Here is a 72,089-nt window from a genome sequence, read left to right as displayed (position 1 = left end):
CTCTGCTCCAGCCACAGGGGATGCATCACGTATGAGTAGTAGGAAGCGTAAGATAAAGGTTTTGTGAGCACAAAGGGGATGCACAAGGGTGTTTGACGGTTTGTCATGTTTTTTATTTATATTTGATTTTGGTTCAACTCACATTAAATATTATATTGTCACCACTACTGCCATGTCTTGGCCATTCTTAACTGGCTTGTGCAATAAGTCCCTTTCATGAGGTTCTCCATGAACACCCACACTTGATGCCACCCATTGGGTTACCCTACAGTGGGTGTATGTGTAGTTGCATGACTATTTTGTGCAGGTGCCTGTGGCGCAGCACTGTGTTGTGGAGCTCCACGTGGCGGAGGTGGACAGCATGCCTGGCGAGGCTTGTGATGTTGCTCGTCATAGAATCATAGAAGTTTACAACATGGAAACAGGCCCTTCGGCCCAACATGTCCATGTCGCCCAGTTTATACCACTAAACTAGTCCCAATTGCCTGCAATTGGCCCATATCCCTCTATACCCATCTCACCCATGTAACTGTCCAAATGCTTTTTAAAAGACAAAATTGTACCCGCCTCTACTACTGCCTCTGGCAGCTCGTTCCACACACTCACCACCCTTTGAATGAAAAAATTGCCCCTCTGGACCCTTTTGTATCTCTCCCCTCTCACCTTAAATCTATGCCCCCTCGTTATAGACTCCCCTACCTTTGGGAAAAGATTTTGACTATCTACCTTATCTATGCCCCTCATTATTTTATAGACTTCTATAAGATCACCCCTAAACCTCCTACTCTCCAGGGAAAAAAGTCCCAGTCTATCCAACCTCTCCCTATAAGTCAAACCATCAAGTCCCGGTAGCATCCTTGTAAATCTTTTCTGCACTCTTTCTAGTTTAATACTATCCTTTCTATAATAGGGTGACCAGAACTGTACACAGTATTCCAAGTGTGGCCTTACTAATGTCTTGTACAACTTCAACAAGACATCCCAACTCCTGTATTCAATGTTCTGACCAATGAAACCAAGCATGCTGAATGCCTTCTTCACCACCCTATCCACCTGTGACTCCACTTTCAAGGAGCTATGAACCTGTACTCCTAGATCTCTTTGTTCTATAACTCTCCCCAACGCCCTACCATTAACGGAGTAGGTCCTGGTCCGATTCGATCTACCAAAATGCATCACCTCACATTTATCTAAATTAAACTCCATCTGCCATTCATCGGCCCACTGGCCCAATTTATCAAGATCCCGTTGCAATCCTAGATAACCTTCTTCACTGTCCACAATGCCACCAATCTTGGTGTCATCTGCAAACTTACTAACCGTGCCTCCTAAATTCTCATCCAAATCATTAATATAAATAACAAATAACAGCGGACCCAGCACCGATCCCTGAGGCACACCGCTGGTCACAGGCCTCCAGTTTGAAAAACAACCCTCTACAATCACCCTCTGTCTTCTGTCGTCAATCCAATTTTGTATCCAATTGGCTACCTCACCTTGGATCCCGTGAGATTTAACCTTATGTAACAACCTACCATGCGGTACCTTGTCAAAGGCTTTGCTAAAGTCCATGTAGACCACGTCTACTGCACAGCCCTCATCTATCTTCTTGGTTACTCGGATGAAGTGATGAATGCAGCCATGGTGCCCCCCCATCCTGATGGTGTGAATTTGAGGGGGTCCGCAAAGTAGGTAAATGTGCTTGCACAGAAGAGTTTAGGGTATAAATTAATAATTTTAAGTGGAAAGACAAAGGTGTCGCAGCCAAAACTTTATCTGAAGTGACAGAGTGCCCTGCTGCAATAAATGAGGTTTTCCCCCCAACTGTCAAAAAATCCTTTGCATCTCCCACTGGCTGCTGATTGAAACACGTCTGCTCCAACAGGGAGTGTTTCCCACAGCACGGGAAACACGCTGAGGATCATGAAAATTGCACCCCTGCCAAAATCTCCAGTCAATGAGGTCTGTCAAGTACCTCAACTAGGTAAGTAAGTATTTAAATTGTCATCCCGCCGGCTTTAATTGCCGGTGGGAGTCCCACATGCGGGAGCTGCGCACGCACCCGAACGTGTCACTGGGGAACACGGAAGTGGGAGGGTTGGAGCCGGGCTCCGGACCCGCTCCGGGATTCCCAATTTTACGAGCCCCCCCGCCCCCAACGCACCCGCTTGGCCATCCTAAAACCGACCCCAAGCATCTCCAAAGGAATATAGACAGGTTAAGTGAGTGGGCAAGAAGGTGGCAGGTGGAGCATAACATGGGACAATTTGAGATTATTCACTTTGGTAGGAAGAATATAAAAACAGAATATTTTTTAAATGGTGAGAAACTATTAAATGTTGGTGTCCAGAGAAACTTGGGTGTCATGGTACAAGAAACACAAAAAAGTTAGCATGCAGGTACAGCAAGCAATTAGGAAGGCAAATATCATGTTGGCCTTTATTGCAAGTGTGTTGGAGTACAAGAGTAAGGAAGTCTGACTACAATTGTACAGGGCTTTGGTGAGACCTCACCTGGAGTACTATGTACAGTTTTGGTTTCCTTATCTAAGGAAGGATATACTTACCTTGGAGGCGGTGCAATGCAGGTTCGCTAGAATAATTCCTGGAATGAGAGGGTTGACCTATGAGGAGAGGTTGAGTAGAATGGGCCTATACTCTCTGGAGATTAGAAGAATGAGAGGGGGAGCTCATTGAAACATACAAGATTCTGAGAGGGCTTGACAGGGTAGAGGCTGAGAGGTTGTTTCCCCTGGCTGGAAAGTCTAGAAATAGAGGGCATAGTCGCAGGATAAGGGGTCGGCCATTTAAGACTGAGATGAGGAGGCATTTCTTCACTCAGAGGGTTGTGAATCTTTGGAATTCTCTACCCCAGAGGGCTGTGGATGCTGAGTCATTGAGTATATTCAAGGCTGAGATAGATAAATTTTTGAACTCTAGGGGAATCAAGGGATATGGGGATTGGGCAGGAAAGTGGAGTTGAGGTTGAAGATCAGCCCTGATCTTATTGAATAGCGGAGAAGGTTCGAGGGGCCATATGACCTACTGCTGCTCCTATTTCTTATGTTCTTATGTTCTTAGCACTAGCTGAAAGAAAATATAATGAGTCACGTGCCTCTACCAGCAGCCAAATAGAGCACATTATTAGACGGCTCAAACAACGATTTTTCTGTCTGGATCAGTCCGAAGGCTTTTACTGTACAGCCCCAAAATGGTACTGAAAATTATTGTTGTATGTGAGTTGTAATGATCTGGAATGCTCTGCCTGAAAGGACGGTGAAAGCAGATTCAATGGTAACTTTCAAAAGGGAATTAGATAAATACTTGAAGGGAAATAATTTACAGGGCTATGGGGAAAGAGCAGGGGAATGGGACTAATTGGATATCACTTTCGAAGAGCCGGCACAGGCACAATGGGTCGAATGGCCTCCTCCTGTGCTGTACATACTGTGATACTGTGCTGCACAATTTTTCTGCAGCATCACACCCCAGGCCATGGGACTAGTGCCCGAAGTGCTTCAATAACCTGACCCAAACAGCATGAGGTCTTCCTATCTCTCCCTGCATTATACCTGACCACAGCACTACCCCGCTCTCTTTATCCCCACCAACCACAGCACTGTAAATACTTCTCTGCCCCACACCACATGCTTTTACACCGGTCATAAAGGTTTAATGTACCAATTCTCCTTCCCCATTCCAATCATACACACACCTGTTGCTGCTGTCCTCACAACAGGCACTAACAGCATTCTGCTTTTACCTGCTGGCAACTGTTGACTGCTTTCTCATTTCACAGTGGATCTGCTCTCTGGCACATCCCCATCCTGATCGCAACTTGCTGCTTCTCCCTCCCAGCATGCAGTCTACATGAAGCTGATTTATACATCGGCACAGCCCTTTACAACAACCACTCATTAATTCTCTCCCTCTGTTTCTGCAGAACAAGCTGGCTCACAATAACCAGGAGAGGGCCAAATGTGGGGTGGAGGGGGATAGAGGGAAGGGGGGGGGGGCGATGGATGGAGGAAGGAGCAGGACCAGCCTCTATCTAGGCCCTCAAACAGATGGAGGAGGAAGCCATATACATCATCAGGGCAGGCAGTGTAGGGAGCGTTGGTGAGGATTAGTGGTGGCCACGCTCAGCAAGGCCCCCACATATGATTTGTTCCCTTTCTCTTTCCTCAAGCAATCACTCATTCAGGCAGCATGGGAACGCCTAAAGCATCACCCCCCAGGATTGAGTTCAGCACAGGAAGCGCTTCAACGACCTGACCCAGACAGCAAGGGCGAGCATCAAGTCTTCCTTTCTCTATTTTTCTGCATTACACCTGACCACTACGCTTCTCTCCCTCCTCACCAGCATTCTAAACACTCCCCACCCTTGCACCATGTGCTTGTCCACCGATCACAAAGGAACACTGCACCAATTCTCCTTCTCATTCCCATCGCACACTCACCCACTACTGCTGCCCTCACAACAGGCACTAACAGCTGGTGCCGTATAGCTCTGCCAAACATCTGCAACTGCGTAGCCTTTCCATGCCATGCTAACTCTTGACCTATTCGCCTTTTTCTAGATCTATCTGAAGACTTGCAGCTGGCAGAACAACACTGGGAGGAGTGCAATCCTGAAGAAGCACTCACCCTCGTTCAATCCTTCCTCCCGAGCACCAGCATAGAAATCAACATCCCAGTTAGGATAGGTAGCCATATAAAAGGCTCTGTTCTTGGTGAATCACATAGCACAAGTAAGCAGGGGCAGGGGCTAGTGGAAAGGACAATCCAGGAAACAGCTCACTGGAGGGCAATCTCAACTCCTAGCTTTGCTGAGGAGGACAAAATGCAAACTTCGGGGACCCAGCCTGCAAAAGGAAGCTGCTTTCTGCACATATGCAATTGTATGAGGTATTGGGAAAACTGCCTCGGAGCTGTCGCACCATGCCTGAGCGTACGGAGGAGTTCGCTTCTAGCTTGTGTGGCGTTCTAGCGCAGGGCATCAGCGTCTGCCATCTACCATGGAGCTTGTGGTCACCTCTATGGCCGCTACAGCCAGGCCCTCACACCAGAAGGCTGTGTCATCAGCTCTTTTAGCATTGATTGACGCTCAAACTGGTGCCATTCAGGCTCTGGGCTCCACCATCTCCACTGCTGTTGAAAAGCTGGGGGATTACGTGGATATGAGTCTCAGTTATGTCACTGATCTCTTACAGTCTGCTCTCCTGCAGTTCAGTGGGCATAGTGCAACGCGAGAGGGCACATGTTGCCCTCTCTCAGGATAACAACATATCTGCCCCCTCACCGCCCCTCAACCAATGCCCGGTACGATGCCAGTTGGGCCAGACTGCCCCAGCAGCAGCCGAGATGCTGCAGTCAGCAGCTATGTCCAAGCTCCTGGAGGTTGCCGACCACAAGCATCCCAAGGGCCCTCATCTGAGCATCAGCAGCTTTCCACCACCCATGCTGGAAGCACTTCATAAGAATGGTAGGATAGGCACTCAAGAAAAGCACTACAGGTTGACATGTGGGTGAAAATATGATGTTATGGCTCTTGTGTCAACCATTTTTTAAAAATCACAGCATTTGACTTTGCATCTTTGTCTGCCGCGTTGTTCCATAGCAGGTACAGAGCCTTCAAAGTCAGGTGTCATGTTTATGAAAGTTGATCAGAGGTTAGAGACTCTTTATAGAGAGGGTGGAAGAACAGGTAGAGGTGGTATTGAGGAGTGTTAATGTGGCAGCGGGGGTGGGGGGGAGCGTTGGAGTCAGAGGCAATCAACTGCTCACAAGTAGGTCTGGCTGCAGGCTGGCCTTCTGTCTTCTGCTCCATCCTCATCGATCGCCCGGTTCTTCTTCTTATTTCCGGGATGGTCTTCATGCTGTGCTGGCTCTACGTGCAGTCCACGTCACACAGCGAAGCTGTGCAGAATGCAGCACACAGCCACACTATGAGAGACTCTCTGTGGGGTGTGCTGCAGAGAGCCTCCAGACCTTTCCAGGCAGTTTAAACAGCCACCTGATGTACACTGATAGCCCTAGTGGTCCCATGGCTTTAGTCGTATCTCCACTCTGCAGGCGAGCACGTGATTCATGAGCCATGTGTGCAGACGGTCAACCTTGTGCCTTAGCAGCCAGCCTCTGACACGCTGAGCTGGGTCAAATCGTGGGGAGATGAAGGGCTGACGCAGTATGTACGTGTTGTGACAGCTGCCAGGAAACCGGGCACAAACCTGCATGGTTTGGAAGTGGTGATCACTCACCAGCTGAAGTGATGGAGTTGTAGCCTTTCCTATTCATCAAGGCTGCTGGCTGATTGGGAAGTGCCCTCATGGCTACTACATTCATGCAGTCAATGACAGCCTGTACTTGTGGGAAGCCTGCTATTGCAGCAAAGCCACATTCATTTCCTGCTGACTGCTGGGGCTTGCTTTTAACTTGGAACGGGGAACTCAGCAGGTGGGTGGATTTGCGCATGGGGAATCAAGTGTGCGCGTTTAAATCTACGATCGTATCTCGATTGCAGGCAATTATCTTTGCTTCCGAGTTTCACATCTCCAAGCTGCGCAGTGGGCCTACTGCGCACCTGAATGATGCGATTTAAAGCCTGCTATTTAAAGGGCCAGTCCAAGAATGGGATTTGAAGGAGAAATGGAGTCCAGGAAAGCAAAGGCTGCCCCCAGGTTTAATGATGCCTCCCTGGATGCAGTGAGAGTCAGGAGGAAGGTAATGTTTCCAATGAATGGCAGGAAGAAACCTGGCTCTGTAACAAAAAATGCTTGGCTGGAGTTGGCAGAAGAGGTGAGTAGCAGGAGTCTGGTGCTCAGGTTATAGGGTTCAGTGCAGGAAACGTTTTAATGACCTAAACAGGTCAGGAAAAGTGAGTACATTTGCTGATTCAGCCACATCTTGTGAAATGCTCTCACTCTGTGTTGGCTCGCCTAGTCCATCACATCACTCCTCATACCCACTTAAGTTTCAGCATCAACCATCCTTCACTTTCTATGCACTTCCTCACCTGCCCATTTATACACCCAGCACTGCCACTCACCCCAATCCTGATGCAATATGATGCATCTGTTTGATAATCACCCTCTGATGCATCTGTTTCATTGTCAGCCTCACCCAAAGCAATGCATCTATCAGTGAATATATCACCTTCAGTCATTCACTGGTCTGTTCTTTCTCTCCTTTGTGGGAGAAGAGAGCGCAAAATGCAAGGGAGAGGAGCAAAACTGGAGGTGGACCACAACCAATAGTCCCACTCACAGATGCAGAGGAGGAGGCCATGGAGATAAGTGGCGCCATTGCATGCCTATCCGTCGGAGATGGAGAGACTGGCAACCCGCAGATGGTTGGTGACAGAATTTTAATATCTTTCTCACACATGATTAATTCATATTATCAATGATTGAACTATTCCAGATCTCAGTATGGTCAGTGGGAAGATTGTCAATGTTCCGATGAATAAGTAATAACGTCTTCTGTTGTCTTCCAGGGCCTTCAAGAAGAAGGAGCCGCGATGGAAGAAAGCGATTCCTCAGAGGATCTCGCTCCTTCTGAGGGTGCACCGTCACATGACATACAGCCATACACCAGTGCAGATACTGGCACTTCACTGGGTCATGTTAGCCAGTTAGTTGGGTTATCACCTAATGATTCACAACTCACAAGTGAGTACGAGCAGAGACTGGTGGCTGGAGAGTCCATGTCGGGGGGCACACTCCTCTCCAAGCTCTGTTCAGCTGGACATTGATGCTGAACCCCGGGGGCCATCGTTGAGAATGATTGAGGTGCAGCAGCAGCTTTGCGAGGTACTGGAAAACGTGCCATGCACACTCTCCACAATAGCGGAGAGGATGGAGGAAGTCAACTCCATCGTTAGTGGATTGGTGGCACAGGTAAATGTGGGAATGTCTGCGATGGAGATAATGCTAGTCTCCATTGAGCTTCAAGCACGGCTCTCAAATGTGTCCATGCAGGCCATGACAATGGCCGTGCAGACTCTGGATGCCAATGTGTCTGCCGCCTTAAACAGGCAGACAGATATTTTGGCCGTGGTCTTACAACATGGCACATCTGCTCACCAACCTGCTGGCCAGCAGAGTGGTGGGAGTGATAGGAGAGGGATGATGGCGAAAGGGGACATGGAAGTGGGGACTCCACGCAAAGCGCTCCCACGTCTCACCCGTTGCCCTCTTCTCAACCGGTACCCGCAATGCTGCCTCCTCTCCCAATAGCCGAATCTGCCCCTGCACAGGTGCAGATGGGGCAGCCTTTGCCAGGGCCCTCACGGGCTCCAAAATCCAGAGGTCATAGACCAAGAGCATTTCAGCAGTTAGGACAGGGATCTGAGCAACCGGCCACTAACTCTGCTGAAGCCACAGGGGATGTACCATGTAGAAGCAGTAGAAAGAGAAAAGCTAAGCAATTGTAATTTCCCAAGGGTATACTCAAGGGTGTTTGACGAGCTGTCATGTTGTTAATTTATATATTTTTTTGTTATGGCACATTAAATTTAATCATCCCCACCATGTCTTGGCCATTATTGAGTCCCTTTTGTGAATTCGCCCTTTCATGTGCTTCATCATGAATGTCAAGACATGATGCCACCCATTGGCCGGCTGTGCAATAGGTATATGTGGGGTTGATGGACTGTTTTGTGCATTGGTGGGTGGGGGGGTGGAGTTGGTGATGGTGGTTGGTCCAGGTGGCCTGAGTATTTCAAAGTCGTCAATCTGCACATCTCATTATGAGACCCTGTTAGAGATGAGGGCATCACGGGTGCGCAACTGCTCTGGCGATGGGTTCCCCATCTTCATTTCCCTCCTCCTCAGATGTACTGTGGAACGGATCCAAATCCCCCCCCCCATCATGATCTTGTCAGTTCGAGGGGCACCAAAATGTAGGTAAATTTGTCGGAACGCAAGAAATCTCAGTCTAAACACAAAGAAATCTCAGTCTAAACACAAAGAACTCCCAGCCAAATGATTGTCTGAGAGAACTGATTGCCCAGCTGCAATATCTCACCTTTTATTGAGATGTGTCAATCATTGGTTTAAAGGGCCAAATAAGCTTTGCCTGCAGCTCGCCTCTGGCGTGTTTCAGAAGCCACGGGCGACACGTTCAAGAGTAGTTAAATCCGTTTCTATTGCAGAATCCACAACAAGTTAAGTAGCTAAAGTGTTTAAACTACCTGAATTGTCCCTTTAAATATTGGCCCACCAGCTTTAAGTGGGGGCAGGACTTACAGGTTTCTGTTGTGCGCATGCATCCTAACACGCTTGGGTTAAACCCGGAAGTGGGCACGTTGGAGCTGGGATGCGTTCCCGCTCCAAAAAGCTGCTACTTTAACCTCCCTCCCGCCCTCAAGCCACCCATTCTTGGGGGTTGAAATTACCCCCCCTGATATCTATGGGGAATGTAATATAATCACTGGCCCTGGCAAAGAGGGAATCAATGAGTTGCTGGATGCAGGCATGGACAACAGATTGAGTTATGTCATCGATGTCACCTTCTGCAGCCTGGAAACGAAGGCAAAATAATTAAGGGTCGTAGTCACTTTGCAACAACCAGTGCATGGCCGAATGGGAGAATGGGTTGCAGGTCCTGTAAGAGGCTGCACAAATTTGCGAGAAGGGAAATTTGGAAGGCCAGCCAAACCAGTCTGCCCCAATGCAGCTTTTAACAGATGATTACAAAACAATATTGATGGAGGTCTGAGAGCATATTAATGGTCTTAAGGGGGAGAACTTCACCAGCAGCAGAAAATAGTACATAGTCTCTAACCCAATCATTTTCTAGTCTATAAGGTCGAGGATATATTAAAAGATTTATGTTTGCCACCAGCAGATGACAATGTAAGAGCCATCCGATCCAGCAGCAGTATATGGCCAGATGCAATTCAAAGAAAATGCTGAAACGATCCATAAATTTGCACATTAAAAGATCAGTTCTGCCATTTCATATGATAGAATATTTCTCTTCAAGAAATAATTTCAGTCAGGGGTAGTACTATGATAAGGACTGCTTTCTCACCCCTTGATACCACACCAAATTTTAAAGCAGAAAATTGAGAGTGAGCAGCTATTACCACTGGCTACCCATCAACATCCCCTTCCCCCTACCTTATTCACATAATATAGTCATATAACACCGAACAAAAAATAATACTGTATTACCAAGGGTAACAACACTCAAAAGTCAGGGAGAAGAAAATAAAAATAAACAAAGAAAAGCTCAGGAAAGTTCTTGGATTCACAATTTCCTCTCAGTGAATGAAGCATTAATTTTGTGGGTCACATTTTGGTTGACTCGTTGCTCTAGTGCTCGCAGGGTGACTAGACTGGGATGGGAATGGTTTAATAAGTTTAAATATAGCAGCAGCCGGCTAAAGATTGCAAGCCCCTGGTGACTAACACTGGAGAAAATGCCGTGAGTGGTGCAGATGTCATGTACTGAATAGAAAATGGAAAGAGCGTAATTAAGCAATAAACTGAAGCACCTCAGGAGAGCGATGAGAAAAATTCTCCCAGGCAACCGAACAAACAACTTTTAACTTTGAAGTGTCTTTAATCATTCATATGTCTGTGTATGCATGCTTGTTTCTGACTGTCTGCATGCAATATTAGAGGTGAGTGTGTATGTATCTGTACATGTGTGAATGCTTGTCTGCATGTATATGTTTGCATTTTTATTCCTGTGAATCTGTACATGTCTATATTTGCATCTGTTTATGTATGTTGCTCTCCATATGTGTGTCTGTGTATCTTCCCTTACGGCCACACCTGATTGAGGGATCTAGAACGAGGGGATGTAGTTATGATTAAATGTAAGCGATTTAGAACAGAGAGCAGGAGAATTTTTTTTTTACACAGAGGGTTGTGAGACCGTGGAATGCACTATAAGAGTTAGTGATTGAAATAAAGATCATGTCAATATTTATGAATGGGTTAGATAGGTAGTTAAAGGAAAGGGGAATAAAGGGATATGGGAACAGAGCTGGCACATGGGATTAGGACTACTGCAAATGTGGAGGATAATTGCCAATCTGGACTGGTTGGGCTGAACAACCTGTTTTCCTGTCGTAGTTTCGAAGTAATTTTGAGTACATACGTCTCCATATGTACAACTGTGTTTATGTGCATATAGCTGTGCAAGATTGTATCCATTTCCACATGCACATCTTTGTATGCACACAGATGCCAATGTGTATGGAGGTGGGGAGGAGGAAGGTGGATCCAATCTCAAGAGATGTCCCTAAATCTCTTATCAGGAAAGCCAAAGGATTTGCATGGCGAGTGATTCAGTACAAAGGAGGTCTGAGTCCAGTCATTCATTAACTCGCTATAACTTAAAGAGAAGAAACCAAAGCTATTCTGTTCATTGGTATATTTTCCTCTGATTACTAATATGGCCAAAAAATTGCTGCAAATATAAAATGAAACCAATTTTATGCTTGCACTGATTTCATCACTCACATTAACAAATGGAGGCAAATGAACCCTTGAATAACACTCCTGCAAGATTCAGCTGCAGTGGTTAGGTTGCAATATTCCTCTGTAGCCAGGACTAGATAGAGCCCTCAGATCTCTCAAAAGGGACATCATTTGGAATATTGTACAATAGAGAATGAACATCCCCAAAGGGACACAGTCAAAGCCAACAAGTTGGAAACTTTCTATAATCAAAAGATGGCAAAAGAACCAGAGGGGAGATGAGGAGACATTTTTTAATGCAGCGAATTGTAATGATCTGGAATAAACTGCCTGAAAGGATGGTGGGAGCAGATTCAATAATAACTTTCAAAACAGAATTGGATAAATACTTGAAAAGGAAAAATTTGCAGGGCTATTGGGAAAGAGCATGGGAGTGGGACTAATTGGATAGCTCTTTCAAAGAGCCAGCACAGGCACAATGGGCTGAATGGCCTCCTTCTGTGCTGTATGATTTTATGATTCTATGAATCACTTTTATACAGTGATGGCTAATGCTCACCCTTGTGACAGGATCAATCTGTTACTGATTTACCCATTGGCAGAGAGAATTAGAGCTTCACAATTTAACTACCTTTACATAAAATACGACTCTGAAGAATTTTCTAAATTAACAGCAAAACTGTGAACTTGCTATAATTAAGTCTGGCCAAGTTGGTTTAAATCATGATTAGAATCTTGATGTAGACAATAGCAGTCCTATGCTTGCTTTTGACTATAAAAGAGTGAATGCACAAGAATAGTATGGAAACAAACAATCTCATGTTTATTTAGCAAAATATCATGGTTGTGCTACATGCATGGGAACAGAAATTTCACAGTCTGTAATTGGATACTTTGCTAAATAGAAAATAAATATAATTGCAGAATTTGGTTGAGAACATTGTTCTCATTCATCCACCAATGCTAATATTGCAATGGAACTCAAACATTGAAAATTGCCAGTTTGGTGTTGCCTGGCTATTTTGCTATGGAGTATGCACACCTTGTTTTGTTTTGTGCACCTTGTAATGTCTGCCCATCCATTTGCCCTAGGGCAGCTCCTAATTCAGGTCTCAGACATGAGATTCTTGAGCCACTTACTAGAGAAGAGCAGCTGAGGTGGTTTCCTGTTGCCTTCCTCGTCATTTTTATCTGCAGGATACCTTCTCCCGGGTGGGCTGCAACCAAGGCTAAGGATCCCCACCGACTCTTTACGATTGGGGTGGGGAACTACACCCATCAGATGCAAGTACACCCACTGGACATCAACCAAGTATTCAGAGTCGACGCTTCGGACTCTGCTTACCGGGGCTGTCTGGAGTGGAGCCCGAACCCAGAACAGACTCAAGAGGCAGGAATACCAGCACTGAGCTGGTGGTCACTCCATCCGGATGTGGATGTTAATCCAGTATTTAGAGAGCATATTCTAGGCTCCACTCACCTTGTAATGTAACAGTTTTGAAATCACTGCAGCCTACTAAACAATTAATTAAATAGACATTAAGCCACATCTTTCTCATTCTCTGATCTCAATTGTTTACAGCTTTCCTAATTTTTCTCTCAATATGTGTAAATAGGTCATTTTCCCTCTAAAATAGGGGCATCCTGCAGACATGGAATCATTGATAATGTTTCCAGAACCATTAAAGGATTAAGTAGGCTGTGTTTTTCAGGGATCTAAGAACACATGAAGGGCTAAGTTTTACTACGTTAAAGGCGCAATATAAAAGCAAGTTGTTGTTGTTGTAAATATCTGTCATGTACCTCAGTAACACCATCCAACTATCCACTGTACAAGCAACAGAATGGTGTACGGTACATTCATGTACATGGTTAAAGGCCAGTTGTGGCCATTTGGTTATTGCACCTAAATTGAAAATCTAAATACACTATCCTAGAATCGGATTTGCTCCAGAGAGCAAACTATTGCAGGCACATTAATCTTGTCCCGCTTTCCAAGCAAACTACAGAACCAGAAAGACCTGCTGACAGGCTATTGTTAAAACGGCTTAATCAACTAAAGGGCCCAGACTTCAAAGATATTGCAAGAGATTTACATAAGCTTTTCCTCTTTTTCTTCTCTGCCCCTATGGGTTGTTAGTAAGCTGTTTGACCATTTCCACCCCTGTCAAATTTTCAGCCTAAAATTAGTCAGAACCTTAAGGGATTCTTATAAGATGGAGCCTATTCAGCCTAAGGACGGCAGAAATGAATCAAATCAGTAAGATGAAGTTTGAGTGATTTTGCTCCTTATTAATATAAATTTGTAGAATTGTTTTGCTAAAGGTGCTCTGATTACTTAAATTGTGCCATAAGCTGAATTTTAATTTCTTGACCTGTTTTAGATTAACTAATTACCTATTTCAGACATATTTTGCTTTTGATATACAGTATGATTGGGGTCATAGTCTCAAGGTAAGGAGTCAACCATTTAGGACTGAGATGAGGAAAAATTTCTTTACTCAGAGCATTGTAAATCTTTGGAATTCTCTACTCCACAGGGCTGCGAACGCTCAGTCGTTGAGTATATTCAAGACCGAGATCGATATATTTTTGGACACAATGGGAATCAAGGGATATGGGGATAGGGTGGGAAAAATGGAGTTGAGGTAGAAGATCAGCCATGATCTTATTAAATGGTGGAACAGACTCCAGGGGCCGTATGGCCTACTCTTGCTTCTATTTCTTATGTTTTTATGTTGTCTTCTGCTAATGACAGGATCAAACATTGCCAAAGGCAGAGCAAAGCTGCACTATGCACTGAATAAACCAAAACCCAATTGAGATTTATTGAGAGCATTTAGGACACATTCACACATGTGTAGTGTTGCTGCGAAGTGAGAACTGCAGCAACACTAAACAGATCAACAGCAGATCAATTAGATCTTCAGATCTGACTGTAGAAATCCCAGATCCAAACTGGAGATTTCAGAATGCAGTGTCAACGTTCTCTTCTGTTCGGTTCCCAAAGAGCAAAATTCAGCAGGGCAAGAGAGGAAAATAATTTAAGTAATACCTCAAATCATTACCTATTCACTGTTTGCTGGTGATGCTATAGCATTCAGCTCAGTTTACAACTCCTCCAATAATGAAGCATGTCCATTCCAGCCTACCCCACGACCTGGACAACATTCAGGCTTGGGCTGACAAGTGACAGGTAACATATGTGCCACATGAGTGCAGGAAATGATCACCTGCAACAAGAAAAAGTCCCATCCATCTCCCCCTGACATTCCCATTACCGAGTCCCCCACTGTCAACGTCCTTTGGATCACCTTTGACCAGAAGCTTAACTGGATCAGTCATATCAATACCGTAGCTACAAGACCAGGGCAAAGACTGGATACTCTGTAATGAATGGCTCATCTCCTGACCTTTCAATGCCTCTTCACCACAAGACTCAAGTCAGGAGTGTAATAAAGTACTCACCACTCGCCTGGATGGATGCAGCCACAACAACACTCAAGAAGGTTGATTATATCCAAGACAAAGCAGTCTGCTTGATCGGTGCTCTTGTCACTAACTCAATATCCACCCCCTCCACCACCAGCGTACTGTGGGGCTACAGTATGTATTATCCACCCGTGTATTGCAGCAACTCACTAAGCTTAATTCAACAGCATCTTCCTCCCCTGCGACCTCTATCACTGAGATGGACAAGAGCAAAAAGATCATGGGAACATCATCACCTGCAATTTCCCCACCAATTCGCACACCTTGCTTGAACACATACCACCAGTCCTTCATCATTGCCAGGTCAAAATTCTGACTTTACGTTCCTTACCTAACACAATCATGGGAGCATCACAGGACTGTAATGGTTGAAGGAGACAGCTTACCACCACCGTCTCAAATTATAGACCTGTAAGCCTTACTTTCATTTTTGGGAAAGTGTTTGAAAGTATATGAGGGAACATCTTGAGGGGCTTGAGCTAATCCAAGACAGTCAGCATGGTTTTTGAAGTGGGAGGTCATGCTTGACTAATTTATTGGATTTCCTTGGGGAGATGATAGACCTCGTAGATAGGGGAGAGACAGTGGATGTTATCTACCTGGATTTCAGGAAGGCATTTGACACTGTCCTACATAATAGGCTACTACATAAGGTTCCAGCCCATGGCATAGATGGGAATGCATTAAAATGGACTTGCAAGTGATTGGTTGGTAGACAACCATGTGTAGTGGTGCATGGGCAGGTTTCTGGTTGGCAGCCAGGTACGAGTGGAGTGCCACAAGTTTCAGTGTTGGGGCCGCTGTTGTTTTTCAATTTTATAAGTGATGTAGAGGAAGGAATTGTGTCCAATGTGACCAAATGTGCAGACTATACCAAACTGGGAGCAGTGGCAATTAATGAATATCAAATTGCACAAATTCAAAAGGATCTTGACAGGTGAATCAATGGACAGGAAACCACCCCCTCAGAAAATTATAAGGTTATAAGATTTGGCAGAAGGGGGAAGGTTGATGTGGCTTATGTGATAAATGGGAAGGTACTTTAGGTATCGGAGTAGGGGGGAGATCTTGGGGTTTTAGTGGACAGGTCACTAAAACAATCAGCACAATGTTCCCAGGCTTTTTAAAAAGCGAGCAGAATGTTGGGATGTATAGCAAGGGGTGTAACATGTGAATCCAGAGAGGTCATTTTAAAACTATATTTGGCCCTAGTGAGACTGCATCTGGAGTGTTGCTTGCAGTCTCAGGGCTAGAAATTCAACTCACGTGGGCCACTATTGACAGGCTCGAGGCCAGCCCAAAATTGGGCCTCCAACCTCATTAACATTTCATGCGGCGACCTGCTGGCACCTGTCACACCTCCACAGAGAACTTGTGCATTTGAACAGCACGAATGTCAGGAGGCTTGCCTCACCAGCAGTGGCTCTGAGGTAAGTCCCGGGAGGGTGGGAGGTTGGAGTGGACAACGGGGTTGCGGCAGGGTGGGAGGGGTGGGGGTGGCCATCGCGGCGACTGTGAACTGTGAGCAGCCCTGCTCATTCTGGCTCCACAAGATGGCGTTTGTAAAAACTGGCCTTTAAAAATTTTTACTGGGCATTGAAGAATCCTGAGCTGGGCAGGCATGACATCTGCCCAATTTCACAGTGGAGGCCTCCAATTCGGCATATTAGCATACACGAGACCTTCACAATCATTGGCAGTTGTATACCCGAGGAGGAGCCTGGCTACAGGTCAGCTTGCAGCATGAGGCACAACCTCGTTACTGTTGCGCTGGTGAACCAGAGCCTACACAACAGAGCTTCTCTGAGAAACCTCTGCCTGTAAATGTGCATGGGAGACTAATGATGAATGGGCACGGTTCCCTACTGGCGCAATCTGACCTGCATGGTATCCCTCCATTGCTCCTAAATTTACTTCCTCCAGAAAACACAAGTAAAGTAGGATTCCAATTGGGAATCCCACTGTTCCAATTTTATAATGGTATTCAAAACATTGCAGTGCCAGAAAACGTGGTGCAATATGTGTCAGCTGTGGCTCAGTGGTAGCACTCTCGACTCTGAGAACAAATTCTAGGCTAACACTTCAGTGCAGTACTGAGGGAATGCTGCACTGTTGGAGGTGCTGTATTTTGGATGAAACATTAAACCGAGCCCCCATCTGCCCTCTCAGGTAGACGTAAAAGATCCCATGACACTATTTCGAAGAAGAGCAGGGCAGTTTTTCCGTGTCCTGGCCAATATTTATCCCTTAACCAACATAATTAAAAACAGATTATCTGCTCATTATCACATTGCTGTTTGTGGGACCTTGTGCGCAAATTGGCTGCCATGTTTCCTAGTACTTCATTGGCCGTAAAGTGCTTTGGGGCGTCCTGAGGTCTTAAAAGGTGCTGTATAAAATGTAAATTCTTTCATTTGTTTTAAAGCTCTCTGATGAATTAAGTAGTGAAAAAAACAGCAAAAGAAAAGCTTCCAAAACAGCCATAAATTGGCTCAGACCAGGAATCAAGTCTGGGATCCTTCTGGTCTGATTGGTTCAGTGCCATACCACACAGATAGAGATCCAGAGATTGTGAGGATTTTTGATGTACTGCGTGCTGTAAAACTTGGCTATCCAGAAGGGCATACGGTGTAAATTTCAGACTCGAGGATTTGTGCCATAATGATGGAAGACAGGAAAATAGAGAGAGAGAGAGCAGCCCAGAGAAAGCACGGGAATCCCCTCCAGCGGCCCGGTGTAAAGGTGATGGACTGGGGTAAAGGAGTACCGGTGTAAAGGAGCAGCAGAGAGAGAGAGAACAGAGAGTGCAGGGATCCCCTCCAGTGGCCCGGTGTAAAGGAGCAGCAGAGAGAGAGAGCAGAGAGAGCGCAGGGATCCCCTCCAGCAGCCCGGTTTAAAGGAGCAGCAGAGAGAGAGAGAGAACAGAGAGCGCAGGGATCCTCTCCAGCAGCCCGGTGTAAAGGAGCAGCAGAGAGAGAGAGAACAGAGAGCGCAGGGATCCCCTCCAGTGGCCCGGTATAAAGGAGCAGCAGAGAGAGAGAGAACAGAGAGCGCAGGGATCCCCTCCAGTGGCCCGATATAAAGGAGCAGCAGAGAGAGAGAGAGAACAGAGAGAGCGCAGGAATCCCCTCCAGTGGCCCGGTGTAAAGGAGCAGCAGAGAGGGAGAGAGAGAACAGAGAGCGCAGGGATCCTCTCCAGCAGCCCGGTGTAAAGGAGCAGCAGAGAGAGAGAGAGAACAGAGAGAGCGCAGGGGTCCCCTCCAGTGGCCCGGTGTAAAGGAGCAGCAGAGAGAGAGAGCAGAGAGAGCGCAGGGATCCCCTCCAGCAGCCCGGTGTAAAGGAGCAGCAGAGACGGTGGGTTCGATTTTCCAATGAAAGTCCGGGTGCGTTGGGGGCAGCGAAAATCAGTAAAATCCGGAGCGGGTCAGGAACCCGGCTCCAACCCGCCGACTTCCGTGTCTCACACAGACGTATCTGAGTGCTCGCGGGGTTCTGGAATCCAAAAGTCCTGCAGGCAATTAAAGCTGGCGGGACGATGTTTGAAGAAACAAATGTACCTCATTGAGGTACTTAAGGTACTTTATTTGTTACATAGTAGGTAGTTACAACTTACCTAATTTTCACCTTACCCGGGCTGCTTTCCCACGGCTTCTGATTCACACCTAGTGAAACCAGGCATGAAGGGCTGGACCAGGCAAAAATAAACTAAATAAATTAAATAAAATAACATTTCACAAAATTAAAAAATAAATAAACCTACTGTTCAAACGATCTCACCAACACCCCTCTGCTCCGATGTCCAATGTCTCACCCCCCGATGTCTCTTCTCCGATGTCTTTTCTCCGATGTCTCACCCTCTGATGTCTCCCAATGTCTCTCCCCCACTCCGACGATGTCCGATGTCCCCCCCCATCTTTGCCCCTCTCCAATCTTTGTCCCCCCAATCTTTGTCCCCCCCTCTGATCTTTATTCCCTCCCCCCAATCTCTGTCCCCCTCTGATCTTTATTCCCTCCCCCCAATCTCTGTCCCCCTCTGATCTTTATTCCCTCCCCCCAATCTCTGTCCCCCTCTGATCTTTATTCCCTCCCCCCAATCTCTGTCCCCCTCTGATCTTTATTCCCTCCCCCCAATCTCTGTCCCCCTCTGATCTTTATTCCCTCCCCCCAATCTCTGTCCCCCTCTGATCTTTATTCCCTCCCCCCCCCACTCCCTGTTCCAGCGCCCGATGACATCTCCCTCTCTCTTTCTCCCCCCCACCCCCCTCAGTGTTGCAGCTCCTGTCAGCAGCCAGCCTGTCAATCAGGCTGTCTGCCAGGCGCGAAACCAGGTAACAAGATTAATGAGCATCAATTAGCTCGCAATCGCATGGGGAAACGTAAGTTTTTTTATTCCGGTTTGCTGCCTGCCCATTGACCCATCCCGCCGCCATTTTAAAATTGAGCCTGGTGAGTCTGAATCAGACAGAAACAAAAATAATCAAAAATTGACGTCGCAAAACAAGGCAGAGCAACGAGAGTAAGTTATAGATAAATATTTTGTTTTTTGTTTAAGTGTGTTGGTGGTTAGTGTAAGTGGCTGCAGGGGAGTGGTTTAAACTAGGAACCTATAACTTGCTAATACGTATTAAATTAATAACTTAAACTAGATAAATTAATTAGTTTAAAAAAACACTAAAAATGAACCAAGTTAAGTAATTACATAAAAACTTTAAGTAAATAAATAAAACAAGGCTAGATAGGGATGGTGGGGCAGGTGGTTTGCAGCACGTGGGAGTTTGTGGAGAGCAGTGTGATCGCAGGCAACCACATCTGCAGTAAGTGTTGAGGAACTTGGACTCAGAGTTGTTGAGCTGGTGTCCGAGGCGCAGACATGGCGATGCATCAGAGAGAGGGTGAGTTATCTGGACATTTTGAGCCAGGAGGCAGTCACATCTCTTAGGTTAGGTAATAGTTTAGATTTGGTTAGTGGTCAGGGGCAGGAAGATGAGACTGCAAGTCAGGTAAGGGGACTCCAGGTGCAGTGGTGGAGGAGCCTCAGCCTGAGCCCTTGTCCATCAGGTACAAGGTATTTGCTACCTGTGTGGATGAGAACAAATACTGCAGGGAGGATGGGCAAATTGACCACTGCACCATGGTACAGGAGGCCATTCAATTGGGGGGAGCAAAAAGGAACGTGGTAGTGTTAGGTGATGATATAGTCAGGAGGATAGACACCGTTCTCTGCAGTCGCGACCAGGAGTCCCGAAGGCTGTGTTGTCTGCCCGGTGCCAGGGCTAAGGACATCTCCTCGAAGCTGGAGAAGAACTTGAAACAGGAGGGGGAGGATCCAGTTGTTGTGGTCCAAGTAGGAATGAATGACATAGGTAGAACTAGGAATGAGGTTCTGCTGAGGGAGCTTGAGGAGCTAGGGTCCAAATTAAAAAACAGAACCTCAAAGGTAATAATCTCAGGATTGCTGCCTGAGCCACACGCAAATTGGCATAGGAACAAACAGATTAGATGGTTAAATGCATGGCTGAAAAATGTTTGGGAAACAGGGGTTTCAATTCATAGGGCACCAGCACCAGTACTGGAGAAAGAGGGAACTGTTCTGTTGGGACGAGCTCGACATAAACTGGACTGGGACCAGTGTCCTGGCGAATCGAATAACCAGGCTTTAAACTAACAAGACGGGGGTAGGTGGTGTTCAGAAAAGGGTGAATTTATAAGTGTAAAGAGAAAAGTCAAGGCTGTAGAGCAGAATAGCGATTTGGGTAAGAACAAGCAGATTGTGTCAGGAAGGGACAGAGAGCTTAACAAAGGTAATAGGGCATTAGTGACTAAGGTCACATCAGGGAAAAATAGTTAAATGTTAAAATTAAAGGCACTATTTCTGAATGCATGAAGCATTCGTTAGAAGATACATTAATTAATGGCACAAATAGAGATAAATGGGTTTGATCTAGTAGCCATTACTGGGACATGGTTGCAGGGTGACCATGGTCAGGAAGTAAATATTCCAGGGTACTTCACTTTTAGAAAAGATAGGCAAAATGGAAAAGGAAGGGAGGGGGGTAGACTTGATAATAAATGATGAGCTAAAGGCTGTAACGAGAAAGGATCTTAACTCAGAAAATCAGGATGTAGAATCAGTTTGGGTGGAGCTAAGAAATAACAAGGGGCAGAAAACACTGATGGGAGTAGTTTACAGGCCCCCTAACAGTAGTTACAGTGTTGGACAGAGTATAAATCAGGAGATTAGAGGAGCATTTAACAAGGGTAATGCAATAATCATGGGGGATTTTAATCTTGATATAGACTGGACAAACCAAATTGGCAAAAGTAGTTTGGAGGACGAGTTCATGGAATGCATTTGAGATAATTTTCTACAATATATCAAGGAGCCAATTAGGGAATAAGCTATATTAGATCTAGTATTATGTAATGGGACAGGGTTAATTAGCAATCTTATAGTTAAGGATCCTCTGGGGCAGAGTGATCATAATATGATAGAATTACGTATTGAGTTTGAGAGTGATGTAGTTAAGTCCGAAACTAGGATCTTAAATTTAAACAAAGCCAATTATGTAGGTATAAGGGCCAAGTTGGCTACGGTAGATTGGGAAATTAGATTAAAAGATATCACAGTAGATAAGCAATGGTGAACATTTAAAGAAATAATTCATAATTCTCAACAAATATACATTCCCTTGAGGAATTAAAATTCCACGGGAAAAATGGTCCAACTGTGGCTAACTAGAGAAGTCAAGGAGAGTATTAGATTAAAAGAAGAGGCTTACAATCTTGCCAAAAAGAGTAGTAAACCTAAGGATTGGGGAGGTTTTAGAAATCAGCATAGAATGACCAAGAAATTGCTAAAGAGGGAGAAAATTGAATATGAGAGTAAACTAGCAAGAAATATAAAAACAGATTGTAAGAGCTTCTACAAGTAGGTAAAAAGGAAGAGATTAACGAAAGTAAACGTGGGTCCCTTAGAGGCAGAGACAATAAATTATAATGGGGAATAAGGAAATGGCAGAGACGTTAAACAAATATTTTGTATCTGTCTTCACAGAAGACACAAAAAAGTATCAGAAATAGTGGGGAACCAAGAGTCTAATGAGAGTGGGGAACTTAAAGTAATTAAGATTCGTAACGAAAAAGTACTGGAGAAATTAATGGGACTAAAAGCTGACAAATCCCATTGATCTGATGGCCAACATCCTAGGGTTTTAAAAGAGGTGGCTGCAGAGATAGTGGATGCATTGGTTTTGATCTTCCAAAGTCCCCTAGATTCTAGAACGGTCCCCGTGGACTGGAAGGTTGCAAATGTAACCCCGCTATTCAAGAAAGGGGAGAGAGAGAAATCATGGAGCAATAGGCTAATTAGCCTGACATCAGTAGTAAGGAAAATGCTAGAATCTATTATTAAGGATGTAGTAACAGAGCACTTAGAACATCATGATATGATTCGGCAGAGTCAACATGGTTTTATGAAAGGGAAATCATGTTTGACAAATCTATTAGAGTTTTTTGAGCATGTAACTAGCAGGGTAGTTAACATGCAAGTACAGCAAGCAATTAGGAAGGCAAATGGTATGTTAGCCTTTATTGCAAGGGGTTTGGAATATAAGAGTAAGGAGGTCTTGCTGCAATTATACAGGACTCTGATGAGACCACACCTGGAATGCTGTGTACAGTTTTGGTCTCCTTACCTAAGGAAGGATATACTTGCCTTAGAGGGGGTGCAACGAAGGTTCACTAGATTGATTCTTGGGATGAGCGTGTTGTCCTATGATGAGAGATTGAGTAAAATGGGTCTATATTCTAAGAACATAAGAACATAAGAAATAGGAGCAAGAGTAGGCCAAACGGCCCCTCGAACTTTCTCCGCCATTCAATAAGATCATGGCTGATCTTCTACCTCAACTCCATTTTCCTGCCCTATCCCCATATCCCTTGATTATTTTAATGTCCAAAAATCTATTGATCTCAGTTTTGAATATACTCTAAGAATGAGCATCCACAGCCCTCTGGGGTAGAGAATTCCAAAGATTCACAACCCTAAGTGAAGAATTTTTTCTTCATCTCGGTCCTAAATGGCCAACTCCTTCACTTGAGACTATGACCCCTGGTTCTAGACTCTCCAGCCAGGGGAAACAGCCTCTCAGCATCTACCCTGTCAAGCCCCCTAAGAATTTTATACGTTTTAATGAGATTACCTCTCATTCTTCTAAACTCCAGAGAATATAGGCCCATTCTACTCAATCTCTCCTCATAGGACAATCCTCTCATCCCGGGAATTAATCCAGTGAACCTTCGTTGCACCGCATCTACAGCAAGTATATCCTTCCATAGGTAAGGAGACCAAAACTGTACACAGTAGTCCAGGTATGGTCTCACCAGAGCCCTGTATAAAGGCAGCAAGACCTCCTTACTCTTATACTCTAACCCCTTTGCAATAAAGGCTCACATACCATTTGCCTTCCTAATTGCTTGCTGTACCTGCATGTTAACTTTTTGTGATTCATGGACAAGGACACCCAAATCCATCTGACTACCAACATTTCTTAGTCTCTCACCTCGTCATGCTGTTCAATATCTGCTATCCTGGCAGCAGTCATGATTCCTTCATCCTACAGCAGTCCTCAGTGCCACCTATATTTCAATCAGCACGGCAAGACAAAGGCTGGCTACTGGACGACAAGGGTATTCTCTCATGAAGTGGCTCATGACTCCGGTCTGGAACGCACGGACATGTGCACAGCAGGCCTACAACAAGAGCCATGCTGCAGCAAGAAACATCAGAGAGCACACCACTGGAGTCCTCAAGCAACACTTCCACTGCCTGGACTGCTCTGGGGGAGCCCTGCAGCACTCAGCTGAGTGGGTATCATGATTTGTCATTGTATGCTGCATTTTTTTAATTCATTTATGATCTGTGGGTGTCGCTGGCGAGGCCAGCATTTATTGCCCATCTCTAATTGCCCTTGAGAAGGTGGTGATGAGTCGCCTTCTTGAACTGCTGCAGTCTGTGTGGTGAAGGATCTCCCACAGTTCTGTTAGGTACGGAGCTCCAGGATTTTGACCCAGCGACGATGAAGGAACGGCAATATATTTCCAAGTCGGGATGGTGTGTGACTTGGAGGGGAATGTGCAGGTGGTGTTGTTCCCATGTGCCTGCTGCTCTTGTCCTTCTAGGTGGTAGAGGTTGCAGGTTTGGGAGGTGCTGTCGAAGAAGCCTTGGCGAGTTGCTGCAGTGCATTCTGTGGATGGTACACACTGCAGCCACTGTGCGTCGGTGGTGAAGGGAGTGAATGTTTAGGGTGGTGGATGGAGTGCCAATCAAGCCGGCTGCTTTGTCCTGGATGGTGTTGAGCTTCTTGAGTGTTGTTGGAACTGCACTCATCCAGGCAAGTGGAGAGTATTCCATCACACTCCTGACTTGTGCCTTGTAGATGGTGGAAAGGCTTTGGGGAGTCAGGAGGTGAGTCACTCGCCGCAGAATACCCAGCCTCTGACCTGCTCTTGCAGCCACAGTATTTATGTGGCTGGTCCAGATAAGTTTCAGGTCAATGGTAACCCCCAGGATGTTGATGGTGGATGATTCGGCGATGGTAATGCCGTTGAATGTCAAGGGGAGGTGGTTAGACTCTCTCTTGTTGGAGATGGTCATTGCCTGGCACTTGTCTGGCGCGAATGTTACTTGCCACTTATCAGCCCAAGCCTGGATATTATCCAGGTCTTGCTGCATGCGGGCACGGACTGCTTTGTTATCTGAGTGGGTACAAATGGAACTGAACACTGTGCAATCATCAGCGAACATTCCCATTTCTGACCTTATGATGGAGGGAAGGTCATTGATGAAGCAGCTGAAGATGGTTGGGCCTAGGACACTGCCCTGAGGAACTCCTGCAGCAATGTCCTGGGCTGAGATGATTGGCCTCCAACAACCACTACCATCTTCCTTTGTGCTAGGTATGATTCCAGCCACTGGAGAGTTTTCCCCCTGATTCCCATTGACTTCAATTTTACTAGGGCTCTTTGGTGCCACACTCGGTCAAATGCTGCCTTGATGTCAAGGGCAGTCACTCTCACCTCACCTCTGGAATTCAACTCTTTTGTCCATGTTTGGACCAAGGCTGTAATGAGGTCTGGAGCTGAGTGATCCTGGTGGAACCCAAACTGAGCATCGGTGAGCAGAATTTTGGTGAGTAAGTGCCGCTTGATAGCACTGTTGACGACACCTTCCATCACTTTGCTGATGATTGAGAGTAGACTGATGGAGCGGTAATTGGCCGGATTGGATTTGTACTGCTTTTTGTGGACAGGACATACTTGGGCAATTTTCCACATTGTCGGGTAGATGCCAGTGTTGTAGCTCTACTGGAACAGTTTGGCTAGAGGCGCGGCCAGTTCTGGAGCACAAGTCTTCAGCACTACAGCCGGGATGTTGTCGGGGCCCATAGCCTTTGCTTATCCAGTGCACTCAGCCATTTCTTGATATCATGTGGAGTGAATTGAATTGACTGAAGACTGGCTTCTGTGATGGTGGGGATAGCGGGAGGCGGCCGAAATGGATCATCCACTCGGCACTTCTGGCTGATGATGGTTGCAAACGTTTCAGCCTTGTCTTTTGCAATTACGTGCTGGACTCTGCCATCATTGAGGATGGGGATGTTTACAGAGCCTCCTCCTCCCGTTAGTTGTTTAATTGTCCACCACCATTCGCAACTGGATGTGGCAGGACTGCAGAGCTTTGATCTGATCCATTGGTCGTGGAATCGCTTAGCTCTGTCTATAGCATGTTGCTTCCGCTGTTTAGCATGCCCTGAGGAACTCCTGCTGCATGCTACACGTTATGAGGGAACAGCCCTTACCACCAGCTATCAGGTGAGAACCTGAGCAAGAAGAAGAGGCAGTGGAGGAGGAGGATGAGGTGGAGGAAGAAGTGGAGGAGGAGGAAGTGCAGCAGGAAATGGAGGAAGAGGCAGGGAGGCTACAAGGTAGACAGGCCATATGCGCTGTGACTAGCAGCAGGGACTAGCACATGCGCACTCGGTCCCGAAGTGTGTTGGGCCACACCTGAGCATTGTAGGTCACCAATGGCCTTGCTGCCGTTCACTAAAAGCATGGATCGGAGCCCCAAGCACCAAAAATGCAGCCGATGCCGGTGGCCATAAAGGGGCAGGAGAGCAGAGCCCAGAGGAGGGGAGAAGCAGGCAAAGCGGAGAAGCGGGAAAGGGGAGAAGAGGGGGATGGGGGAGCAGAAGCAGCGTGGGATGCAAGGGGAAGGGGAGAAGCAGGGGGAGAGCAGAAGCATCGCGGGAAGCAGAAGCAGGGGAAAGGGAGACGCAGGGGGGTGGGGGAGCAGGAGCAGAGGGGAACTGGAGAAGCCGTGGGGGGAGCTAGAAGCAGGGGAGAAGGGGAAAAGTGGGGGAATGGGAGAGCAGAAGCAACACAGGAAGCAGAAGCAGGGGGGAAGGGAGGAGCCAAGAAGGAGCAGAGCAGGGATGGGGGGAGGGGAGAGAATGTGATCGAGGTCTAAGATGGGGAAAGAGGGGGAGAAACTGGTCCAGAGGGGAGATGGATCACGTTCTTCTCCTCCCCCCATTAGACCTGGATCACACTCTCCTCCTCCCTCCCCATTAGACCTGGATCATGCACCCCTCCTCCTTACCCCCCGCCCCAGCTAGACCTGGGTCACGTTTTCCTCCTCCCCCCCCACCCCTGTTAGACCTGGATCACGCTGTCCTCCTCCTCCCCGTTAGACCTGGATCACACTCTCCTCCCCCCCCCCCCCCGTTAGACCTGGATCACACTCTCCTCCCCCCCCCCCCCCGTTAGACCTGGATCACACTCTCCTCCTCCCCCCCCCCCCCCCCCCGTTAGACCTGGATCACACTCTCCTCCCCCCCCCCCCCGTTAGACCTGGATCACACTCTCCTCCCCCCCCCCCCGTTAGACCTGGATCACACTCTCCTCCTCCCCCCCCCCCCGTTAGACCTGGATCACACTCTCCTCCTCCCCCCCCCCCCCCGTTAGACCTGGATCACACTCTCCTCCCCCCCCCCCCGTTAGACCTGGATCACACTCTCCTCCTCCCCCCCCACCCCCCCCGTTAGACTTCTTGAACATGAACAGCAGCGAGTTAATTTCTCGGAAAGCCAGGTGCATGCACGGCAAGTGACATCATCAGACGCAGTGTCACTATTCACTTTGTAATGTAAAAGGTGACCCCTCCATTGCCCCCTCTTTCTACCCAATAAGCCTGAAAACAATCCATTGCCCGCACACAATGCCCCATCACTCAGCGCAGCTCTCTCCCATGGTGTTTACTTTGACGGGAGTGATTAGCGAGTGTGGGTACTTCCAGTTTTCGATCGACCTGTGACGTCGTCCTACACATGCGCTGGGCCACCCAATGACGTCACTCTCAGTGCATGCTAAAAAGTTACGGCTCCGCTAGTGACCTCACTTCCAATGACATCACCCTCACCCGTTCTCGTTGAATGAAATGCACCCTCACTAAACCAATCTTGCAACTCAAATTATATAAACTAGTCAATGCTGCGGATTTGTCAAATTCAGCTTCATAGAGAAATGGCTATAGAGCCCGCATGATCTTGCAGTGTCCGTTCATGAGGCCACTTATTTGAAGGGGCCCACAAGTCAACTGCTGGGTTGGCCTGGCGTGGTGTGTTTTCAGAGTCAAAGCGAGGTGGAAGGCTGCTCAATGTGAAGGCCTCACTCCTCCAGCAGACAGGGGAGGTTGGTGGGAGTTTTTATCCAATCATGCTGATAGTACTTGACAAGGTTCCATATATGAGAATGTTAACAAAAATGGGAACACATGGAATTGGAGGCAACCTATTGGCTTGCCGGCCACATCTGTCTCTGAACCTGGACATCAGTTCATCGGTTCTCCAGGCAGATTCCACCCCATCAACGTCAACCTTATCCCACCACAGGACCTCTGACTAACTTTGGACTCCCTCCTATTGTCTTCTCTCTATTCTCTGTTTATTACCAGGACATATCTATTCTAATCTCGCTATGTAACCTCGCGTATGTAACTTGAGTTTCAGTGTGTCCATTTGCATGTGTATTTTGGCTGCTGCTCTGGACCTGAGCCCATTGCATCTATTTCCTCTTTTATCTTCTTTTCTCTTTACCCCTCCTAGACCCCTCCCTCCTGTCATCACGCCTCCTTTCATTTTTCCCTTCTTGAGTACTCTGCCCACAAATTCCTACCCCAACCCATTAGCACTCCTCCATCTTCCTATTCTCCTGCCACCGTCCCAGGCTTGACACCCTCTTAGATAAACCTATAGCTTCCCTCTGTGCCTCCCTAGGCATCCTCCAAAGGGCCCATCGAGGCACTCGTCACTGCTTCCTTAAGAGCAGCAACCCCAACTGTCCCATTCTACTCTCGCACCGATCTTCCCGTCCAGCGTGCTCAATCTCCTTCCCATCCCATTCCCACCCCCACCACCCCCAGAATGTCGGTTCACTTGTGAACAAGGCCTTTACGATCCATGAGTTTATTGTGGATCATTGCATCGGCATCATGGTCTTAACAGAAACCTGGCTGATGGGTGATGACACCTTCCCCCTTAATGAAGCCTCCCCGCCTGGCTATATCTTACATCACTTGTCCCACAGTGGCGGTGAGGCCCTTATCATTATATCTGTCCCCCTACTCCTCTGGCACCTTCTCCTCCTTTCAGCATCTCACCTTGTTCCACCCCTCTCGCCTCTCCTTTAAAATCCTCGTTCTCTACCGCTCACCCAAGTACCACATCACATTTCTCACCAAGATATCTTCACTGCTTTCCTCCCTCAGCCTCTGCACCGAGCGACTTCTCATCCTCGGTGATTTCAATCTCCATCTCAACTCATCGTACTCTTTCTCCTCTGAGCTCACTGCCCTCCTATCCTCCCTTAATCTCTCCCTCTATGTAAACTCCACTACCCATAATCACGGCCACATCATTGAACTTGCCATCTCACGTGGCTCTCTACTCCCATTGAGTCAATCGCGGATAAGGCCATCTCTGATCACTTCCTTGTATCCCTCTCCACCCAGATCCCCCTTCCCCCCGCTAATCCCACTTCCTTCTGTGTTCGCCCCTGGAAAAAACTCTCCCCCAATTCACTTACAACCGCACTCTCAAATTCCCAACTGTCTAGCCTTTGGCCTTCCATTCACCATGACATTTCTGCAGCTACCGATCTGCTCAATCACACCCTCACTTTTGATGCCATTGTCCCCATTAAAACCATTACTCTCTCTCACCCTGGTCATTCCCCTGGTACAGCCCTCATCTCCACTCTCTTAAGTCCAAGGAACGCAGACTTGAATATTTATGGTGGACAATTGGTTTAGCCATTCATCGCTAGATCTGGCTGGACCACATAAAGCACTATCAGATCCTGCTCTCCTCTGCCAAAACTGCTCACTATTTCAGGACTATTCTAGAATGCAAAGATGGCTGCCTCTACCGCTTCCCTCCCTTCCCCTAGCCCAACAATCAACCTTCCCTTAAGGATCCCCCCTGCCCGAGCCCTGAACTCACATCTTTCTCTAGTTTCTCTCCTTTCTCCCCTCACGCCCTCTCTGAACTCATCCTGACAATGAGACCCACCTCCTGCTCCCTCACCTATTCCCACCAAACTGCTGACCACCCAACTTCCCTTCCTGGTCCTCATGTTAGCTTATATTGTTAAGGGTTCCTTCTCCTCAGGTACTGTTCCCCTCCCCTTTAAATCTGCCATCACCCCTCCAGATCCACAAAAACCCTCCCTTGATCCCTCTGTCCTTGCAAACTACCATCCTATCCCCAACCTCCCTTTCCTTTCCAAAGTTCTTGAACCTGTTGTCACTTCCCAAATCCTTGCCCATCTTTCCCATATGTTTGAATCCCTCCAATCAGGTTTCCGCCCCTGCCACAGTACTGAAACAGCCTTGGTCAAAGTCACAAATGACATCCTATTTGACTGTGACCATGTTAAACTATCCCTCCTCATCCTTCTCGACCTGTCTGCAGCCTTTGACATGGTTGACCATACCATCCTCCTCCAACACCTCTCTTTCGTTGTCCAGCTGGGTGGGACTGCGCACATCTGGTTCCATTCTTATCTATCCAGTCATAGCCAGAGAATTATCTGCAATGGCTTCTCTTCCCAGTCCCGCACTGTTACCTCTGGAGTCCCCCAAGGATCTATCCTTGACCCCCTTCTATTTCTTATCCACATGCTGCCCCTCGGTGACATCATCCGAAAACTCAATGTCAGATTAAACATGTACACTGACGACACCCAGCTCTACCTCACCACCACCTCCCTCGACCCCTCCACTGCCTCTGATTTGTCACACTGCTTGTCCGATATCCAGTGAATGAGAAAAAATTTCCTCCAGCTAAATATCAGGAAGACCGAAGGCATTGTCGTCAGTCCCCGCCACAAACTCTGTTCCCTAGCCACCGACTGCATCCCTCTCCCTGGCCATTGTCTGAGACTGAACCAGACTGTTCGCAACCTTGACGTCCTATTTGACCCTGAGATGAGTTTCCGACCACATATCCGCTCCATCACCAAGACCGCCTACTTCCACCTTCATCTCCGCCCCTGCTTCAGCTCATCTGCTGCTGAAAACCTCATCCTTGCCTTTGTTACCTCTAGACTTGACTATTCCAATGCTCCCCTGGCCGGCCTCCCATCTTCCACCCTCAATATACTTGAGCTCATCCATAACTATGCTGCCCATATCTTAACTCGCACCAAGTCTTATTCACCCATTGCCCCTGTGCTCACTGAACTACATTGGCTCTCGGTCCACCAACACCTTGATTTTAAAATTCTCATCCTCATGTTGAAACCCCTCCATGGCCTCACATTTTCCTATCTGAATATGGTAGAGTTAGCGGTGTGTGTACTCTGAACTCGGTAGTGTCAGTGCTGTGTGTTCTCTGAACTCGGTAGTGTCAGCGCTGTACGTGCCCTGAACTCGGTAGTGTCAGCGCTGTACGTGCCCTGAACTCGGTAGCGTCAGCGCTGTGCGTGCCCTGAACTCGGTAGTGTCAGCGCTCTGCGTGCTTTGAACTCGGTAGTGTCAGCGCTGTGCGTGCTCTGAAATTGGTGGTGTCAGCGCTGTGCGTGCCCTGAAATTGGTGGTGTCAGCGCTGTGCGTGCTCTGAAATTGGTGGTGTCAGCGCTGTGCGTGCCCTGAAATTGGTAATGTCAGCGCTGTGCGTGCTCTGAAATCAATGTTAGCCTCATCCAGTTAGTCTCCAGTCCCTCTACACCTCCATCCTCCACCAGGACGGCCAGCGGGCCCATTGCTTCTTCCTTGAACGGAAGCCCAAACAATCCCCATCCACCCCCCTCCTCCGCCTGGCTGAACTTGTTCTTACATTGAACAACTTCTCCTTTGACTCCACTCAATCCTTCCAAATAAAAGGTGTCACTATGGGAACCCATATGGGTCCCAGCTATGCCTGTTCTTTTGTGGGGTACGTCAAACATTCCTTGTTCCAGTCCTATTCAGGTCCCCTCCCTCACCTCTTTTTCTAGTACATCGATGACTATATCGGTGCCGTTTCCTATTCTCACCCCGAACAGGAAAATTTCATCAACTTTGCTTCCAATTTCTACCCTTCCCTTTACATGGTCCATCCCTGACCCTCCCCTTCCTTTCCTTGACTTCTCTATCTCCATTTCTGGGGATAGGCTGTCAACCAATATCTATTATAAACCCACCGACTCCCACAGCTACCTTGATTACACTTCCTCCCACCGCACTTCCTGTAAGGACTCTATTCTCTTCTCCCAGTTTCTCCGTCTCCGTCGCCTCTTCTCTGACGATGCCACCTTCCACACCAGTGCTTCCGATATATCTTCCTTTTTCATCAACTGCAGATTCCCCTCCACTGTAGTTGACAGGGCTCTCGACCGTTTCCATCCCATTTCCTGCACTTCTGCCCTCACCCCTTACCCTCCCTCCCAGAACCACGATAAGGCTCCCCCTTGTCCTCACCTTCCAACTACCAGAATCTGCATTCAACGTATCATCCTCCACCATTTCCGCCACCTCCAGCGCGATGCCACCACCAAATATATCTTCCCCTCCCATCTCCTTTCAGCATTCCGAAAGGACCGTTCCCTCCATGAGACCCTGGTCCAATCTTCCATCACCCCCAACACCTGCTCTCCTCCCCACAGCACCATTCCATGTGAGCGCAGGAGATGCACCACCTGCCCCTTCACTTCCTCTGTTCCCACTATCCAAGGCCCCAAGCACTCCTTCCAGGTGAAACAGCAATTTACTTGTACTTCTTTCTGTTAAGTATACAGTATTCGCTGCTCACCATATGGCCTTCTCTACAATGAGGAGATCAAATGCAGATTGGGTGATCGCTTTGCTGACCCTGACCTGCCGGTTGCTTGCCATTTTAATTCTCCGCCCCAGTCCCACTCTGACCTCTCTGTCCTCGGCCTCTTACACTGTTCCAATGAAGCTCAACGGAAGCTCGAGGAATTGCATCTCATCTTTTAATTAGGCACTTTACAACCTTTTGGACTCAACATTGATTTCAATGACTTCACATCATAACCACTGCTCCTATTTTTTAGGACAACTGGTGCTGGTAATGGTTCTGATGTTGCCATTTACAGCTCCTCTAGATCCCTTTTGTTTCTTTATTTGTCCCATTACCACCCTCCTTGCCTTACACCGTCATCCCTTTTGTCATTTAATTGCTCCTGCCCTCTAACCTATCAGAGACCTTCCCTTTTGTTTTTTCTTCCCCTCCCCTCCCTCCCTCCTTTCCCTGACGAAGGAGCAAAGCTCCAAAAGCTTGTGATTTCAAATAAAGCTGTTGGACTATAACCTGGTGTTGTGCGTCTCCTTACATTTGCTTAAAAACTGTTTAATCTTCAACTTCTTCCAGTTCTGATGAAGGGTCATCCACCTGAAACGTTAACTCTTTCTCCACTGATGCTGCCTGACTTGCTGAGTAGTTCCAGCATTTTCTGTTTTTATTTCAGTAATGTCAGCACTGTGCCTTGTCTGAACTCTGTAGCCTGCCTGACAATGACCGGATCAAATTACACATTCCAGACAAAGGGCTGGGTGAGTATTGTCCTCCCACATCCTGTCGGTGGCAACACCAGAATGTGTTACTACCGCCATAGTGGTGGCACTAGACGCAAGCGGCCATGTCTGCCAGGGCTCTGCATGATCAGATTATTAATGAGCGATACCAGTAACCTTAGCGACACCTACCCATTCACCAACAGTCCCACACTCCTTACTTTTCCTCTTTCACATGACCGTCAAAAAATCGTCCTTCTTATGATTACACATTGCTTCCTCCCACAGCTCATCGCAGAAATAAAAACCATCACTAAATGCAAATTCAAATGCACATTTATAAATTAACAAACAAAATTATACAAACAAAATGAGACTATTCACTCTTGTACATTCCCTTAGTGCCTGTCGTTTGTATACCTTTACATTTCCTAGTGCTCCCACAAGTTGCATCCTCAGTGGCTGCTGACCTTCAATTGAGGAGCGTGCAGATGGCCTTGGAGGACGACCTCAAGCAGCTCTGGGCCTAGAGGGCCCGGCTTCAGACTGCACCATCTTGGCCTGGGCTGGCTGACAGGCAACAGCAAGGGAACTGAAGGAGTGGCAGGGATGGGAGCAGGAATGCCACTCTCCGTGGGCGGAGCCTCAGCAATCCTGGCGATTTGTTGGAGAACAGGTTGCTGGATTGCTGTGATACCCAGGAAGCCCCTTTCAACAGTGGTACCCAGAGCCACAATAGCGGCAATCTGAGCTTCCAAGGCAGCAGTGTGAGCTCTGAATGCAGCAGTCAGGCCTTTGATGGCAGATGCTTGTGCTGCAATGGAAGCTGTGACATCAGTCATCAGACGCTATATCATGGTGGGTTCCACAGTTGTGCTGATGGAGGTACCCACCCATTCCATATTGGAAAGGATGGGCTCCAAGCTCTGCACAAAACCCTGTGCCAAGTTGGAGCTGGACTCCTCCAGGCTCCTTGACTTTGTGCGCAGTCTTTCTGGCAGGCTTTCCAGTGCACCAAGCATTTGGTTGCATTCGCTCATCAGCCTTCTTCTGTAGCCTGGCCTATCGAAGTCATCATCTGACTCCTCTGCATCAGAAATGGTGTGTAATCTCTCCCTCCAGCGAGCTGGCACCTGCAGTTCCCCCCGCCCCGGCTCCTGCGCACTTGTACCCGATGTCTCACCACGTGCAGATCCCTCCTCTATCCTAGCCTCTAAACTACGTGCAGTGTCAGTCTCTGAGCTGGTGGCTGTGTGTATAAGATCGAGTGACGGTGTGTCTTCATCATCACCATTGTCTTCCTCTGCCTCCTCTAATCGGGCAGGCTCCAATTCTTGGGTATTTGAAATGACAAAGGGACACGGGCTGAGTTGTGGTGAGGGGAGAGGAAAAAGTAAGACGTGCGTGCTGACATCATCTGCAGCACACGAGTCATTAAAGATTGTAGGCTGAGGGAGAAGTGGAAGCGAGAAGAAAGATTCGGTACGCAGAGACCCTCATCATAGATCCCTCCAGCACCGCCAATGGCCACGGCCTCAGTGATGGCCCTTCCAATGATGGCCAGCACTGTCTCCTCCATGGGAGTTAGGACGTGTAGGCGCGCTTGTCCTTCTCCAGTTCTCTCTTGCTGCCTACTGTTATACGCCACCTTCTCCTGCAAGAAAGAGGGAAATGTGTCAGTGACTGTTCTGCAAGATGTTTGGGTGATGTGACTGTCATGATTGAATAGCTGCCAGTGTGTGTGACCTGTGAGTTGTGGGTGTGCGGCTTGTAACAGTGTGAGAGGGTGAGGGTGAGATGAAGGATCTGATTTGAAGGGTTGAGCACTGATTGAAAGAGTTTGTTGGTATGTGGGTGATGAGGGGTGTAGTGTGTTGAGCAGTGGATGAGACGTGGTGCAGTTGGTAGGAGATGCCACTTGAAAGTTGAACTCACTCACCCTGACCACTCGTGTCAAGTCATTAACTTTTCCTGCACTACATCCATGTTCTTGGCGCTATGCTCCTGGCATTGACCTCGTCCGCTATTTCCTCCCTCTGCCTCGAGCATATGTCTGGAGGGCCTCTTGCCCCCTGCAGATATAAAGTGCTCCTCCTTCTGTCCACCTCTTCCATCACGGCCTCTAGTGCATCATCCAAGAACCTTGCTGCACGGTCTCTCACAGACGCAGCCATTCTTCCAAGCATCACAGCCAAGGAATCACTTCTCACACCACTCCCACCCTTCCTGCTGCCACAGTGCACCTTTCCTTTAAGAGTTGCAGGCTGCCTTTAAGTAGTGCTAGCCACTCTCGATATTGGGCCCCCCTGCCCATGCGTGCAGCCAATCTACAGCGCAGGAAGTGCTGGCTGCATGCAGCTATCATTCAAATCAACGGGCATGGGTTACATAAATAGAGCCTACAGCACAGAAACAGGCTATTCAGCCCAACTGGTCTATGCTGACGTTTATGCTCCAAACGAGCCCCCTCCCACCTCTCTTCATCTAACCCTATCAGCATATCCTTCTATTCCTTTCTCCTTCATGTGTTTATCTAGCTTCCCCATAAATGCATCTATTCTATTTGCCTCAGCTACTCCTTGTGGTTGCACCTTCCACATTCTTACCACTCTTTAGGTAAAGAAGTTTCTCCTGAATTCCCTATTGGATTTATTAGTGACTATGTTATATTTATGACCTCTAGTTTTGGACTCCCCCATAGGTGGAAACATTTTCTTTACGTCTACCCTATCAAACCCTTTCATAATCTTAAAGACCTCTATCAGGTCACCCCTCAGCCTTCTCTTTTATAGAGAAAAGAGCCCTAGCCTGTTCAGCCTTTCCAGATAAGTATATCCTCTTAGTTCTGGTATCATCCTTGTGATCCCAGCGCCTGATTTCGTGGGTTATCCAATATAACCCCCACCATCTTTAAACCACATTTTTATTGTAAAAAAAACACAGCAAAGCTGGTCTGTGAGAAATGTGGTTTCTTTAAACCTAAGAGGGGAATGGCACACCTTGGGATATCATGGAATCCATATGAATCCTTGATTTTCCATCCATTGAAATTAATAGGCAGAAAATTATGGGCTTTCCTGACATGCATTCCCGGTTTGTGCTGCTGTCTGCTGGAAGCAACAAATTATGCATTCACCCCTATAGTTGATATATATTTACTGGAACAGGCTCAGAGATCTCATAATGAGTGTCTGCTGTCACATTGATCAATAGGTATAGCGGGACAGTGTCCAATATCAGGGCATGGATTGGACATGGATAATTGTGCTGTCTCACAGGATGAAAACACATCTGGACCCTCTCACGAACCCCTTTGACTACTGCATATAGGACAGAAAGCATACAGTGCCAGGCTGCCCGAGTCATGCTGAAGTGGCAGCCTTTGGCTGGGCCAACTCAGGCATCAGTTCACAGAGGTCGAGGACTACTTCAATACCAAGAGCCTCTTATGGACAAACTTCAGCTAGCCACCTCACATCCTCCTACCATTTGGGAGCATCTGGAAGAAGCACTAGATTAGATTGTAGAGCATACTGTAAATGAGGGGAAACACCACGGTGCCAAATACAAGTCATAGACACTGATCATAGCTAAGTGAAATAAAAGTTATTTGTGCTGAAGTTGTACTGTGTGCACAATGTCCTGGTTATGGTGCTGCATAGGGCCTCAGCAGGTGACACGAATGGTACTTTTGTCACTTCAGCATGAGCTAAAGGCAGTGTAAATGAAGACATATTGTTGAGAGCATGGTAAAGATATAGGTAGCACTGTTCATTGAGGTACATCGAGTTACTTTGAAACTACAGCACAGAAACAGGCCATTTGGCCCAACTGGTTTATGCCGGCGTTTATGCTCCACACGAGCCTCCTCCCCCCTACTTCATCTAACCCTATCAGGATACCCTTCTATTCCTTTCTCCCCCATCTGCTTATCTAGCTTCCCCTTAAATGCATCTATGCTAGTTGCTTCAACTACTCCGTGTGGTAGCATGTTCCACATTCTAACCACTCTTTGGGTAAAGAAGTTTCTCCTGAATTCCCTATTGGATTTATTAGCAACTAGTTTATATTTATGACCTCTAGTTTTGGACTCTCCCACAAGTGGAAACATTTTCTCTACGTCTACCTTATCAAACCCTATCATTACCTTAAAGACCTCTATCAGGTCACCCCTCAACCTTCTCTTTTCTAGAGAAAAGAGTTCCAGCCTGTTTAGCCTCTCCTGGATATCCTCAAAGTTCTGGGATCATCCGTGTGAACCTTTTTTGCACCCTCTCCAATGTCTGTATATCCTTTCTATAGTATGGAGACCAGAACTGTGCACAATACTCCAAGTGTGGTCTAACCACGGTTCTATACAAGTTTAACATAACTTCTTTGCTTTTCAATTCTATCCCTCATGCGTGGATGAGGTCATTAGGAGATGGTCTCTTCAATGAGAACTTGGTAAACGCTGTTGATGTTGGCTTTGCTGCACAGTAACTTGTAAACGAAAGGCTTCACTTCTAGCTTGTTGTGGTGGTTAAACCTATTATTTATACTGAGCTGGGTGCCTTGATTTAAAGTTAACAATAAATTGCCATGTGGCAGTGCAGAACATGGCATTCTTATTGCTTGCAGTAAAAATGCATACTTAGCGCTTGTTTAATTCCATAAACTCTCCAGTGTTAGCACCTCATAAAATAGGCCTCTTTACTGTAATCTTGTGGGTTAATATGAGAAGTGTGTCTGACAAAGTCTACACTCTGCAATCTTGAGAATTAATGATAGATATGCTTAGCCTTGCGGTTGAATAATCTGATACTCACTGTTGAGGCTAACAAAACAAGAAAATTATAACAACGTCATAGAGTCTTTGCAGCGTAATTTTAAGGTTCATGAGAGGTATGTAAATCGTGGAATCCATATAGGATTTTCCTGGGGTTACTATTAGGAATGCATCTCATGGAACAAATTTCAGACTAGCAGCATTCACAGTTTTTCTTTTTTACTTCAGTTATATTTCTTCATGGAGTCTGTACTAGGTGACCATAATGGCCTGAAGTAGATTGTGAATTTTGAAAGTGTAAATTTAGAACTGTTAAATTTACTCTCTGGGAAAAAGAAAGTAATGGCTTTCCAAGAGAGACTGTCAATGGATATAATGAGCCAATTAGCAGCGAATGAGAATACAAAGATGGAAAAGTGTTAGAGCTCAGAGCAGGCAATTAGTGAAACCAACAAGCCCCATTATTTTTGGCATGAGGTAGTCACTGGCTGGTTTGCTAAATTGCTCCTGACAAGAAATCTTCCCACCATTCCCATAATGACAGAGCAGTTGAAAACTATCCGATTATTCATCAGGGAATAGCATCTAGAGAAGGTTTAATTGGCTGACTTGTTAGAAAAACTGCTTCTGTTTCCAGGTATTATAATGCCATATGGGAAAAACCAAGGTTGACTTAAAGGTACAGTTTTAGAACAGGTTTCTTCTACTTCAAGTCAAAGATTTTGCTGTTCCAGGTTTCCTGTGTGTATATTGAACTGTATGTATTGCTGCAAATTTTATGAATAAAGTATATTTTATGAAAAAAAAGTGTGTATCTTTAAGTCTTATGAAATAAAGTATATTTTGAAATTTAAAAAAACCTGGGGCTGACCCACTAGCTGTGAAAAACAGGAAACAATATTCCTGTATATTTTGTGTAGCATTCATAAATTGCAGTGCAATCGTGATTTGTTTTTTTTACTTGTGTTAAGATAAAAACAAGGGGCAAAGGGGAGGGAGGAACTAAAAACAATCACTATCACTAGAGAAAAAGTACTTGGTAAACTAATGGGTCTAAAGGCTGACAAGTCCCCTGGAACTGATGGCTTACATCCGAGGGTCTGAAAGGAAGTGGCTACAGAGATAGTGGATGCATTGGTTGTAATCTTCCAGAATTCACTAAATTCTGGAAAGGTCCCAGCAGATTGGAAAACCACAAACGTAACACCCCTATTCAAGAAGGGAGTGAGACAGAAAGCAGGTAACTATAGACCAGTTAGCCTAACATCTGTCATTGGGAAAATGCTAGAATCCATTATTACGGAAGTAGTAGCAGGACATTTGGAGACTCATAATACAATCAAGGAGAGTCAACATGGTTTTATGAAGGGGAAATCGTGTCTGACAAATTTATTAGAGTTCTTTGAGCAAGTAACGGGCAGGGTGGATAAAGGGGAACCAATGGATGCAGTATATTTGGATTTCCAAAGGCATTCGATAAGGTGCCACATAAAAGATTACTGCACAAGATAAGAGCTCATGGTGTTGGGGATAATATACTGGCATGGATAGAGGATTGGATAACTAACAGAAAACAAAGAGTCGGGATAAAAGGGTCATTTTCAAAATGGCAATCTGTAACTAGTGGGGTGCCACAGGGCTCAGTGCTGAGGCCTCAACTATTTACAATATATATCAATGACTTGGATGAAGGAACAGAGTGTCTTGTGGCCACATTTGCTGATGATACAAAGATAGGTGGAAAGGCAAGTTGCGATGAGGACACAAAGTGTCTGCAAAGGGATATTGACAGGTTAAGCGAATGGGCAAAAATTTGGCAGATGGAATATAATGTGGGAAAATGTGAAGTTGTCCATTTTGGGAGGAAAAATAAAAAAGCAAAATATTATTTGAATGGAGAAAAACTACAAAATGCTGCAGTACAGAGGGATCTGGGTGTCCTCATACATGAAACATAAAAAGTTAACATACAGGTGCAGCAGGTAATCCGGAAGGCAAACAGAATATTGGCCTTTATTTCTAGGGGGATGGAGTATAAAAGCAGGGAAGTCATGCTACAACTGTACAGGGTGCTGGTGAGACCACACCTGGAGTACTGCGTACAGTTCTGGTGTCCTTATTTAAGGAAGGTTATACTTGCATTGGAGGCAGTTCAGAGAAGGTTCACTAGGTTGATTCCGGGTATGGAAGGGTTATCTTATGAGGAAAGATTGAACAGGTTGGGTCTATACTCATTGGAGTTTAGAAGAATGAGAGGAGACCTTATTGAAAGATTCTGAGGGGACTCGATAGGGTAGATGCTGAGAGGATGTTACCCCTCATGGGGGAATCTAAAACTAGGGGGCATAGTCTCAGACTAAGGGGTCGCCCGTTTAAGATGGAAATGAGGAGGAATTTCTTCTCCCAGAGGGTCGTGAATCTTTGGAATTCTTTACCCCAAAATGCTGTGGAGGCTGAGTCATTGAATGCATTCAAGGCTGAGTTAGACAAATTTTTGATCAGCAAGGGAGTCAAAGGATATGGGGAAAAGGCAGGAAAGTGGAGTTGAGGTAAAAATCAGATCAGCCATGATCTCATTGAATGGCGGAGCAGACTCGAGGAGCTGAATGGCCTACTCATGCTCCTATCTCTTATGGTCTTATGGTCTTAAAAACAGTGCAGTGCTTACATATTTGCCAAGCAACATTGTGAGAACAATAGCAGATCAAATTTCATGTGAACAATTGTAAAGTACTGCATATAAGAGGGAGAAATGGGCAACGCACATACTCCATGAATGGTGCTGAAATAGCTAAGGATGAAGTTGAAAGAGACCCAGGAATCTTAGCTTTCTTAGTAGTCAATATTCAACACACCCAACCAAAGCAGAGCAACAATCAATAAAGCCAATAAAATGTTGAACTATGTAGCCAAAACAATAGAATGCATCAGAAAAAGTCCTGATCAAATTGTATAGCACGCTAGTCAGACCACACCTTGAGTACTGTACCCACCTCTGGTCACCGAAGACACAAGGGAGAAATTCAAGTGCCTGGGCAATGCAGAGAAGAGCCATGAGGCTGATCTTTATTGTCAAATGTATGAGTTATGAGGAAAGACAGGAGAAACTTTGGCTTTTCAGTGTTGAAAGGAGTCATCTTGGAGGTGTCTTGTAGTGGCATATAAGATGGTAAATAGTATGCTGCATTTACCAGACTAAGACAGTACCAGGTCAAGCCAAACAGTGCCTCATTTACACTGCTTGGCTGTAATTGCAATGGTCCTACCCAAGAAAGAGTTCTGTGCATGTACAGTTATACTCTGTGCACAACTCCTCTCCCATTGGGTGAAACTTACACTTAGAGATCATGGGTGGCAGTGACTGTGCCCTGTAAGTTAATCTCAGAATAGTTTAACAAGTGCCACGGGGTCCATTGGACATCCAATTTTATACAGCACTGGATTTATACTTCATGCAGTATCAAACCTGAGAAGTGAGAGTCTGCTTCCTCAAGGAAGTCTCATCTCATTGTGCCCAAAGGCAATTAACACATCTTGGGGTTCATGATCTTTAGCCCTGAGATATGATACTACCTTGAAGCAGACTCCAACTTTTGTTATTCTTCATAATTTATGAGTTGACATTTCTGATATTATTCCTCCAGAAAACTTACAGAAAAATAAGAGAATTGTCTCTTTCTGAATTGTCTTTCTTATTATTTCCTACTCTCTAATTCTTTCTTGCTGCTTTCTCTGACTTTGTTTTCACTCCTGTAAGGTTGTCATACACTTTATTATTGTGATGTCTTTCTGTTTGTGTCCATCTCAGTTCCTGACTTTTTCACCTTTTGAGTAAATCTCTATTTCTGTGTCTATTCTTTCTCTCTAAGTCTCCCAATCTCTCTTCATGGCTTCAACACATGTTCCATTACGCACAGTGACTCCAAAATTCCTGGGTTCAGGAGGGCTCTGTGGCAGCACAAGCTGCGTGGAGGAGCTGGAAACTGGGGCAGGACCTACTTTGCCTCTTTGTTTTAGATAAGGAAATTCTGCTTCTTGTCTTACCCCTCTCCCCATTTTGCCCCCCCCCCCTCACCCACCCTGCCCCACCACGTTCTGACATCTTAAGAGGAGGTGAGACTGATGGGATGAAGTCACCCACCAGAAAATCCACCAGCTCTGCTCGCTTTGACCCCAACACATGGTACACCTGCATGACAAGATATGACACCGGTGGAAGTAAGGCCCGAATGCTGATTCCTTTACTGCAACTGTTCAATTTTGCATTTCTTTTTAAAAGATCTTGCAGTTCTTCAGCCAGAGCGGCTGGCTCCCACCAACAGAGCAGCAGTGTGTCGTTGAGGAGTTCCTAGCCCCAGGTGGGGCTGATGCCCAGGGAATACTGGACATGATGTGGGTAGCTGCCCCAGTCATGAAAAATGGCCCCACCTCCAGGAATTGGGGCGAGGTCAGTGTCAGGACCCGGGCAGACTGGCAGGCAGAAGTCCCCGTTGCTGCATATCTGGCAGTGAAGCATGTTCCCCCCACCTCCAGGAATTTCGAACCCATTGGTGAAAATAGTGATTTTCTTTTGCAGATTGTGGTTTTCTGTAGGTTGGATTGAGCCAATCAGCACCCTATGGACACTCACCTATTCCCTATGGAGATGCTAACGAGATTTTTGACTTTGGGTCTGAAATGATTTTCATTCCACTATTTTGAGTAGTTCTGAATTTATTCCAAGACAATAATTGCATAAGCGCCTTTAAAGAGTTTAAAACTATTCCAAGGGATATTGAAGCAGGCGTATTCTGTAGATATAAATTATTTTTATTGCCTCCCTTGATGTAGAGAACCCTCTGCTGGGCGCCACAATGTACCTTGCCAGGCTGGCAAAGAGGATTTCTGCACAAGATTTTCACATCAACCAGATGTAACATAATTCCTTCCCAAATGTCTGCGGTGAGCACATGGAATTCGTGAGCTTTCCATCATGATAATCCAGTTCGAAAATAAATACAGTTTTAGCATACACAATATCTTTAAAAATGTTATAGCTAACTCATAAAAATAAGCCTCGGGGCCATATTGCGGGGGTGGTTGCTAGTGGAAAATACGTCTCCACATTTATTATTGCTTGCCATCCATCTTCTACCATTTTAGCACTGTGAGCAGACCTGTACCATTCAGAGTCAAGATTCAGTGCTGCAGTGCATATCCTGCAGCTGATTATCTTTTATTTGTTTCTGAAGCTGGGCTTTGGCTGGACCTGGCTCACAAATGTGAAATAACAGGCCGCAATTAGTGAATGATATATTGTTGACAGTAAATGATGTGTGAAGTATGAATTAATACTACCACATATATTTTAATCTCTTCCAAAATAGTGTAATTGAAATTAAATGAGATGAAAATTGTAATGTAGAAATTTCCCTCTTTTCTTCTTTGTAATTCTGATCAAAATGATCACACACAATGGAATTTTAATAGCATGACTAAAACCAGGGACATTTAAAATAATGTGACTATATCACTCTAACTGGACTGCTTTTGAATTATTGGCCGAGCATTATCACAAAATGAGTTCTTATCTATCCCACATTCACTTTCCTTTCCTTAAAATTCTCTGGTGACTATACATCCCTTTCCAGGAGCTTGTTTGTGTTCAGTTATATTGAAAGTAAATTGCTTCCAATATATTTTCTTTATAACACCTACAGTTGACAAATTTTCCCTTATTCACTGGTTCAGATAAATTTTATTGCGAGATGAGATTCAATGTGTTTTCTGCATGAGGTGCAACGTTTTATAGGAATCGGTTTAGTCTGTCTTATCACTCAAAGGAACAATAAAATTCATCAGGCCATAGACCCATCACAGTGCACTGGAGTGCAGAAGGATCACTCTAACATGGAACAGGACTGACTGCAAGGTAATAACTACTATGGTCCTTTTTAGCTTACACAATATGTTGATGATTATCAAAGCATCTAGTTTTCTTTGCAATTCTAATAATAAGTGCTTCTAAGCAGCATGATAATGTATAGTTCATAGGCATTCTTCAAATACACAAATCTTTCACATTTTCTGTGCAAAATAGTGAATTAATCCAATTTACCATTGCAAGTAAACTATACAATGCTCCAGTACTGTACGACTCCACCAGTTATATATTATGGCTAGTAAACTTACAGCTGCATGACTTGTGTTTTAGCATTTATAACATGCACCCAATTATGACATTTTCCCCTCATCACAAAGACCCAGTAACCTGTGCAAACTGTTCATTTGTATTTTCATTTTTTCTTTCCAATTTCCTGAGAATTTTTAATGTTTTTAAAGAAGATATTGACCAAGAAAAGCAATGTTTGGGTGCATTTTGGCGCAAGTGCTGAAACACACACACCAGGAACTTCCGCTGATGATCCTGGAGGATTATCCGGAGTTGGAGAAAGTTTCCCTTAATTGCATGACACTGACAGGCACCCATGTCACTAAGGGTGCATCTGGGGCATTGGGTGTATTGGGAAGGCTGGAAAGTCTGGTGGGACGGGGAGGGGGGGTTGCCATGTTCCCTCCACCCCACCAGAAACAACATTAGGGTTTTTGCAGTGGCCCCCTTAGTAAGAGGGTTGCATCAAAAAAATTTGGATCCTCTTAAGAGGGACCAGGCCTCTATGCCAGCTTGGACGCCCAAATGGGCCCCACTTCTACCCTTATTGGCGAGGTATGCCTGGTCTACCACGGACCATTGGGAGCCCCACCCCCAGCCTTATCTCCTTCTACATTGAGGACCTTGTAAGGTGAGGGTGGAGCCTTACTCCCCATAAGTTCAGAAAGTTCAGGACCGGGTCAGGGCTCAGAGTATCTAGAACTAGGGGGCATAATCTTAGAATAAGGGGCTGCTCTTTCAAAACTGAGATGAGGAGAAACTTCTTCACTCAGAGGGTGGTAGGTCTGTGGAATTTGCTGCCCCAGGAAGCTGTGGAAGCTACATCATTAAATAAATTTAAAACAGAAATCGACAGTTTCCTAGAAGTAAAGGGAATTAGGGGTTACGGGGAGCGGGCAGGAAATTGGACATGAATTTAGATTTGAGGTTAGGATCAGATCAGCCATGATCTTATTGAATGGCGGAGCAGGCTCGAGGGGCCGAGTGGTCTACTCCTGCTCCTATTTCTTATGTTCTTATGTTCTTATCCAGGTCCCAGCTTCGATTCTGGCCATTCCGGCATACTCCCGCATGCAGCAAGACCTGGACAACATCCAGGCTTGGGCTGATATGTGGCAAGTAACATTCGCACCAGACAAGTGCCAGGCAATGACCATCTCCATCAAGAGAGAGTCTAACCACCTCCCCTTGACATTCAACGGCATTACCATCGCTGAATCCTCCACCATCAACATCCTGGGGGTCACCATTGACCAGAAACTATGGCTACAAGAGTAGGTCAGAAGCTGGGTATTCTGCGGTGAGTGACTCACCTCCTGACTTCCCAAAGCCTTTCCACCATCTACAAGGCACAGGTCAGGAGTGTGATGGAATACTCTCCACTTGCCTGGAAGAGTGCAGCTCCAACAACACTCAAGAAGCTCGACACCATCCAGGACAAAGCAGCCCGCTTGATTGGCACCCCATCCACCACCCTAAACATTCACTCCCTTCACCCCGGCGCACTGTGGCTGCTGTGTACCATCCACAGGATGCACTGCAGTAACTCGCCAAGGCTTCTTCAACAGCACCTCCCAAACCCATGACCTTTACCACCTAGAAGGACACGAGCAGCAGGCACATGAGATCAACACCACCTGCACGTTCCCCTCCAAGTCACACACCATCCCGACTTGGAAATATATCACCGTTCCTTCATCGTCGCTGGGTCAAAATCCTGGAACTCCCTTCCTAACAGCACTGTGGGAGAACCTTCACCACACGGACTGCAGCGGTTCAAGAAGGCAGCTCGCCATCACCTTCTCAAGGGCAATTAGGGATGGGCAATAAATGCTGGCCTCGCCAGTGACGGCAGCATCCCATGAACAAATAAAAAAAAACTCCTTTAGAAGTTACAGTGGTAGTATGCCGGAGCAGCCACAGATTTTTGGGGCCAATAATCCAGGTGATAATTTGATTGGGATATAATTGAATAATGTGGCTGAAAGTCAGGGGAAATTTCAGTTACAAAAATGTCCAGCAAGCATTTTCCACACTTGATCATTTGGTCATATTTACTTATTATGTAGTTTAATACTTATTTTATAAAAGTGCTTGAATGAATAGTCAGAAAATAAAAGTAGGCAAGTATTACAATTGGGATTGGGGATTGGGAGATGGTTATATGCAGCAGTGGGTGGTCTCAGATTGGTTTGCGATACTACTCCTGAGAAAGATTTGCTAACCATCACCTTGGTGATGAGATTATTGAAAAACTATTAGGATAAATCACTGGGGGAATAATTTCCAGGAAAAGATTGATTGGCCAACCAAATAGAGAGACACTTACTATTTCTACGTAATACCTTTTGGAAGAAACCAAGGGATAATTGAGGTACAATTTCAAACTTGGTCTCTTTTCAACTTCCGCCTGCAGTTGTGAATCACAGACAAATGGGTAATGTAAACCCTAAAAATGTGGGCATAAATTGCAGTAATGTGTTTTAGTTTGTTTGATAATAAGAGAAACAGGAACCTAAAGAGCATAACATACAATTGAAATAAATTAATAAAATGGTACAGGTTGGAGAAAATCTGATTGAGTAACATCTGAATGGGTTATCAACATAGTTTAGTTTTGTTTACTGCTTACACAGTTTATTACTTAAAAAGCATTTTTTCTTTCACTTTGGGTGAAATTTTTTTTTAAACCCAAAACGCCTGGAAATTGCATTGACATTTATAGTTACAGCAGCAGGAATTATGCAATTGGGAGCAGCAATTTTGCAGATTCCTGAACTAATGCACTTCTCATCCCCAAGTGAATTCCTGTGATGCTTCTCTGCTGGTGGAGCATGGTCTGGCACACAGTCGGAATTTGTCTCATTATCAATGCAAATCTGCTAATGCATGTTACTTAAGAGCGATAGCTGCAATTTTCATGTTCCGTGTACCGCACATTCAGTGCATTAATGTCGTCCGATTCAAATGGACGTTAAAGGCCGTTCAGATTCTTGCATGTCAAGCACTGATCCCTTTAAACTGTAGTTTTCATATCTATTTGTTGCCACAAGATTGAGGAGTGCTTTCCTCACTTGATTCAATGGAAGAGGAACAGAAAAGGTGTACCAAGGATATCAGATGGACATTCAATGGCCGCTATCATGTCCTGGAAATAATCCCAGAAGTCAAGTCAATCAGTGGAAGTTCTAGCATAACGGCTGGTCGGTGGAAGGGAGCAAGGTTCTAGGATGTGAGACTTCAAGGTGTTAGCGTGCATTATAGGATGTGAGACAAGTGACATGAGTGCTGCCAAGTTACATTGCTTCTGGGGCAAGGGACAAGGTGCTTTTGATACCTCATAACTCGCCAAAGCTTCTTCGACAGCACCTCCCAAACCCGCGACCTCTACCACCTAGAAGGACAAGGGCAGCAGGCGCATGGGAACAACACCAACTGTACGTTCCCCTCCAAGTCACACACCATCCCGACTTGGAAATATATCGCCGTTCCTTCATCGTCACTGGGTCAAAATCCTGGAACTCCCTTCCTAACAGCACTGTGGGAGAGCCTTCACCACACAGACTGCAGCAGTTCAAGAAGGCGGCTCACCACCACCTTCTCAAGGGCAATTAAGGATGGGCAATAAATGCTGGCCTTGCCAGGGATGCCCACATCCCTTGAACGAATAAAAAATAAGTGAGACATTTGCCTTTTCCCTTTTGCTGGAGCTATTATTGCATTCCATCTTGCAAGAGCTCGCTCACCCCTTTAAATCAACATAGCCCTTTAAATAAGGAAGTTACACACTTGCCAACCTCTTCTTAAATGTTCTGCCCTTACTGTTGGTGGTATTTCCGCTCTTGTACCATTAGTTTTGTAAATTAAATGACCTCATGACTTTTGACGGGGTTAACCTCGGCCAGCACAAGCCCCATCCTGCCACATTTACGCTGCTGCATTGGGGACCCAGGAATTTCAAGGCCTTAGTGTTTATTTTGGCCTCTTGTCTTCAATTTACCTTCACTGTCACTTACACAAGGAGGCCAGATAAGAACATAAGAAATAGGAGCAAGAGTAGGCCATATGGCCCCTCGAGACTGCTCACCATTCAATAAGATCATGGCTGATCTTCGACCTCAACTCCACTTTCCCGCCCGATCCCCATATCCCTTGATTCCCCTAGAGTCCAAAAATCCATCTATCTCAGCCTTAAACATATTTAACATGTTACATTACCCTGAGAGACAGCATGCCTCAGCCATGCTCCTGCTGCTGGGCACCCTCAAGATACTTTCTATCCAATCCCCCAGCATGTTGAAGTCAGTTAGAGCATAAGGCCTCAATAGCAGCAGTCTTAGCATTCACATGGGATGCTCCTACTGGTTTTAGGACCTGTGTCACTGCTGTCCTTGGAGATGCCACACTCTATGTGATATACTGCAGTGCAAACAACCCTTCTTGCACGCCTGCGCGGGGGAGGCGAGTTGACTCGTTCCCACTCCTAGCCAGACATTGCAGGTTATTTTAGATAGACTCATGTCACTACTGTAGATGATATTGCTCATACAGCAATCTTCAGTTATATGCAGGCCCTGTGAGTCCCAGAAACACATTCCTGCAGCTATGCTCCTGTTTTCGCCGTTCAATCCGAGCGCAGGGTGCTCAGGTCATGTTTCCGGCCTGTGATAGGAACATTCGGTGGCTACCCCTCTCGAAGATGCAGCAAATCTCCAATGCACCGTGCCTGTGAGGCGCCTGGGTGGAACCCAAAGAAGAAAATCATCTGATCTCTGTAACTGATGGTAAATGTCGTGCTGACATCACACTGGCTAAAAAAAAAAATCAAGTTTATTAAGCACTATTAAGCAAAAGCAAGAGCAAAAACAGCAGATTGAGCGAGATTACACTATTTCCCTGAATTTATAGTATTTTGTTTCAAAGCAATAAAAGTTCCAAAGCTGCATCCATTCTCATAACTTGGATCTCACATCTGTGAGGAAAAGCTTTTACATGAGAAAGATAAGCCATGGAGTCCTTCACTAATCTTTGGCCGGAGAGTGGTACAGCAAGTAGGCAACTCAAGAATGTTGTGCACTGGGCTAGTTCATAAGCCTCTTTTCATTTTTCACGTCATGTTGATACGAAAAGAGGATAAAAAGGTGCCGTCACAATATAATCAAAACTGTCAATTAAAAGTAGATTTTCAAGGGCATCAGGATAGTCTGTCAGAACCCTGACAAGCAATTCACATACCTTCAGGACAAAGCAAAACTATAAGGTCTATAAATTGGGCTGCGTAGCGCCCGTTTTGTAGGCACTACGCAGTCTCCTAAGGACCCAAAATGGCGTCCAGAATGCGCGCACACACTTCTCGCATGACATGCGCTGAACGCCATCTTTGTAAAGGCGTTTGTGCACGTGCAGATAACGAACACTGGTACCATGTAAAGTAGGGAGAATATGCAGTAGATCAGTGTGCAACGCTGATTTAAAAGGACAGATACTATTTTGAAACTCAACGCTCCAGCCAACGTACTGTCACACAGCTGAACAGGTTGTAAACAGCATGGAGGAACCCCCCACCAGCACTACTTAAAGGGACCCTGCAGGAGTTACAGGTTAGTTGCTGGATTATTGTTCTGGCTGCTGATGCATTTGTACCTGTTTTTGGAGTTCTCCTACGCTTGAATACTAGGACTAGGGGACATAGCCTAAAAATCAGAGCCAGGACTTTCAGGAGTGAAGTTAGGAAACGCTTCTACATGCAAAGAGTGGTAGAAGTTTGGGACTCTCTTCTGCAAACGGCAGTTGGTGCTAGCTCAATTGTTAATTTTAAATCCGAGATTGATAGATTTTTGTTAACCAAAGGTATTAAGGGATATGGGGCTAAGGCAGATATATGGAGTTAGGTCACAGATCAACCATGATCACATTGAATGGCTGAACGGGCTCGAGGGGCTAAATGGCCTACTCCTGTTCCTATCTTCCTATGTGCCTATAATAACATTTCAATACTCTACAGGGAGTGGGCTAGCTCGCTGACAGGCAACAGTAAAGGCACTGGCAGAGTGGCAGGGGTGGGACAGGAATGCTGTCATCCTGAGAGAGGACAGAAGGTTCGTGTTCCATAGAGCTACTGCCAATTGATGCCTCCTGTTATGCGCTACCTTCTCCTGCAAGAAAGTGAGACGTGTGTCGGTGAGTGTCCTGCAAGATGTTGTCCTATTTCTTATGTTCTTATATTTGGGTGATGTGCCTGCCATGGTTGAACAGCTGCCAGTGTGTGTGACCTTTGAGTTGAGGGTGTGCAGCTTGCAACAGTAGTAATGTGTGAGGGTGAGAGGAAGCATCTGATTGGAAGAATTGAAAACTGATGGAAAGAGTTTGTTGGTATGTGGGTGATGGGGGGTGTAGTGTGTGGAGCAGTGGATGGGGCTAGTGGTGCAGTTGGTAGGAGACGCTACTTGACAGTTGACCTCACTCACCTTGACCACTCATGTCAAAGCATCTAGTGCATCAGCAGAGAACCTTGGTGCATGCACTCTCGCAGGCCTGGTACAAAGTCTAATCGGCAGATTGGTGAGGTCTGGCATGCAGATTGGAGGATGTGGGATTTAGTAGTGCGCAACCTTCATTCAATATTTTAACATAACTCAACTGTTTGTAAACATAGGAATGGGACCTGCATTTGTGCTTTACGTGTGCGATGTCTATTCTCCATTCAGACTCCATGCGGACCCATTGCTTATATTTTGCAAATAAGAGGCGCAGGCTGCCTCTACGTGATGCTAGCCGCTCACATGATATCGGGGACCCCCTGCTGGTGAGCAGCCACTCAACAGCGCAGCTAAGCCTGGCTGCTCGAAGGAATCAGGTAAATGACCAGACAGCTCGAATGTTACGTGCTAGCTGCACCTCAACGACCGGGCGCGGGTTAATCGCGCAATGCAACCCCTATGCCCGGTTTCAGGGGTTATCCAATTTAACCCCTTGAGAGTCTTGATCACAGAACCCCCTAACGAGACAACTGCATAGGCCGGAGACTGTAAATATAGACAGATGATAGTCCAGTGGTCAACAGTAATTATTTCTGTCATCTGGGTGAACTGTGTGTCTCCCAACATCTGTTAAATAATTCACACAAACAGGATGAATCATTTCCTTTTTGGGAGCTGCTAACCACTTTGTGTATTCCATACTTCCCTCGTTCAGAGAAACAGCCAGTTCTCCCAGAAAGTAGGCACAGCAGACGCTTTCAACTATACTACAATACAGGCAAGCTATAAACTTCTATCAAAAAAATATATATAATATAAAGAGTTTCAGAGTGACAACAAGAGCAGGCCAGGGGCTGGGTATTCTGCGGCGAGTGACTCACCTCCTGACTCCCCAAAGCCTTTCCATCATCTACAAGGCACAAGTCAGGAGTGTGATGGAATACTCTCCACTTGCCTGGATGAGTGCAGCTCCAACAACACTCAAGAAGCTCGACACCATCCAGGACAAAGCAACCCGCTTGATTGGCACCCCATCCACCACCCTCAACATTCACTCCCTTCACCACTGGCGCACAGTGGCTGCAGTGTTTACCATCCACAGGATGCACTGCAGCAACTCGCCAAGGCTTCTTCGACAGCCCCTCCCAAACCCGCGACCTCTACCACCTAGAAGGACAAGAGCAGCAGGTACATGGGAACAATACCACCTGCACGTTCCCCTCCAAGTCACACACCATCCCGACTTGGAAATATATCGCCGTTCCTTCATCGTCGCAGGGTCAAAATCCTGGAACTCCCTTCCTAACAGCACTGTGGGAGAACCGTCACCACACGGACTGCAGCGGTTCAAGAAGGCGGCTCATCACCACCTTCTCAAGGGCAATTAGGGATGGGCAATAAATGCCGGCCTCGCCAGCGACGCCCACATCCCATGATCAAATAAAAAAAGATATAAGTTTGCAATTTGTATTTTTAGCCGGTTGCAGTGTGGCCATGCTTGGGAAACATTCAAAAGACTGTAAGTTTGTATGAATGTTTTGGATGGAGTAGTAGGAAATAAATAATCGGATGTGAGGAAATACTTTATGGCACATTTGGGACGGGTACTTAGCAAAGAAAGATTTTCTACAGCCTTACTTCGAAAGCTTTCTCCAGGTCTGCTATCTTCTTGTGTATGTACATCTGGGTGATGCCGACAGCATTGACCTTGTTCACTCTCTCCAGCCAGGCTCACTGCAAGGACCATTTTTATGGAGGATTCCCTTGAGTGATAAAGAGGAGAGTCCTCCTTTCCCTCACATTCTGCAGTGTTGGCCCCAGCACAGCTTCATTAAATCTAGCGGTGTGCAAACAAGAAGTGTCTATTGTCCCAAGCAAGAATGCTGCAATGGCTGTTGGAGCCATTTGAATCAGTTTTAGCTGTTGGATTCGTGCAAACGCTCCATTAGTCAGGCCAGTGTACGGAGAGGAGTTTGCGCAGAATGCAGAAAATATGGGAATGTTGAATATTAGGAGTGAGCAGCTGTGCAAGAATAGTTACGGAAGTGACTTGCAATGCACCATTTTCCCCCAATTTGCACAGGGACAGAAATTTCCAGGCTCAGGTTATTTGCTTAAAATTTCCTAATGTTCAATAAAAGATTCAAGCTCAGAAAGGCTCAGCGGTACCAGCTTTAAAGCAGATCAAGCTGGTATTGGAAGTCACCTCTGGATAGCATTGAGGGAGATACAGCTGAGACACACCAAAGAGATCAAGAAGACACAGGGGATAGATAGATTGAGACACCATGTAAATCAGGGAGGCAGAAGGAGAGAAAAGGAGAGACCATAGGCAGATTCGGATTTCCAGCAGTGGAACATGCAACCTGATGGTTGATATTACTCTGGAAACACAGTTGTAAATAAAATTTTAATTCGCATTTTTGTGATTTACCTTTTGCTAGGTTACTTGAGAGAAGACTATGTACAGATAAAAAAGACAGAATTAGAGCAGAAATTTTCCATCTATGTACAGGTAGCAGGGGCCCTCACACAATCAGAAAATCATGTGCGCACACAAATTTTCTCCATTGAAATCAGCGGACAAAAATTTTCGGCCGGGAGGTTTACAAATGTGGAACTAAGGTAAGAGAGAGGAGAAAGCGACCTCAGCAGGTCTTGTACTTAGACCTGGATGATGATGTGACTTAGATTTACGGAACAGCTTGTTCTTGTTCTTAGGTTCTCCACAGTGAGAGCAGGCCAGTTTAAATGATAGTCAAGGCTGGGTTTACCCGGAGGGTTGGCAAGATTGAATGGAACTCAAAGTCAGTATTTGAATTCATGATAGCTGACTGGGTTGGCAACCAATGTTCTCCAGAAAGATTTTTTGTAACTGAAAAAAAAACAGTTGATATCGTGCAAGGTACAGTAGGCCTGTCAGCACATGAAAGAGAATTAGACAGGGTAACATTGGGCGTGAGGCCCCTTCACCAAACTTCTGCATTTTTTTAATATATCTCTTAAGGCTTTAGAGCATTTAAGTACTTTCTACTTTGCTAAGATTAGTCAGTACGCAGTTGTTGATGCAGAATGCTGCCCAGACTAGTCACATTCTCTTACAACAGTCACTAATTCTAATATGTGTGCCTTTGTGGATCAATATAATTTTACTTCTTTACAGATTTTGTGCTGTCATCTGTTGAAAACAAAATTATAGATGCTTTTGTTTGTCATGTCTGGTTACAAAACGCTGATCCTCAGGCCTCGCCAAGTACTGAATCTGCACAAAAGTCAGTTCATTTCCACAATTTATTAGCCTCACAGTTGACAATTTCCTATACATTTTAACAGAGGCTGCTGATAAATCAATGAACCTCTGTTCCTAGGTATGACACAGGATGTGCGTTTGAATGGAGGTAAGAAATTACAGGGCAAACTTCAAATAAGCAGCTTCCTCCATTTCCAATGTACATTTACCAGCTACGTGTCATATAGATGTGTTGTCTTACAATACACCCTCTTCTGCAGTTATATAGATCAGTGAATCTTACCAGACAACTGACAGAGGTCTGTTAGTCATGAGGATTGCTTAATGATGCCTGTGACATGGGTCTGTTAGTCATATGGATCGTTTGATGCCTGCAGCGAACATATTTAGCGCCACTCCTCAGTAACATTCTGACAGCAGATGGACCCTTTTAAACCATTAGCCTTGTATCCATCTCATGCTGAGTACCTACTTGAGGTAATTTTCTATTTTTCTGCATTTCTTAAGCAGCAGTATCTCTAGCTTTTCCTGTCCTGTATTTGGCATTCTCTGAAACTCTTAAGCTGCAGAACTTACTGGTCACATTTAGTGCTTGGTAGGTGGACAAGCCTGTCATGTCATTCAAAATCATGAAGGGTCGAGACAGAGTAGATAGAGAGAAACTGTTCCCATTGGTGGAAGGGTCAAGGACCAGAGGACACAGATTTAAGGTGACATGAGGAGAAACTTTTTTACACAGCGAGTGGTTAGGATCTGGAATGCACTGCCAGAGGGGGTGGTGGAGGCAGATTCAATCATAGCCTTCAAAAGGGAACTGGATAAGTACTTGAAAGGAAAATATTTGCAGGGTTACGGGGATAGGGCGGGGGAGTGGGACTAGCTGAATTGCTCATGCATAGAGCCGGTGTGGACTTGATGGGCCGAATGGCCTCCTTCCATGCTGTAACCTTTCTATGATTCTATGTGCACTGTACCTACCTGGTGTCGACTGCCAAAAGCAACATAAAATTCACACATTCTGTATCAAAAACACCCTGTGCATGTAATATTAGAACCATAGAACCATAGAAAAGATACAGCACAGAAGGGGGCCATTCGGCCCATCATGTCCACACCGGCTCGAAGAACAACCAGGTGCCCATTCTAATCCCACCTTCCAGCACCTGGTCCATAGCCCTGTAGCTTACAGCGCTTTAGGTGCAGGTCCAGGTACTATTTAAAAGAGTTGAGGGTCCCTGCCTCTACCACCAATTCGGGCAGCGAATTCCATACACCCACCACCCTCTGGGTATAAAAGTTTTTCCTCATGTTCCCTCTAATCCTTCTGCCAATCAGCTTAAATCTATGTCCTCTTGTTCTTGAACTCTCCACTAGGAGAAACAGGTACTTCCTGTCTACTATATCTCGGCCCCTCTTAACTTTGTACACATTACTGCTAGCTTACCGCATAGTACACTGTGTTATTGCTAATGGCAATACAATAATTAATTACCAATGTTTGCATTTTCCACCTACAATTTAACTCAGCTTCAATAAATAGTTACATGTTAAAGAAAGTATCAAATGAGCTAATCAATGGAGATGGGAATGTTCCTGACTTAGATAAGCCAGACACCCATTTTGGGGGGATGCTAAGCAAGTTTGCTTGAAGGCATTTTTTTTATTCGTTCATGGGATGTGGGCGTCGCTGGTAAAGGCCAGCATTTATTGCCCATCCCGAATTGCCCTTGAGAAGGTGGTGGTGAGGCGCCTTCTTGAACCGCTGCAGTCCGTGTGGTGAAGGTTCTCCCACAGTGCTGTTAGGAAGGGAGTTCCAGGATTTTGACCCAGCGACAATGAAGGAACGGCGATATATTTCCAAGTCGGGATGGTGTGTGACTTGGAGGGGAACGTGCAGGTGGTGGTGTTCCCATGTACCTGCTGCCTTTGTCCTTCTAATGTAAGGAATCTTGCAACACCAGATTATAGTCCAACAGTTTTATTTGAAAATCACAATCTTTCGAAGGCTTTATCCTTCGTCACACTCAACTGACGAAGGAGAAAGCCTCCGAAAGCTTGTGATTTTCAAAGAAAACTGTTGGACTATAACCTGGTGTTGTAAGATTCCTTACATTTGTCCACCCCAGTCCATCATCGGCATCTCCACATCTTGTCCTTCTAGGTGGTAGAGGTCGCGGGTTTGAGAGGTGCTGTCGAAGAAGCCTTGGCGAGTTGCTGCAGTGCATCCTGTGGATGGTATACACTGCAGCCACAGTGTGCTGGTGGTGAAGGGAGTGAATGTTTAGGGTGGTGGATGGGATGCAAATCAAGCAGGCTGCTTTGTCCTGGATGGTGTCGAGCTTCTTGAATGTTGTTGGAGCTGCACTCATCCAGACAAGTGGAGAGTATTCCATCACACTCCTGACTTCTGCCTTGTAGATGGTTGAAAGACTTTGGTGAGTCAGAAGGTGAGTCACTCGCCGTAGAATACCCAGCCTCTGACCTGCTCTTGTAGCCACAGTATTTATATGGCTGGTCCAGTTAAGTTTCTGGTCAATGGTGACCCCCAGGATGTTGATGGTGGAGGATTCGGTGATGGTAATGCCGTTGAATGTCAAGGGGAGGTGGTTAGACTCTCTCTTGTTTGAGTTGGTCATTGCCTGGCACTTGTCTGGCACGAATGTTACTTGCCACTTATGAGCACAAGCCTGGATGTTATCCAGGTCTTGCTGCATGCGGGCACAGACTGATTCATTATCTGAGGGGTTTCAAATGGAACTGAACACTGTGCAATCATCAGCAAATATCCCCATTTCTGATCTTATGATGGAGGGAAGGTTATTGATGAAGCAGCTGAAGATGGTTGGGCCTAGGACACTGCCCTAAGGAACTCCTGCAGCAACGTCCTTGGGCTGAGATGATTGGCCCCCAACAGCCACTACCATCTTCCTTTGTGCTAGGTATGACTCCAGCCACTGGAGAGTTTTCCCCCTGATTCCCATCGACTTCAATTTTACTAGGGCTCCTTGGTGCCACACTCGGTCAAATGCTGCCTTGATGTCAAGGGCAGTCAATCTCAACTCACCTCTGGAATTCAGCTCTTTTGTCCATGTTTGGACCAAGGCTGTAATGAGGTTTGGAGCCGAGTGGTCCTGGCGGAACCCAAATTGAGCATCGGTGAGCAGGTTATTGGTGAGTAAATGTCGCTTGATAGCACTGTCGACGACACCTTCCATCACTTTGCTGATGATTGAGAGTAGACTGATGGAGCAATAATTGGCTGGATTGGATTTGTCCTACTTTTTGTGGACAGGACATACCTGGGCAATTTTCCACATTGTTGGGTAGATGCCAGTGTTGTAGCTGTACTGGAACAGCTTGGCTAGAGGCACAGCTAGTTCTGGAGCACAAGTCTTCAGCACTACAGCCAGGATGTTGTCGGGGCCCATAGCCTTTGCTGTATCCAGTGGACTCAGCCATTTCTTGATATTACGTGGAGTGAATCGAATTGGCTGAAGACTGGCTTCTGTGATGGTGGGGATATCGGGAGGAGGCCGAGATGGATCATCCACTTGGCACTTCTGGCTGAAGATGGTTGCAAACGCTTCAGCCTTGTCTTTTGCACTCACGTGCTGGACTCCGCCATCGTTGAGGATGCGGATGTTTACAGAGCCTCCTCCTCCCATTAGTTGTTTAATTGTCCACCACCATTCACGACTGGATGTGGCAGGACTGCAGAGCTTTGATCTGATCCGTTGCTGGTGGAATCGCTTAGCTCTGTCTATAGCATGTTGCTTCCGCTGTTTAGCATGCATGTAGTCCTGAGTTGTAGCTTCACCAGGTTGCACCTCATTTTTAGGTATGCCTGGTGCAGCTCCTGGCATGCTCTTCTGCACTCCTCATTGAACCAGGGTCGATCCCCTGGCTTGTTGGTAATGGTAGAGTGAGGAATATGCCGGGCCATGAGGTTACAGATTGTGCTGGAATACAATTCTGCTGCTGCTGATGGCCCACAGTGCCTCATGGATGCCCAGATTTCGATCTGTTCTGAATCTATCCCATTTAGCATGGTGGTAGTGCCACACAACACATTGGATTGTGGACTTCAGCACATCTCACTATGTTACACCAATAGTTTGTCAGAAGTTTCCCATTTTTATTTCTATATATAAATCTGCTATGAATCATATAACTGAAGCAATTTATTAACTTTTGTAAAGGTGCATTACAGGTAATTTAAGAAAACTACCAAACTATGATCACATTACAATTTAATGTGATACTAACCATTGTGACAAATTGAAATTGCATATTTTTGCAAATTCATTGGCAAAACAAGACATCTTCTGCATTCAGATGTTAAGGAAATGAAGACCAAGAGGATAAAAGAGTGCAACATATGCCAGAAGCCTCTACAATCTGACAACACAGGCCACAGAACTAAATGATAAAAATTACTTCGAAATTACAACACTGAAACAATTGTTTCTGATTGTCCCAATCAGTCCATATTGATGTTTATCCTTCACATGAACAATAGTTCTAATATGACATGCCCAAGCTGTTCCTTTATTCCCCTGCCTTCCCCAACCTATCTATTCTTAAATGTTGATATGATCTCTTCTTCAATCACTCACTCTAATAGTATATTCCACAGCCTCACAACCCACTATATAAAAAAGTTTCTCTTGCTCTCTGTCCTAAATCTCTTACATTTAATCTGATATCTATGTCTGCTCATTCTAGACCCCTCAAGCACCAGAAACAGTCTGTTTCTATCTACTCCATCCCATCTCTTCATACTTTTCAATACTTCTATCAAATCATCCTTTGTTCTAGTGAAAAGAGCTGCACTGCTTTCATGAAATTAGACCATTTCCAGCATCAAGGAAAAAAATATTGGACATTTTATTCAATAAGTCTTTAACTAAAAAGGTAAACAAAGGATGTTGCATTTTTGCATTAAAATGGTTTTTAACTTTACTTATTTACAGATTGAAATAATACTCTACACACATTGAGTCAGATTTTCTGATAGCATCATTTGATTTAATGTCAGCCACATTGGCATTCAAGCCAGGCTTGCCATCAAAGGACATCAAGCAGCTTGAACTGGCAATATTCAGATGCTGTGCCTTGGAGGGTACCAATGTAGTTAAGAATATGACAGTGCAGTCAATGCATTGGACTAACAATATCCTGCTTTAATATAATGATGTTTTGTCATTGCGTAACTGGACTAAGGCAAATTGCAGGATATTTTTATTATGTGCATTACCCTAATCCTCACGCACTTTCTTTCTTTCACTATTTTTATTTAGGCATCTATTTACATGTCCACCACTTCATGCTGAAAAAATGATTTGGATAGAGGGCTAGAGGAAACATTGTCTAAATTTGCAGATAACGCTAAAATCGGAGGCATAGAAATAATTCTGAGAGCCGAAAGGAGCTGGAATGAGATATTGATAAGATGGTGAAATAGGCAATAAAATGGCAAATGGAATTCAATGTCAGTAAGTGCGAGGTAGTACATTTTGGTAACAAAAATAAAGGTAATAGATATAGTTTGAATGGGGAAAGTCACAGGAACACAATCAACTATATTTAACAATGTACATTTCAAACAGTTTCCAATGACAAAGACTTAATCACAATAATCTACAGAAGCAGGAACTACATTTCATCTTCTTTCATCTCACCAGATCAGCACAATAAATCTCATTCAGGATAAGAAAGTTTATCTGTTTACACTGAAGAATTAATTTACATTTTACATCAGCACACTGATATTATTGGAGGAAAGTACACCTTATTTTTAACTCTTGATCAGCCACTTACGGACTGACCTTTTTCTTTAAAAGGACTCAAACAAAACCGTACAAAAAGTCACTGGAACGGAAAATCAGCGGGGTGTATAACGGGCGACCAATCCACTGCTACCCATTTGTGGCCACCGCTGAAAATTAAAATTTGCCCTTGTGTATTTCCACAGGGCCTCTGGATCCTGATCATGACCTCTTGAGTAGCTGATCTACAGTTCAATAAAGATTAAAATTCACACTGATGAATTAACTTTTCATTTCAGCCTCTTTCTTACACTTCCTATCTCCTTTAAAAAAGATTGCGTCCTGTTTAGTTTTACTGATCCACAGTGAATCTGATCATCCTTTGCGTGGCAGTACTTAAGGCTTCTCTAACAAGTTGTGTTGGACAGTAATTACAATAAGTAGAACTCATCAGTAAAATAATAATGAAATCCCAAATGTTAGAAAGGAAAACATAAACAGACAATTTACAGTCTTGTAGCTCTTACTAGAGGGGAAAAAGTCCTCAGCGATGCAGAACTTTTAATTAGTAATTTTCACTGAATGTTGTGCGACTTTGAGCAATTTCATATACACAGCATGCATGCTGTTAACTGAATTTGGGTTCTATATATCAGGTGGAAAATGTGATATGTTAAGTTGATATCCATTAACACCTCTGCCCTGGGTAAAATTCTTACCAGCAATGGGTGAGAATGGATATTACCTGTATTATTTTGTTCTCACACCTCTTAATTTCCTTGCACTGGAGGTTACACGAGCTGTCTACCGTTCCTTTTCTGAAAGGCAGAAACCGCCAGTCTTCCATCTTGGTCTAAAATTAGTCAACTTATTTGATTACACAGAAGCGATAGATGTACAACAGAGAATTCACAGTAGAATGCTCGATTTACATACGACTGGAAACTGTTTCTCAAACCAAAAGAATATTGTTCAACAACTTAGAGTTCTTTCCAGAATCTTTTGAAGGTCACAACATGGCATGTTTCTGCCCCATGGACCATTGAAATAATGGAACTGCAGAACAGGGAAAACATCCCACACGTTTAATTCTCCATGGAGGCTTTTTCCACCCCAGATCAAAGCAGTCATTTGAAGAAACCTCCGATTCTTTCTCCAAGGCCAGTAATTATAATAAATATTTCTATCACTCACGTGGACGGTCTTTGTCTGGAGGGTTGCTTACTAGCCAGATCTGAGATAAAACGTATTGAAATTTTCATCTGGCACAACACCCTTTGAACAGCCATGGCAATCACAAACTTCAAGTTGCTACAGTGACAAACTTGCATGAATTAGCATTTTAACAACTTGAGGTACTAACCTGAAAAACCTGATCTGCTTAGATTTCTGGTTAATTAACCCTTTAAGACAGGTGGGCCACCTCCCATTGAAACTAATAGCCATCTCCAAATAACCATTTGTCACTTTTTAAAAATTCGTTCATGGGATGTGGGCGTCGCTGGTAAAGGCCAGCATTTATTATCCATCCCTAATTGCCCTTGAGAAGGTGGTGGTGAGCCGCCTTCTTCAACCACTGCAGTCCATGTGGTGAAGGTTCTCCCACAGTGCTGTTAGGAAGGGAGTTCCAGGATTTTGACCCAGCGACGATGAAGGAACGGCGATATATTTCCAAGTTGGGATGGTGTGTGACTTGGAGGGGAACGTGCAGGTGGTGTTGTTCCCATGTGCCTGCTGCTCTTGTCCTTCTAGGTGGTAGAGGTCGCGGGTTTGGGAGGTGCTGTCGAAGAAGCCTTGGCGAGTTGCTGCAGTACATCCTGTGGATGGTACACACTGCAGCCACTGTGCGCCGGTGGTGAAGGGAGTGAGTGTTTAGGGTGGTGGATGGGGTGCCAATCAAGCGGGTTGCTTTGTCCTGGATGGTGTCGAGCGTCTTGAGTGTTGTTGGAGCTGCACTCATCCAGACAAGTGGAGAGTTTTCCATCACACTCCTGACTTGTGCCTTGTAGATGATGGAAAGGCTTTGGGGAGTCAGGAGGTGAGTCACTCACCGCAGAATAACCAGCCTCTGACCTGCTCTTGTAGCCACAGTATTTATATGGCTGGTCCAGTTAAGTTTCTGGTCAATGGTGACCCCCAGGATGTTGATGGTGGAGGATTCGGCGATGGTATTGCCGTTGAATGTCAAGGGGAGGTGGTTAGACTCCTTCTTGATGGAGATGGTCATTGCCTGGCACTTGTCTGGCGTGAATGTTACTTGCCACTTATCAGCCCAAGCCTGGATGTTGTCCAGGTCTTGCTGCATGCAGGCTCGGACTGCTTCATTATCTGAGGGGTTGCGAATGGAACTGAACACTGTGCAATCATCAGCAAATATCACCATTTCTGACCTTATGATGGAGGGAAGGTCATTGATGAAGCAGCTGAAGATGGTTGGGCCTAGGACACTGCCCTGAGGAACTCCTGCAGCAATGTTCTGGGGCTGAGATGATTGGCCTCCAACAACCACTACCATCATCGTTTGTGCTAGGGATGACTCCAGCCATTGGAGAGTTTTCCCCCTGATTCCCATTGACTTCAATTTTACTAGGGCTCCTTGGTGCCACACTCGGTCAAATGCTGCCTTGATGTCAAGGGCAATCACTGTCACCTCACCTCTGGAATTCAGCTCTTTTGTCCATGTTTGGACTAAGGCTGTAATGAGGTCTGGAGCCGAGTGGTCCTGGCGGAACCCAAACTGAGCGTCAGTGAGCAGGTTATTGGTGAGTAAGTGCTGCATGATAGCACTGTCGACGACACCTTCTGTCATTTTGCTGATGATTGAGAGTAGACTGATGGGGTGGTAATTGGCTGGATTGGATTTGTCCTGCTTTTTGTGGACAGGACATACCTGGGCAATTTTCCACATTGTCGGGTAGATGCCAGTGTTGTAGCTGTACTGGAACAGCTTGGCTAGAGGTGCAGCCAGTTCTGGAGCACAAGTCTTCAGCACTACAGCCGGGATGTTGTCGGGGCCCATAGCCTTTGCTGTATCCAGTGCACTCAGCCATTTCTTGATATCACGTGGAGTGAATCGAATTGGCTGAAGACTGGCTTCTGTGATGGTGGGGATATCGGGAGGAGGCCGAGATGGATCATCCACTTGGCACTTCTGGCTGATGATGGTTGCAAACGCTTCAGCCCTGTCTTTTGCGCTCACGTGCTGGACTCCACCATCATTGAGGATGGGAATGTTTACAGAGCCTTCTCCTCCCGTTAGTTGTTTAATTGTCCACCACCATTCACGACTGGATGTGGCAGGACTGCAGAGCTTTGATCTGATCCGTTGCTTGTGGGATCGCTTAGCTCTGTCTATAGCATGTTGCTTCCGCTGTTTAGCATGCATGTAGTCCTGAGTTGTAGCTTCACCAGGTTGCACCTCATTTTTAGGTGCGCCTGGTGCTGCTCCTGGCATGCTCTTCTAGACTCCTCATTGAACCAGGGTTGATCCCCTGGCTTGTTGGTAATGGTAGAATGAGGAATATGCCGGGCCATGAGGTTACAGATTGTGCTGGAATACAATTCTGCTGCTGCTGATGGCCCACAGTGCCTCATGGATGCCCAGTTTTGAGCTGCTAGATCTGTTCTGAATCTATCCCATTGAGCACAGTGGTAGTGCCACACAACACGTTGGATGGTATCCTCAGTGCGAAGACGGGACTTCGTCTCCACGATGACTGTGCGGTGGTTACTCCTACCAATACTATCATGGACAGATGCATCTGTGACAGGTAGATTGGTGAGGACGAGGTCAAGTAGGTTTTTCCCTTGTGTTGGTTCGCTCACCACCTGCCGCAGGCCCAGTCTGGCAGCTATGTCCTTCAGGACTCGGCCAGCTTGGTCAATCTAGTGAACCTTCGTTGCACCCCCTCTAAGGCAAGTATATCCTTCCTTAGGTAAGGAGGCCAAAACTGTACACAGTACACCAGGTGTGGTCTCACCAGAGTTCTATATAATTACAGCAAGACCTCCTTACTCTTATACTCCTACCACCTTGCAATAATGAGCAACATACTATTTGCCTTCCTAATTGCTTGCTGTACCTGCATGTTAACTTTCTGTGATTCGTGTACGAGGATATCCAAATTCCTCTGAATACCCGCCTTTCTTAGTCTCTCACCTTTAAAAAATATTCTGCTTTTCTGTTCTTCCTAGCAAAATGGATAATTTCACATTTCCCCACATTATACTCCATCTGCTGCCCTCTCGCCCACTCACTTATCCTGTCCATATCCCTTTGCAGCATCTTTGCGTCCTCCTCACAGCTTACTTTCCCACCTAGCTCTGTATTGTCAGCAAACTTGGATACATTACACTTGGTTCCCTCATCTAAGTCATTGATATAGATTGTAAATAGCTGAGGCCCAAGCACCCCACTAGTTACAGCCTGCCAACCCGAAAATGACCCATTTATTCCTACTCTCTGTTTTCTATCCATTAACCAATCCTCAATCCATGCTAATATATCACCCCAATTCCATGAGCCCTAATCTTGTGTAACAACCTCTTGTGTGGCATCTTATTGAATGCCTTTTGAAAATCCAAATAGGCAACATTCACTGGTTCCCCTTTATCTACCCTGCTAGTTACACCCTCAAAAAACTCTAATAGATTTGTCAAACACGATTTCCCTTTCATAAAACCACGTTGACTCTGCCTAATCATATTATGATTTTCTAAATGCCCAGTTACTACGTCCTTAATAATAGATTCTAGCATTTTCCCTACAACTGCTGTCAGGCTAACTGGCCTATAATTCCCTGTCTTCTCTCTCCCTCCTGTCTTGAATAGCGGAGTTACATTTGCTACCTCCAATCCGCAGGGATCAGGCAGGCAATCATGAGAGCAACAGCTTTTAAAGGGCTGCTGCTTCATTTGAAAGTAGTTGGTTGCTTAAGCGCCATTGAAGTGCAGCTGTGGAGATCATCAAGGGATCATGGGCAGATCTGTTCCTTTTGATGATGAGAGTTTTGATGTTTTGCTGAAAGAGATGAAACAGATGAGAGGTTCTATATTTGTGGCTGAGAGTATTCTTTCTCCATGCCACAATGTAGAGCAAGCATAGTAGGAGGTGGTTGATGTCTAATGTCACACTTAACTTTTTTACACAGTGAGTGGTTAAGATCTGGAATGCATTGCCCGAGGGGGTGGTGGAGGCAGATTCAATCATGGCCTTCAAAAGGGAACTGGATAAGTACTTGAAAGGAAAATATTTGCAGGGCTACGGGGATAGGGCGAGGGAGTGGGACTAGCTGGATTGCTCTTGCACAGAGCCGGTGTGGACTCGATGGGCCGAATGGCCTCCTTCCGTGCTGTAACCTTTCTATGATTTGATGATTCTATGAAGTAAATCTTTCACGTTTTTAGGTCGAAGGATTAGATGAGGGAGAAATACTGAGGTCTGAGCAAAAGTACCAAAGTAAGGCTGCACACTGATTGCTATCTCAAACTATATCTATGCTTATAGTATGCCTGTCACAAGCACTGTGCTCCAAACATGGTGCAGCAGCAGAGCATGAGCGGCACTTACCCAACCTTTCACATCTGACACCTGCACTTTCCTTTCCATAAAGGTTGAACTTTGCAGTTGGCATTCAAAAATACTTCTAATGTCACACTTAACTATATTAATATTTATTAACGACTTGGATGAAGGCATAGAAAGTCTCATATCTAAGTTTGCCGATGACACAAAGATTGGTGGCATTGTAAGCAGTGTAGATGAAAACATAAAATTACAAAGCGATATTGATAGATTAGGTGAATGGGCAAAACTGTGGCAAATGGAATTCAATGTAGGCAAATGTGAGGTCATCCACTTTGGATCAAAAAAGGATAGAACAGGGTACTTTCTAAATGGTAAAAAGTTAAAAACAGTGGATGTCCAAAGGGACTTAGGGGTTCAGGTACATAGATCATTGAAGTGTCCTGAACAGGTGCAGAAAATAATCAAGAAGGCTAATGGAATGCTGGCCTTTATATCTAGAGGACTGGAGTACAAGGGGGCAGAAGTTATGCTGCAGCTATACAAAACCCTGGTTAGACCGCACCTGGAGTACTGTGAGCAGTTCTGGGCACCGCACCTTCGGAAGGACATATTGGCCTTGGAGGGAGTGCAGCGTAGGTTTACTAGAATGATACCCGGATTTCAAGGGTTAAGTTACGAGGAGAGATTACACAAATTGGGATTGTATTCTCTAGAGCTTAGAAGGTTAAGGGGTGATCTGATCGAAGTTTATAAGATATTAAGGGGAACAGATAGGGTGGCTAGAGAGAAACTATTTCCGCTGGTTGGGGATTTTTGGAGTAGGGGGCACAGTCTAAAAATTAGAACCAGATCTTTCGGGAGCGAGATTAGAAAACATTTCTACACACAAAAGGTTGTCGAAGTTTGGAACTCTCTTCCGCAAACGGCAATTGATACCAGCTCAATTGCTAAATTTAAATCTGAGATAGATATCTTTTTGGCAACCAAAGGTATTAAGGGATATGGGCCAAAGGCAGGTATATGGGGCTCGATTTTACCAGGCCTGCGGGTTTCCGGCGGGTTGGGTTTCGGGAGCGTGGTCAACACGCTCGGTGAAATTAGTGGGTTGCCCGCGCAATCGTAGCAGGCAACACACTAATAGGAATCAATTACCTGCTCCTCCGGGGTCCTCGCTGCTGGTCTGCGCGTCGGGCGGGCTGCGCATGCGCAGTACGATCTGTCAGCTGGAGGCGCTCTATTTAAAGGGGCAGTCCTCCACTGACAGATGCTGCAACCAATGGAACAAATTACAGCATGGAGCAGCCCAGGGGGAAGGCTGCTCCCAGTTTAATGATGCCTCACCCCAGGTATCATCAGATGGGGTGAGGAGGAGGGCGAAGACAGAGATCTTGCACCCGGCGGGCGGGAGGAAGCGGCCAGCCTCTGCCACCAAGAAGGCCTGGCTCGAGGTGGCAAAGGGGGTCACCTGCGCAACCAACATATCGCCCACCTGCATACAGTGCAGGAGGCGCTGCAATGACCGCAGTAGGTCAGCCACAGTGAGAACACGAAGTCTTTCCCCTACACTCCATCTGCCACAACACTGCCCCAACCCCACATCTCCTTCGGCACCGCCAACACTACTCTGTCACATCACCCCTCATACCCACTCAAACGCCATCCTCATCTTACCTCCACCTACTCACCTCGCCAGTACTCATCCTGCCACTAACACGCGACCCAATCCTCATACAATCTCATGGCTCTATCCCATACTCACCCTCTCGTGCATCTCCCTCACGGCCAGCCTCACTCAACCTGCCACCACCTGTGCTGCAGCCACAGGGCATGCATCACATATGTGCAGTAGGCAGCGTAAGGCAAATGTTTCGTGAGCATGAAGGGGGTGCACAAGGGTGTCGGAGGGTTTGCCATGGGTGTTACCTATATTGAATTTCAGAGCAACAAACAGCACACATTATATTGGCACCACCACTGCCATGTCTCCGCGAATCCTGTCTGTTGTGTCCAATAATGCCCGCTCCTGGGTATCACTATGAGGACCCACCACTGATGCCACCCATCGTGTTACTGCAGAGTAGGTGCAGGTGTATTTGCAGGGCTCTTCCGCGCAGACGACTGAGAGACATCCGAGGTGTAGCCGGCTGCACCCTGGAAGGATGCGGAGGAGAAGTTGTGGAGGGCAGTGGTGACTTTGACAGCGACAGGTAAGCAGTTGGTGCTGGGGCCAGCCAGGAGCCGCTCGGCATGAAAGAGCCTGCAGATCTCCACGACTACATGTCGAGCGAATCTGCGCCTCCGTGTGCACTGCTGCTCGGAGAGGTCCGGGGAGCTGCGCCTCGGTCTGTGGACCCTGTGGTGAGGGTAGTGCCCTCTGCGATGCGTCTCTCTCTGCGGTAGCCCTCCCTCCTGCTGTGCAGGTGGGCGTGCAACAACACCGTGTTGGGGGGCTCCACGTCTCTGCGGCGGACGGCGTGGACTGCGAGGCTGCTGGGGCTGGTCATGCTGTTCATCCTCCGAGGGTGTCCACGCACCACCCATCTGGCAGGTGTTGGTCTGAGGGGTTGTGCAGGGTAGGTGGGTGGTTCCTCGGACTGGGGCTGCAGTTTCGTGTCGGTCTGTCCTCTGGCTTGGCGGGGGGTGGTGGGGGGCAGGGGTTGCCCTATGTGACGCGGTGGCCTCCTGCGTGGGTGAGAGCTCTCCCCCGTGGGGTGCACCTTGGCACCTGCCACAGGCTGCTGGCTGCAACACGCCTGGTTGGAGAGAGACTGTTTCCCCCAGTGTGGGAAACACTCTGCGATGCAAGTGAAATCCCACACTTCCTCTTTTGACAGCTGCTTCAGCTCATTAACTGACCTCAACAAGCAAGGTAAGTACTCTCAAGTGGAACCCCGCTGGCTTTAATTGCCTGCGGGATTCCCACCAGCGGGGGCCACGCACGCAGCCCCGCACGTCAGCGCGGTACCCGGAAGTGGTCGGGATCGCGGCGCGATCCGGTCACGTGACCGCATATCGGGATTTTCGGGGCCCCCCCGCTGGAAACCCGCAGGAAACCCGACGCTAAAATCGAGCCCATGGATTTAGATCACAGATCAGCCATGATTTTATCAAATGGTGGAGCAGGCACAAGGGGCTGAATGGCCTACTCCTGTTTCCTATTACATGGTGTAGCACCAAGTCAAAATGTTGCATAGCGTTTATCCATTCACACAAGATTGGATGCTGGTTCTTTGAAAGAGCTATCCAATTTGTCCAACTCCCCACTCTTTCCGATAACCCAGCAAATTTTTCATTTTCAAGTATATATCCAATTCCTTTTTGAAAGTTACTATAGAATCTGTTTCCACTACCCTTTCAGGTAGTGCATTCCACATCATAGCAACTCGCTGCGTAAAAATATTTCTTCTCATTTCTCTCTGGTTCTTTTGCCAATTATCTCAAATCTGTGTCCTCTGGTTACCGACCTGCCTGTCAGTGGAAAGTCTTTCCCTATCGACTCTATCAAAACCCTTCATAATTTTGAACATCTCTATTAAATCTCCCCTTAACCTTCTCTGCGCTAAGGAGAATAACCCCAGCTTCTCTAGTCTCTCCATGTAACTGAAGTTCCTCATCCCCAGTACCATTCTAGTAAATCTCCTCTGTACACTCTCCAAGGCCTTAACATGCTTAAAGAGTGGTGCCCAAAATTGGACACAATACTCCAGCTGAGGCTTAACCAATGTTTTATAAAGGTTTAGCATAACTTCCTTGCTTTTGAACTCTATGCCTCTATTTATAAAGCCAAGGATCCCAAATGTTTTTTAACTGCCTTATCAACTTGTCCTGCCACTGTCAAAGAGTCCTGTCTGCCTATTCAGGTGGTCATAAACAATATTCAAAGAGGAGGGAGTTGTCCCCATATTCAGGCCAACATTTTTCCCTCAACAAACACTGTCAAAAATAATAACTGGTCATTCATTTTAGTAAGGCATTTGACAAGGTCCCACGTGACAGAAAGGTAAAAGCTTGGGCTGATAAGTGGCAAGTAACATTCGCGCCAGACAAGTGCCAGGCAATGACCATCTCCAACAAGAGAGAGTTTAACCACCTCCCCTTGACATTCAATGGCATTACTATCGCCGAATCCCCCACTATCAACATTCTGGGGGTCACCATTGACCAGAAACTTAACTGGACCAGCCATATAAATACTGTGGCTACAAGAGCAGGTCAGAGGCTGCGTATTTTGCAGCGAGTGACTCACCTCCTGACTCCCCAAAGCCTTTCCACCATCTACAAGGCACAAGTCAGGAGTGTGATGGAATACTCTCCACTTGCCTGGATGAGTGCAGCTCCAACAACACTCAAGAAGCTCGACACCATCCAGGACAAAGCAGCCTGCTTGATTGGCACCCCATCCACCACCCTAAACATTCACTCCCTTCACCACCGGCGCACTGTGGCTGCAGTGTGTACCATCCACAGGATGTACTGCAGCAACTCGCCAAGGCTTCTTCGACAGCACCTCCCAAACCCGCGACCTCTACCACCTAGAAGGACAAGAGCAGCAGGCGCATGGGAACAACACCACCTGCACGTTCCCCTCCAAGTCACACACCATCCCGACGTGGAAATATATCGCCGTTCCTTCATCGTCGCTGGGTCAAAATCCTGGAACTCCCTTCCTAACAGCACTGTGGGAGAACCTTCTCCACATGGACTGCAGCAGTTCTAGAAGGCGGCTCACCACCACCTTCTCAAGGGCAATTAGGGATGGGCAATAAATGCCGACCTCGCCAGCGATGCCCACATCCCATGAACGAATAAAAAAAATGATTGGTAAATTTGCAGACGACACAAAAATTGGCCAAGTAGTTGATAGTGAAGAGGATAGCTGTAGACTCCAAGATGATATCAATGGGTTGGTGGAGTGGGCGGAAAAGTGGCAAATGGAGAGAAGTGTGTGGTAATGCACTTAGGGAGGGCGAACAGTCAAAGGGAATACGCAGTAAACGGGAATATATTGAGAGGGGTAGAGGAAGTCAGAGACCTTGGAGTGCATTTGCATAGATCCCTGAAGGTGGCAGTACAGGTAGATAAGGTTGTGAGGAAGGCATACGGAATGCTCTCCATTATTAGCTGAGGTACAGAATACAAAAGCAGGGATGTAATGATGGAACTGTATAAAACGCTGGTAAGGCCACAGCTGGAGTATTGTGCGCAGTTCTGGTCACCACATTACAGGAAGGACGTAATTGCTCTGGAGAGAGTGCAGAGAAGATGTACAAGAATTTTGCCAGGGCTTGAAAATTGCAGCAACGAGGAGAAATTGGATAGGCTGAGGTTGTTTTCCTTGGAGCAGAGGAGACTGAGAGGAGACTTGATTGAGGTGTACAAAATTATTAGGGGCCCAGATAGAGTAGACAGGAAGTACCTGTTTCCCCTAGTGGAGAGTTCAAGAACTAGAGGACATAGATTTAAGCTGATTGGCGGAAGGATTATAGAGTCATCGAGTCATAGAGTCATAGAAGTTTACAACATGGAAACAGGCCCTTCGGCCCAACATGTCCATGTCGCCCAGGTTATACCACTAAGCTAGTCCCAATTGCCTGCACTTGGCCCATATCCCTCGATACCCATCTTACCCATGTAATTGTCCAAATGCTTTTTAAAAGACAAAATTGTACCCGACTCTACTACTGCCTCTGGCAGCTCGTTCCACACACTCACCACCCTTTGAGTGAAAAAATTGCCCCTCTGGACCCTTTTGTATCTCTCCCCTCTCACCTTAAATCTATGTCCCCTCGTTATCGACTCCCCTACCTTTGGGAAAAGATTTTGACTATCTACCTTATCTATGCCCCTCATTATTTTATAGACTTCTATAAGATCACCCCTTAACCTCCTACTCTCCAGGGAAAAAAGTCCCAGTCTATCTAACCTCTCCCTATAAGTCAAACCATCAAGTCCCGGTAGCATCCTAGTAAATCTTTTCTGCACTCTTTCTAATTTAATAATATCCTTTCTATAATAGGGTGACCAGAACTGTACACAGTATTCCAAGTGTGGCCTTACTAATGTCTTGTACAACTTCAACAAAACATCCCAAATCCTGTATTCAATGTTCTGACCAATGAAACCAAGCATGCCGAATGCCTTCTTCACCACCCTATCCACCTGTGACTCCACTTTCAAGAAGCTATGAACCTGTACTCCTAGATCTCTTTGTTCCATAACTCTCTCCAACGCCCTACCATTAACGGAGTAGGTCCTGGCCCGATTCGATCTACCAAAATGCATCACCTCACATTTATCTAAATTAAACTCCATCTGCCATTCATCGGCCCACTGGCCCAATTTATCAAGATCCCGTTGCAATCCTAGATAACCTTCTTCACTGTCCACAATGCCACCAATCTTGGTGTCATCTGCAAACTTACTAACCATGCCTCCTAAATTCTCATCCAAATCATTAATATAAATAACAAATAACAGCGGACCCAGCACCGATCCCTGAGGCACACCGCTGGTCACAGGCCTCCAGTTTGAAAAACAACCCTCTACAACCACCCTCTGTCTTCTGTCGTCAAGCCAATTTTGTATCCAATTGGCTACCTCACCTTGGATCCCGTGAGATTTAACCTTATGTAACAACCTACCATGCGGTACCTTGTCAAAGGCTTTGCTAAAGTCCATGTAGACCACGTCTACTGCACAGCCCTAATCTATCTTCTTGGTTACCCCTTCAAAAAACTCAATCAAATTCGTGAGACATGATTTTCCTCTCACAAAACCATGCTGACTGTTCCTAATCAGTCCCTGACTCTCCAAATGCCTGTAGATCCTGTCTCTCAGAATACCCTCTAACAACTTACCCACTACAGATGTCAGGCTCACCGTTCTGTAGTTCCCAGGCTTTTCCCTGCCGTCCTTCTTAAACAAAGGCACAACATTTGCTACCCTCCAATCTTCAGGCACCTCACCTGTAGTGGTGGATGATTCAAAAATCTCTGCTAGGGGACCTGCAATTTCCTCCCTAACCTCCCATAACGTCCTGGGATACATTTCGTCAGGTCCCGGAGATTTATCTACCTTGATGAGCATTAAGACGTCCAGCACCTCCCTCTCTGTAATATGTACACTCCTTAAGACATCACTATTTATT

The sequence above is a fragment of the Heptranchias perlo genome, chromosome 9 (genome assembly GCF_035084215.1).
Source record: "Heptranchias perlo isolate sHepPer1 chromosome 9, sHepPer1.hap1, whole genome shotgun sequence".
Classification (NCBI taxonomy): domain Eukaryota; kingdom Metazoa; phylum Chordata; class Chondrichthyes; order Hexanchiformes; family Hexanchidae; genus Heptranchias; species Heptranchias perlo.
Note: the sequence above shows the minus strand (reverse complement) of the source record.